General features: G+C 40.1%; 1 protein-coding gene and 1 long non-coding RNA gene across 2 annotated transcripts; one reads left to right on the top strand and one right to left on the bottom strand.

Moving 5' to 3' along the window:
• Positions 1–11,812: 11,812 nt before the first annotated feature.
• LOC126410310 (uncharacterized) lies at positions 11,813–15,488 on the bottom strand. The gene is made up of 4 exons (XR_007574101.1): positions 14,493–15,488; positions 13,982–14,126; positions 13,299–13,381; positions 11,813–12,046 (listed from the first exon to the last, which is right to left on the bottom strand). It is a non-coding gene; the product is annotated as an uncharacterized LOC126410310 (long non-coding RNA).
• Positions 15,489–30,500: 15,012 nt separating this feature from the next.
• LOC116259652 (uncharacterized) lies at positions 30,501–63,245 on the top strand. Its single transcript, XM_031637513.2, has 4 exons — positions 30,501–30,910; positions 33,101–33,748; positions 62,313–62,411; positions 62,722–63,245. Exons 1-4 carry the CDS (start codon positions 30,755–30,757, stop codon positions 62,998–63,000), a joined length of 1,182 nt encoding a protein of 393 aa, XP_031493373.1. The 5' UTR covers positions 30,501–30,754; the 3' UTR covers positions 63,001–63,245.
• Positions 63,246–72,089: the final 8,844 nt, after the last annotated feature.

Genomic DNA, 72,089 nt, shown 5'->3' with positions numbered 1-72,089 from the left:
CTGAAAATCATATTCTGATGCCTTGGGTCCCTAAACTCCAGGCGGACAAGCATTCTTGAAGTTTTCCTCTTTATGAATACTTGAATTTTTGGGTCACTGAAAGAGGTCTGCGATCCACGAAACAATTATAACTCCAATAGGAAATTTGAAAATAAAAAAGGGCAACAATAACTGTCCTGCTCATTTTCCATCATCATGTTTAGACTAGGTTAGAATTCAATTTCCTTGTCAACTAGGCCTAAAAGGGGTATGGTATGCCCCCTTTCTCTCTTAGACTTAGTTTTTCCTCAATTAGTTTGCATAAATGAGATATAAGAGTGATTAATCATTTAGCCATAGTACTAATCTTGGTTTCAAGGAATTAATATAATCATCTCTTAAAATTTCAAATAAGTTTGCTTATTTGTTTTAATTTCTTTGTTAATTAGGAGTTTGGTATGCCCCTAGTTTAGTTATTAGTTTGTTTTAATAATACACATTTTCACACACCATGCTTTATTAAAGACTTAAAAATGATCAATCCCTAAACATGATATCACTGTTGGATTAGAGAACTGATGATTGTCTCTTAAGCCTTAATGAAGCATCACTTAGGTTAAACATGATTTCTTTCATTTAATTACATTTACAATAAGATAGTTGTTAATTTTTAACCTTTATATCATTTTATCTTCACTCATATTTGCACATGCTATGCTTAGTTGAGAATTTGAAGACGATTTATGCCCCATAGCCGTGGTACTAACATGGGTTTAAGAAATAAATAATCAACTTTTCAAGACTTCACGTGAGTTCACTTAGATTAATTTCCATGTCAATTACGTATCAAGGGGTTAGGTATGCCTCTCCATCCTTAATCTCTTTTTTTTTATTTTTTGCTTAAATTCTTAGCATTACATATACTTTAAACTTTAGTATTTTATTTGTTTATTACATATAAGCACTCATCACTCTTAATCAAGTTCGGAAAGTGATTAAGCCCCCTAATTTGTGGTAATAGTCTTAGATTATGGAGAAGCTAATAAAACTTGATAAGAATCACTTAGATTAGGCATGCGATGACTTTTAAACTGAGCACATTTTACCCATCAAAACATATGCTTCAATTTTGCTTATAATTTAAGTACGATTGATTTAATACTACACCAAAGTACTAATTTGAGTGTAAGAGTAATGTTACAACCAAGAGTCTTAGAGAGAGAAAAACTTCTTATTTACTAACCTTAATCTAATAATGTTACACACGACAGTCTTAGAGAGAGAAAAACTTCTTCTTTACTAACCTTAATCTAATAAATGGATTAGGGCAGAGGTGGAGACTTACCAATAACATCAACCAAAAATAAAGAAATGTTTAAAGAGAATTCCTTACTATTAAATATTACAAATGACCACCTACAAACTTAAAGTCTTCTAATTCAACACTCCCCCTCAAGCTGGAGCATACATATTAATCATGCTCAGCTTGTCACAACATCTAGAGAAATCATCAGTAGGAAGAGCTTTGGTGAAGACATCTACAGTTTGATCTTCAGATGATACATGAATGGTGGCTATGGTTTCTTCTTGAACAAGGTCCTGAATGTAATGGCAGTCCACTTCAATATGTTTAGTTCCCTCATGAAAAACTGGATTGTTTGCATTGTATGTGGCTGCTTTATTGTCACAATATATCCTCATGGGAAGAAAAAATTGACACACTTAGACTAGATAGCATGGATTTAGCCCAAGTCATTTCAGTGGCAGTTTGAGCCATAGCTCTGTGCTCAGATTCTGCATTAGATTTTGACACCACACATTGCTTTTTGCTTCTCCAATATATAAGATTGCCTCCATAAATACACAAAATCATGTGGTAAACTTTCTGTCTTCAACTTTTTTCAAAGATTGCCCACAAGCCACCGTGAAAGAATGGTGGGATGAATAGAGGTTTGCATCAGCAAACCCAACAATGGCAACAACAGCATTACTAGTAGCAAACTGAGAGCCAATGAGCACTTGGTAAGGTCTATGTAGTCATGAGATAACATGTGATAGAGAGAACTGGAAAAAACAAAGAAAGCGTGAAACAGAAAGCTGGAGAGAACACACACTTTATTGAACCCTTTGAGTAACATATATGTAGTACAAAAAAGTTATTGTTACAAGATTTTTTGGTAAGTTAACGATACAAGATTTTAGTAACAAAGATAGTGCACAACTATATCCTTCCATGTGTATCCTTATCCTTCTAAAATGATTTCTTTCATAATCCTTATCGACCGAGAATGTAGCCTATTGATGAGTAACAACTCTTGATAAGATATCTGATCCTTTATTCTTGACACTCCCCCTCAAACTGAGGCATAGAGATTTTTTACACCCAGTTTGGATAGCAAATGTTTGAATGCCTCTTTGCCTAACGCCTTGATAAAGAGATCGGTTAGCTTCTCTTTGCTTCTAACATAGCATGTTCTGATTTCATCTTGACTAATTTTTTCTCGTACTACATGACAATCTATGTCAATATACTTGGTGCGCTCGTAAAAAACTAGATTGGCTGCAACATGTATTGCAGCCTGATTATCACAATACAAATTTGCTGGTTGTGAGTGTTGGACGCCTAAGTTAGATAATAACTATTTTAACCATGTTACCTTACAAACAACATTTTCCATTGCTCAGTATTTTGCCTCAAAAGAAGCGAGACACAATGGATTGTTTCTTTGTTTTCCATGATATTAGAGATGCTCCAAGGAGAACACAATAGCGAGTGACGGATCTTCGTATTTCATGACAAGCAGCCCAATCTGAATAAAAAAAAACACTTACTTGAATTTTTTTTTCCAATAAAATGCCTTATCCTGGATTCATTTTAATAAATTTGACAAGTCTCAAGACAACTTGAAAATGTGATTCCTTTGGTGGTGTATACATGAAGTGACTTAGTACATGAACGGCATACTGAATATCTGGTCATGTGATACTCAAATAAATAAAACTTCCAACCAGTCTTCTATATTTTTTTGGATCCTTCATTTCTTCGCTTGTGTAGTATCTAGACCATGTTTTTGCTCCAAGAGAATTTTCACTGGCTTTGCGCCTAATAACCCGACTTCATTTATAATGTTGAGTGCATAATTTTGTTGTGAAGATTTTTTTAGATGACCGCGCAATTTCCAAGCCTAAAACCTATTTAAAAGTACCAAGATCTTTCACGCAGAATTTTTGGCACAAAAAAGACTTAAATTTTTCCACAAAGTCCTTCATATTACCAGCAATGATCAAGTCGTTTGTTCGCATCCCCAAAATTTTGGATTTTGGTTTTGGAGTGCTCCAAAAAAAAGAGTTTTGTTTTGAAAAAAAGAGAGAAAGGGACTTGTCCGTCGATACGAGGATTAACCGTTCCCGGCACCTTTACTTGGGGTAATTAATTCAAAGGTTATGTCTATTATTGATGCATTTCATTTTGGCTTAAACATCTTTTTTCATTTTACATGCAGTTGTTCTCTATATGTATGTATAAATATTTGTATAAGCTTTTGAAAATGAAATCTTAACTTAAATAGAGAAGGAAAGAAAAATAGAAATATAAATATATATATATATATAAATATATATATATATATATATATATATATATATATATATATATATATGTGTGTGTGTGTGTGTGTGTGTAAAATTTGTAGGATAAGACATTTATCTTGAACAAAAGGTTTTAGAGAGAGAAAATAGAACACATTTATATATGTCTTCATATGTATATGAAAATTTGTAAAATAAAATGTGGAAACATAGAGAGAGAGGGAGGGATGAATGAATCATCATGTGCACATATACCTATGTAACATGCATATACATACGTATCATGAGATTAGAAATCAAGAAAATGCTTAAAATGACTGACTTCAAATTTGATGTCCGGAGGGAAACTTAGACTCATGCAAGAGCTTAAGCTAAGTCTCTAAAGCCACATTAGAAATGATTCTTTTGAAAATATTTTGGAAAACAAGATTTCAAACATTTTTATATATGAACATAAACATAATAATTTTGTTAGTTACACGAAAATATGTTTCTTCCACCGTTGGGTATGGAAGAAACTTAAACCACACGATAAGATGCTCATTAGGATTTCTAATGGAATGATTAAAAGGGCGAATGTACTAGAATTTCTCCAAGGGCTAGCTCCTGCCCAAGTGGGGGGATTGTGGGGTTATTTACAGGGAGTTTTGGAGCCAAAACTCAAAATTTGAATTTTGTTGAATTTCACAACATTTTCATCCGAATTTCAAATAATTTTAAATTATTTTCAATTTTTTTTAAAAAAATAGGTTTTGACTAAGTGGGATTGGCCATGAGCGCTTCAAACACCCTTTTGGGGTGTGGGCAGGGCTAATGCCCACCCTAGAAGGCCCAAAAGCCCCCTTGGGGGTGGTTTTTCACCTAAAACAGGGCTTGCACAGACCCAGTGCCGGTGAGGCGCAACAACGCATGCAGCGCCAGGCGTTGTGGGCGTATAAAACTGGTTTTGCTTACAAAAAGGGTGGTCGATTTCGTTTTTAACTTCAAAAACATATTTTGGTGCGATGATGAAGCGTAAAACAAGAGGAAGGTCTGTGCACGCGCTCGCGACGCTTATAGTACCAGAATTTGTTGTTTTGAACTCGATTTTGGATTTTGAGTTTCAAATACTCGATTCACATCTAAACTTGGGTCTTGAATCTAATTTGGATCTGAGAGTTGGAATTTGGATTTGAATCTTGTGTCTAAATTTGGGTTTTGTGCTTTGTTAGAGTAACGTAGTCTTTTGGAAAAAATTGAGGTGATTACATCGTTCACATACTAAAACAGCCAAAAAAAACTTCTCCTTGTTTAAGAGTAAATAGCGTGTGATCAGCCTTGGATTGTATAAATCCAAATTCTTCAAGCGCAATAGATAACTTGTGAAACCAATTTCTTGGAGACTGCTTAAGATTGTAGAGAGATTTGTGAAGTTTACATACTAAGTTCTCTCCCTTACGGTCGTGTTCTTGCAGTATCTGCATATACACTTCCTCATGCAAATCTCTACGAAGAAATGCATTATTTACATTCATTTGATATAGTAACTAACCTTGTGCAGCAGCGATTGAAAGAAGAGTTCAAACCGTTACCATTTTGACTAGTGGTGCAAATGATTGTAATCTAATCCCTCTTTCCGTGAAAAACCTTTTGCTACCAAACGGACCTTGTATCTTTGATGGATCCATCTGACCAAAATTTTATTTTGTATACCCATTTGCAAGTGATGGGTTGGATCCCTTTCGGTAGAGTAGTCAATGTCCACGTTTTATTGTCCTGCAATGCACTAATTTCTAAGTCCATCACATCTCGCCACTTTTTAATGTAACTTACATATTCGTAGGTTTCTCATTCAGAAATTGAGGATTTAGAGGCTAAAAAATGGAGTGATTAGAAGAAAAACGATGTAAAGAGGTAAACTTGGAAATATGATACCTTTTGCCTTTTACAGGTTTTGCCATCGAGTTTTTGTTGATCAAGGGTGTCAAAATTAGAAAACAATAAAAATCTTTCATCCAAGTGGCTAGCCGTTTTTTGACAAGATGATCTTTTAAGATGTTTAGTTGGTTCGGATTCCAAGGTTGGTTTGGTTGCATGGTCTCACTATCTATGTTTTGGATTTCAGGCAGGAGCATATCATGAGTTGGAACAAGCATTTCACCATTTTCAGATATGTTTGTGTCTTCAATAGGTTCAGCCATAGGTTATACTTCATTTTCAAGTGGCGCTTCTTCCAACGGGCCAATCATATTTTCTTGCGTTATTGGCATAGGCAAAACAGTCGATCTTTCACCCTCCTTGACTTGTTGGAATGGGAAAATATTTTCATAGAAAACAACATCCTCATTGGTGAAAACTCTCTTGTTTTCTCTCTTGTTACGGTTAAAACACACTCGCCTCAAAACTGAATTGGTAAATTCGCTTTAAAATGAAGGGCTCTTGCTACTTCAAGAAGATGACGATGTTTGTGTTCTATCACTCCATTTTGTTGTGGTGTGGTGACACAACTATGTTGGTGAATGATACCTTATTGATTGAGAAAAGATTGTTTTTCATGAGAAAAAAACTCAGTACCATTATCAAATCTCACATTTTTAACGATGACACCAAATTGATTTTTATCAAAGCAAAAAAAAATTCATAAGATATAATGTTTCATGTTTGTGTCTCATTAAAAAATCTATGTGACGTGGGTGTACTTAGAAAATAATGTGCTTCGGTAAGAGCTGACTATGAATATGGACCCCAAATGTCACAATGAGTTAATTCAAAAGGCTTCAAAATAGAAATATTACTTAAATCAAATTTCAAATCTATTTGTTTTGTTTGATGACAAGCATCACAACAAATATCTTTATTTAAATAGCAATTCAACCTTAAATAAGAATTAACTAGCCTAAGTCAAAAAGTTGAAAGATGACCAAACTGCCTATGCCATAGGTCTTGGACCAACAAAACATTTTGTAAGTTATGCCAATGATTTAAATTTGTATAGTCCTCCTCTTTCTTCACCCTGACCAATTGTCGTGCTCAATGCTAGATCCTGCTATACACAATGTGTGGGAAAAAAGGTTACCGAGCAGTTTAGTGTCTGGTTAGTTGACTAACTGATAACAAATTTACTTTGAAAGAGGGAACACACAAAGTATTGTCAAGTGTAAAAGATGTCAAGTGAACGTCACCGGTTTGATGAACATGGATTACATTTCCATGTGAAAGACTTATGGGTGCATGACAATTTTTTAGATTTTGGAGGATTGAGTTGTTTGCACAAATATATCGACTTGCTCTGGAATCTATAATCCAAGGTGTATAATTGAGCTTGCATGAAGAGGTATTATCTACGAAGTCGATTAAGGTAGTTTGATTTTTAACGAGTGACAAGAGTTTCTGGTACTTGTCTATAGTGAATGAGCGCACAACTCTTGACTACCACTACTTAAAGAACCAACACCATCGACAGTATGAAGGTCTACCACTTTCTGTTTTTATGTTACAGCTGCAACTGCGAAAGACTTGAAATTGGGGTCATAAAATTGATGCCCTGGAGGATACCCTAGAGGATAGCCGATTAGCTTATAATACTTCTCTTTTACATGCCATGTACCATGACAGTAGTTACACATGAGCCTACTTTGAAGGTCTCCTTTATTTTGCTGAAACCTAAAAACTTGTTTTATGGGCTTCCATCTCACTATTATAATTGAGAGTAATGCCTAGAGTAGCCTCAGAATGTGACAACGTGAATCTTTCTTCATGTTGTTTTTCTTCCAGTAGAACTAAAGCATAAAATTTGTTAATATTAGGCAAGGGAACACACAGTAAGATTTGACCATGGATTGCTCCATACGAGTCATTTAGCCCCATAAAGAATTGGATTACTCTTTTCCTTTGAATATGACTAAGTAAATTCTCATAACACCACATGAACAAGGCGGTACGAGAGAATTAAGAGTTAAGTTCATCCTATAACACCTTAATTTTTGTGTAGTACATAGTAACTGATAGAGTCTCTTATTGAAGTTGACATATAGAACTCTGCAGTTGATATATTCTTGATGCTAAACTCTGAGTAAACCTCCTTTTCAAATCTTCCCATACATCTTGAGATGACGTAGCATAAGTAATACTGGCAGCAATTTCTTTGCTAATAGAATTTAAAATCCATGAAAGAATCATATTATTGCATCTAACCCATAAGGCACGATTCTTATCTCCTTCTTTTGGCTCTTTGATGGATCCATCTATGAAGCCTAGTTTATTTTTGGTTGATAAAGCAATTATCATAGCTCTACTCCAAATGGCATAATTGTCATGGTTAAGTGCTTAAAATACCAGCACACTTTCGGGATTATCAAAATGGTGTAAAAAAGAAAGAACCTGTCATCACCTGATAATTTTCTGAGTTGCTGATGTCGCCAATGTTCTTCTCTTTGTTTGCTATAGCTCCTTCTCACCACTCTGATACTATGAGAAAATGTGTGACAGAGAGAACTGGAGAAGAAAGCGTGAAAGAGAAAGTTGGAGAGAACACACACTATTTATCCCTTTGAGTAACATATATATAGTACAAAAAAGTTATCGTTACAGGATTTTTAGTAAGTTATTGATACAAGATTTTAATAACAAAGATAATGCACAACCATATCCTTTCATGTGTATCCTTATTCTTTCAAAACGATTTCTTTCTTAATTTTATCCACCAGAATGTAGCCTATTTATGTGCAACAACTCTTGATAATTGATCTGATCTTTTATTCTTGACAAGTCATAGTACAATAGCTCGATCAAGAGGCATCTATCATTGAAGGTACCATTTCCATTGCCAACCACCTTGCTCGTGTATTGTTTGATACAGATGAACCTATGTCACACGGGCCCGTACCAAACCATTATGGGTACCAATATGACCTCGGGTAAGGTCAATGACATACCGAGAACAGTCAATATTCTAAGGCTGGATCAGTCCATTTTTTTACTCAATCAAGCTTGTGTGAGTCCAAACTGTCCAAAAATTGATTTTTTTTTTTAAATTGGGTATATTACTGTGTTAGCTTAATTCCTTGATATTATACAAAGCATAAAATTACAAATTTACACTGCATATTCCTAGCTGGAAGCTTCATATATTGTTTTTATTTGATTACCATCACAAAACTATAACTTTCAATCTATAAATTTTGAATTATGAATGTGTTGTTTTCTTTGTTTAAAATCTTACTTTTTGATATATATATATATATATATATATATATCAAAAAGTAAGATTTTAAACAAAGAAAACAACACACATTCACAGCAGTGTCCCCATTCTAAAGTTTTCTAAAAATGCTCCATATCAGTATCAATGCAGGTACCTGTACTAGCACTCATACTCGTATCTATGTGAGATAGAGGTAAACCCAGTCGTTTGTTTCATGTGAGTTTGCTAGGTTGATTGATGTTTTAACCATATACATGAGTTTCATCCTTGATGTGATTACACCCTTTGGAGACACCGCATCAACAAGTACGTATTTATCGAATATTTCTGCTGAGATTAGTATGATGAGTTTACCAGTTAATCTCATCGTGTTACAAGATCTAACGTACAAAAAATGACCGATGCAGATCCTATATAAGATGCAGCGAACATTGAGGAGGAAGATTGTACCGTTAGTTAGAGTGCATTGGTTGACGAAGTCGAATGTACATGGAACCAGAGGCATATATGAGAACTAAGAACCCCTATTTATTTGGTAAACTCGAACGTGAACAATATTTTGTTTGAGGTGATAGAATATAATCCCTATCCATTTTAAATGGATAAACTTTTATTTTTATTATTATTATTTTTTATTGTTTAGTTAAAAGGACCATTAGTCTCTTTCTCAGCACGTTAGCCTCCACCGAAAGTAGCATAGCTTGTCCCTTTGAAAAAAAAAAATGGTTAGTTGTCACGTTTTGAGGGAGAGAAATCGAGTTCATGTCTTTTCATTCTTTGTGGTTTCTCCTTTTTAAAAAAATGGTCGTTTTGGGGGAGAGAAAGCGAGTTCATGTCTTTTCATTCTTTGTGGTTTCTCCTTGAGTGTGTGCTCCTTTTTATTGAGTCTTATTGAGTCTGTGTCTCTTTCGGCTGGTGTTGTTTGTGGTGTCAGAGGATTAGTTGTTGTGTACAATATCATTTTAGGTACGGTGCTTTTTTGATAACCAAATCATAATAATGACATACACTGATACATAATATTTGTTGTATACTTGTATTCATTTAATGGTTGCAAGTCAGTACGCATGAGTCTCCATGTTGCCTTGATATTGGTTTATGCAGTTATTATTTATTCATGAAAAGGAGCAAAAATGTCATGTTTAAATGATCGTATGTATGTAGATCATCTGCCCGTCTTATTTTATTTTAGTATGTTATATATATATATACACACGACGAAAGAGAGAGAAAGAGAATGTCCTTCGTTACTAGTAGACCCAGCCGCTGCTCGGCGGAGCCGTCCATGAAGACGGCCCACGTGCTCATCATATTAAAATGTAAAATAAAAAAAATGGTCGATTGCATCGATCTTCAGGTGGAGGAAGATAATAGGAGAGGGAGGCCTCAGGAATAGGCCATCGCCTCCCCACCGCCGACGAGGGGAGGGCACCGGCGATGGCTAGCACCAGGGGGAAGGCGAAAGTGAAGCTCCCCTTATTCTTCTTTTTTTTTTTTTTTAATGTTCATGTGAGGCAGGCAGGGGAGGCCGTCGCCTGACCTCTTTTTCTTTCAAACGAAACAAGAAAAAGCCAAAGGGGAGGGAGGCTGTCGCTTTCCCGCCCACCGCCGCCGGCCTCTCCTCATCTGCAGACGTCCTGTCGATGAGGGGAGGTTGGTGGCGATGATGGGGGAGGCCACCGGCCTCCCCCTTGTCAAAAAGGTGTGGGGAGGGGGGAGGCGATGAGCTCCCCGGCATAAAGCTAACTTTTTTTTTTTAATGGAAGAAGAAAAAATAGAAGGGGAGTCGCCTCCCTCATCGCTGTCGTCGATCTCCTTGACCGGCGGACGGTCTGCATGTGAGGGGAGAGGCTGGCTCAAAGAGGCAGGGGAAGCGTCGCCTCCCCTACCCGCCAGACGCTCTCGTTGAGAGTGTCTGAACATTTTTTTTACGTTTTGTATTAAAAGGAGGGAGGACTGTCCATGTGAACGGCTCGGAAAGACATTTTTTTCTCTTTATACATATATATACTACCTACATATTCTTTTTTTGGTGCAATGTGTATCTCATGTTAATGAACTCATGCCATATACATGGTATACATGTATTATTGCTATACTCCAAGCTCCCTATTCGGTAATGATGACGATTAGTGAAGTTTCGGGTTTCTTTTCTTTTTGATATAAGAAAACAAGCCCTCTTTACTATCCCTCTCTTTAGCCCTATCAACCCTTCGGTCTTCTTTTGAATCTGGTGGGTCACCTAACGTTATACTTCTCCTCCACACCCAATCACTGCTGCCGGTTATCTAGGTCGGTCTTTCAAACCATTCCACATTTGCAGGGTGACTGGAATGGAGCAGGATCCCACACAAACTACAGGTGAGGCTCCACATCTTGTGACATGTTAAATTACCAAAGTTGTAATACATTTTTATGTTACGTTGATTTTCAATCTAACAAACTACTCCTTAATATTTAAGCAGCGAGATTAGCTAATCACTCATTCGCTCCAATTCAATACAAGTAGTATCCAAACTATAATAAACCATACAATTCGTGAATTGTTCCGTTTCAGTATGTTTTATCACACAAGTCGTCTTCTTCCAACGCAATTCATTTATGGTATACATAAGAGGCTAACCTCAAATTCATCAAATTTGGTTATCAGCACAAAGAGGATGAGGGAGGAAGGAGGTTGCGAGGTGATAAAAAAGGCAATTCTCAATCTATCACTACGCCACAAGGAGCACATTAGTGCATGCGAAGGCAATGAGCGACGTCTAACAGGAAAACAAGAAACTGCTAGCGTCAACACATTTTCATGGGTAAGTTCAAGTTCATTCTTCTTTTACATTTTCTCCATAAACATCTCTTAGCTAGAAAAATAATTAACCCTTTCAATAGCTTCCAATAGAAGGATGTGCTTGGGAAGACAGAAAATGTCACACCCCGACCTTTTTAACCCTCAAACTATATATATATATATATATATATATATATATATATATATATATATATATTTTAACATAAAGCATCGAGGTGTGACTACCCAATAATTCAAAAAGACGATGAGCCAAGCAATTCAAAACAATGGGGCGAACTTTCATTGATATAACCATTTTGTTTCATACAAATTCACATCTATGTGTATAACCAAAATGCCCCAAAATCACTAACATTGATGCCTAACAAAAAGAAGACATCAATAAAACCAAAACATGACACGCCGGCACTACAAACGACAATCCCAAAACCACCCCAGTAGGACGTGAGTGAAGCCATCTGCTCAACCTGTTGCCCCGGGTCCGCCAAAACCTGAAAAGGAAAACAACTGAAGGCTCAGCCTTCGCAGTATGACAACAAACCAGGAAAATGCCAAACCCTCTCAAGTAAGGCTCAAATATACAAGCAAACATCAGAACGATCTATCATTATGTCGTGTCAGGACACGACATGCAGAGGCCACTCAATGGCTACAATAACATAATTTCAATCACATGCAAGGCATCATCAACATGTCACTTGCATTCATAAGCACAACAGTCACATGTACAACAATCCTATACATTTCAATCACATACATTTCAGTTTCATTACTATCAGTGAATTTATAGTTCATGTGGGTGCAAACACAGGCACGTGCACACCGCGGGCGGCCCACAGCCGAGAGACAACCCCCGTGGTGGCCCAGAACAGTATGGATCCATCTATCCGCTGCAGCGGTAGAGCACTCATCCATGAATGTGTAAATTCCAAGGAGAGATACTCACCCTTCCCTAGGACACCCAGGTTGGGAAGGCGGGAGCCTACGCTCCAAGCACATCACACCACAGTACCCTGGGGCCTTGCACCGCCTGCGCTCCGAACAGGTGAGACCAGTGACGAAAGCGGGACAACTCCCATACACATAGTCACATCCCACTGGCCTCTCATCTCTTATTCTTTCATTCTTATACTTATACTTGCACAAACACATTTAACTGGCTAGCTTCTGAGGTTGGTTCACTTCACGAGTGAACCCACACCTCCAATTGCCTCCACACGAGGGTTACACGTAACCACAACAGTTTTGACTAGCCGTCATAACAATATGGGTACAACTACCCACTGTGCAAACATTTGCATCACTGCCCGCGGCAATGGGTATTCAATAAACATAACATTCACATTCATCATCATAACAATCACATCTTTGAAAACTTAGCCAAACCACAGAGAGTAGTCTCAATCTGTGGTGGGCTCGTAGCTGTCCTATGCAGTTATCATTCTATGATGCTTTCTAATGCACAATTGGGGTCGAGGAGACACTCGACTCGATACCCCGCCTCATCTGTCCTAAACAGTTATCAATTCTAGCATGCACATGCAAATGCGTAACATTATCAAAACAATTACTATAAGCCTTTCAAAACAATTCATATTATATATCAATTTATGTACATGCATACCCACATTCATCCACGGAACACTCAATCAATTCACATCACAAATCCTAGGATCCCATGATCCTAGGAACACACATTCATTCACTTGCCCAGGCAGGGATTTGCCTGGAGTGTCGCCATACCTGTGGCGCGTTCACAAGAATCTTCAAAATGCCTCGAGCTTCGAATCCGGTAGCTCAAGGTCAACGGGACGTACCCGGTGTACCTGCAGACACAAACACAAGATAAGATTCCTACTTCATACCCCAACAATTCAAACAAAAACAAAACAAAGTCATTGAGGCACGTGTCATCGCCTCAAGAGGGTGTCGACGGGTAGTGTCGACCCACAAGTTCTCCAAAAGGGTCACTTCTCACTTCTAGTTGTGCCAATAGATGCCAAAACTCAAAGCCATCAATCCGTCTATCACTAACGTCTTTCTCAAAACTCCCTTTTTCTTAAATCAAGGCGTCTACCCCAAAGATACATCCAACTTATGTACGTTATCCCTATTTAACTCCAAGATGCAACCGTTCACAAAAACGCGTGCTACAAGCTCACTAAAACGGTCCTAAATCTTCCCCACAATCTCACAAACTCTACCATGTTTCCCCTAATACTTCGAAAATTAATCTACAATGCTTAAATGATCATCCAATATATGAATCTTCGCTTCCCAACATGATCGCAAGCTTTCCCCCAAAAACGAAATCACTAACATGTGTTCCAAATAATCAATTCTAAGCTCTAGCATGCTCAAACAATAATTATACACGTTCCAAAAAGAAATATATCATAAAATAGGTTCAATTTCGCCTTGCTCACCCCGATTGAAGGTCTAAACTGCTGTAATCCTCCCGACAGCCACCTCACGCGCCCAAGTGGTCCCCAAACGGCTAAAATCCTCCAATGCCTCCACTACCAAGGCCTCCTCTAACTGCTGTTACGAGGGGGAGGACAAATCCTCAAGCTGAAAACGGATCCAACAGTGATGGAATAGTGAAAAATCAGTGAGAGAAAGTGCTTGATTGGAGAAAATAGAAAACGAGGAGAAAATGGGGAGAGAGCGTGAAGCGTGGACAGAGAGGGAGGTCGAATAGAGGGAGAAGGAGGGAAAAACGAAGGGGGACTGATAGGGGAGAGGGTTCGGTCAAAAGGGGAAAAGAAGGCAGTGAGGGGAGAGGACGGGAGAGAAGAGAGAGACGGTGGAGAGTGAGGGGAGTCGTTCGGTGGAGAGGGGAGACGAGAGACCGTGGGAGAGGGAGACTAGTGACAGTGGGAGAGGGAGAAGGAGAAGAAGGAAGAAGGAAGAGTTAGGGAGAGGTTGAGGGCTTACCCAACTGCCGACACCGACGCCGCCGCTGCCGCCGCCGTTCCTTCCTCCGCCGGCTCAAGCGTCGCCACTGCTCCCTCGTCCTCTTGCTGGTCTCACACGGGCGACACGGAAGCAAGAAGGCGACGAGGAAGAAAAGGGAGACGCGAGGGAGAAGGGCCCTCGCGTCGGGCTCCTCACGAGCTTGGGTTCGGATCCGGATCTCGACCCGACCCGATGCCCCAAACGCGGCGCGCTACAGAAAGGGGGAGAGGAGATTAGGGAGTGCGCGCACCTTGCAGCAACAAAAGTTTCTGAAGCAACATCTTCAGCAGCAATGGAGGTCATGGCGACCTCCTTGGCAGCACCTTCTGATGCAGCCACGCAGGGTCGTCGTCGACGGAAGGACTAAGCGGTGGGGTGAGAGTCCACGATGAAGAAGTAAGCAGCCTTGATGGGCAAGAAAAGCATTTCCAAAATCGCCGAGGACTATTATCCCACGTCTGATGCGTTTATTCCATTTTCTCTACTTTCCCCAAGTGTTTTTCTGGGGGAGGCTAGGAAGAGAGAAGGGGGAGAGACAAGGGCGGGGGAGACTCACAAGAGAGAAGGGGAAGAGATGGGAGCAAGGGGGAGACTCCGAAGAGAGAAGAGAGAAGGGGGAGAGGTGGAGGCGAGGGGGAGACTCATAAGAGAGAAGGGGAAGAGACGGGGGTGAGGGGGACGCGAGGGCAGCTCGGGAGCTCGGGTGGGGAATGGTGTCCTGTCTACGCTGTTTGAGGGTGAGCTCGGAACAGTGTAAAACAGGAGTATTCCTGTTCAATCGTCGGTTCTGTCCATCTTGTATTATGGATTTGATAACAAAAATGATTAAATAGGCGTGTTTTGTCTCGCGTGTCTTGTTACCACCAAACGACCCTTAAGGGATTACATTGGAGTTTTTTTGGATGGCATTGGCTTGTGGTGTGAGATACCCCATGCCTGGGCAGATGGCCGAAAGTGTCGAGTGGCTAATCTAGAAGGAAAATGTCACGTATGCATCATAAATGGGAGAGGGCACCCACTGTTTCAGTTGGTGCCGGGTCGGTGGTGGTTTTCTGTTGATCGCCGGATTACGGCAACCGGCCGGAATGGCCATGGGACCTCACGGTGAGAAGGGTTGAGATGAGAGAGAGAGCGAGGGAAGAAATGGTCGGGGTTGTTGAAAAGGGGAAGCTCTTGTATCTTTTACAAAAAAAAATTCGATTCCACAACTTTTTTTTTTCAGTCTTTCGAAAGACTTGTTAAAATGAAAAATTTTTTATCCCGCCCCTTTTTCTTATGAAATAATCTCTGAAATAGACTTTTCAGGCTCTCAGCCCTTCTCTTACAAACTCTTATGAGTTAAAGGTTCTAATAATTCCAGAACAGTCTTTATTGCTAGACATGTCACTTGCTAATGTTTTATAAATTGCTGAAACAAAGTTTTATCTATATTTTCTTATAAAAGTCACCATTTACTTTCTCTTCTTATTTAAATGAAAACTCTTTCATAGGAAACTCATGATAAGCTTCCCATCGTCAAATTACTCATTAACATAAAATAAATTAATAGATAAATAAAACAAATATGGACTTGTGTCGCAAATTTATATTCTTTAGACTTACACATGATTTGATCAATGTTGTTTTACTTAGATGCATATGCATGGTTAATGCCACATTTGGAACACATTGCATAAGTATATATGTGCGTAAATATAGTGACACATGTTGAATCTAGATCTTGTCAGCATTGGGATGTGCTATTCAACTATGTGTTGTATCTAATTTCAAGATCTAAATTGTTAATATAGGAAATTGTGCATGTTAAGCTTGAAACAGGTTGTTGAAAACCATTCTCCTCATTTCATGGACTTGTAATAAGTTATTCATTTTACTAAGACGTGTTGATGCATGGGGTTAAAGAAATGACGTGAACAAATTGATATTTGAAGTAATGAATGATGTTCACATGGATTAATGCATAATCTCATAATCTGGCTTAACCATGTATGGTCCGAGCTGCTCACGGATTTGGGTGGCACAAACTCTCGGGGGACGAGGAAGGTTCAAGGGGTTGCCCTTCCGTCTGGGTGGGTCCGAACCAGTAAGTTATGCACCATCCAAGTTATTTTATTTTATTCTTTTGCAGTAGGTCTACTTGTGTTTTGGGCACACCCATTAAGGAGTGACCCGTTGCCCGTCACAAGAGTAGAAACACCACTCTAAAATGTCCTTTTGAAGGGTCGGTTCAATGGAAGAAGATAGCAACGGATTTGTGAGTCTAGTACTAGCATGTATTGTGGTTGTTATCGGTTGTTCACTTGGACACTATAATAAAGTAGTTGTGTGAAAATACTTGTGCCAGCTGAGACACCACCCCCATAGTGCCCGTGGTGTATTGAAAAGAAAAAACTCAATTGTATTTGCAAGCATGCCAATAGATAATAAGAGTGCATATGCATCTGTCAATGTCTTGTATGCAATAATTATGGTTAGTTACTCATTATCATCTATATGTGCATGTGTTGATGAATATTAATCTGTTCAATTTCTTATTATAGCTAGGTATCCTCTTATCATGTGGGTTAATTGATTGGAGTTATGCTTGACCCGATGTAAGTTGGATTATAAATACGTTAATTATAAGCCAGTGAATCAAAGGTAGTCATCATACTGAGAACTTGAAAAGCTCACACCCCAATATCTTTTTCAGGTGATTATGAATAAAGGGGAGTGATGACGTGGATATGGTACTGTCGTGACAGTCTGATGATGTCCAAGTTGGTCCTAGAGTTGTGGAAATTGGTTATTAGAAATTTGTATTTTTTTATTTTCCTTTCATATGAAGGGTCAAAGGTGTTAAATAGATTTGTTTTACTTAACTATGGTGTGGTTATAGTTGGAGTGATGTAATGATTCTAAATGTTTTAAGGGTCTTTAGACTTGAAGTTTATTTATGCATGTGAAAAAAAAGCTTAAAAATTTAAGGTCATTATAGAGAGGATGAAGGTGCCCTAGTGCTCAGAAACATGTCCGTCATATCTAGATATGGTTGATAGTGCCTAACAGTTACCGTAGTTACTTGTTTAATATCACCAATGTGCAGCTATTGTACTCATCAAGAGCGCCTACCTTTCCAACTTTGCTAGCCTCTTTGCTGATTCTGGTCTTGGTGGGTTCTTCATTTTGGCCAACCAAGGGTGCTTCATCTTCTCCATTATTTCCCTTTTTTACATCATGTTGAGAAAGCAACTTGAGCAAAAATGCACGCGAATAGACGAAAGAAAAATCTCACCAACTTACTGATAGAGATGTCTTCCTAGCCAATGTTGTTGGTTGTGATCAAGTGACGCAAGACATTGAGCCTATTATGAGGCAAGTTAGAAGCCTTGTGGCTATGAATAACAATGTTTCATGGCATTCACTAGATACTTTCTTGATTGCTATTGGTATGTTCCTCTGACTACTAATGTGTTCTACAGCTTTGGTCTAATAAGGTTATAGGGAAACCCCAACATAGAGGTTGCAATGATCTGAAATCGCATGGTGGGGATCGAAGGCATAATCATGATGATTCAAATTCAAAATGTCAGGGCATAATTACTCTTTAATATTTATCATATCAAGCATTTTTCTTAGAGGTGTACACTTCATGCCTTGAAACATATGTCTCAGAGCATCTTTTGAGAAACATGCCTCGAAGTGCAACTTGCTCAAAGCCTACTTCATCAAGATGAAGCACATGTACCATTGTTAGCCGCGTATCATGTCTAAATTGTATGCCTCAACCACACCTTTTTCTTTATTGAACTACTAAAAAAACATTGCCCCTTTAACCACTTTTTCCACTCTTGAAGACAACATCACATGATACCAATCCCCTCTATATACTCTCTCTCTCTTTCTCTCTCTCTCTATATATATATATACACACACACACACACATATATATATCTATATATATATATGTATGTATGTATAGCTGGAGTTGAATGTGAAGATGGCAAACAAAGTACATATCTTGCTCCTGGAAAATCACTAGGCGTATGAGGAGTCTTGGTGGGTAAACTTTGATGGATTCTAGACATTGGAACTCCTAGAGAAGCCTTGTCCAGCTTTTAGTGTTCTTTCCCTTATTTTTTCCCCTAAATTTCTTATTGTTTTCCTTCCCCTTTCAGTCCACTTTGTTGCTGATTTGCCTATTCAAATGGATTTGTGAGTGACCACTTATATTCTTATTCTAATTTTCATTTTGCTTTCTTTTGGAGCTAGAAAATTTTCTTCTTATTGAAAAATACATGTTTTCTTGCTTAGATTGTGGTTTGCAATAATGGTTCTTTTCTATTATTTAGTCTTGCGCTTGTAATATGCCATTTCTTTTGTTTCTTGAATATTTGCTTGTCTAGTCTGTTAGGTTTTCTATTTTTTTTTTTTTCATAATGCAAGAAGATAGGTGGCTGGATATGTTGTTTGGAGTTGCCATGTTTAGATATCAACTTACAGTACGCAAGAAAATGGACATGTTGTGATCTCCTAGTATGACAACATATTGATTTTTTTTCTTTCTTTTTGGAGGAAGGATGTTGGTAGACAAGGAGACTGAAGTCATTTAAACTAAAATTATTTCTAATTATAGGGTTCTTATGATTATTATCTAGTGGAATTGAAGGTGGAAATGAATTTTGTGAGGATGAAAAATAGATTATAGCAAACTTGTGCTACTATGGAAAGTTCTATTTTGTGGATGGAGATTGGCATATTACTTGTTCAACTAATGCTAAATATATATACATGTAACAAAACTAGGGGTTTATTGTAGGTATGTGGCCTTTAAGTTTGACTAGATATTGCTTAGCATCTTCTTATATAAATTAATAGAACCTTGTTCACCTCTTTCCAAGTAAAGAATCTAAACTTTTGAGAGGATGCCTATAATGGGTCATGCAAAGACTTGGAATATGATGACTTAAAATTTGTATCGTTGGATCTACTTTGTTGTTTTTTGTGGAACAAGTCCTCATCAGAAATTCTGTTCAAGCGCCAATACATGTATTTGCATCAATATCAATTCACATGTGATATAGCACTTGCCTAAACATGTAATGTAGTATTGAACACATTTTCCATATGTTATTGTAATTGAGTATGTAAACATTGTAGTATAATTCATTTATGTACATTATTATTTTAGTTGTTTTTTATTGAAGTTCTCATATTTTTATGAATACTATATATTGTACAATTCTGATTTTGAAGCTTGCACTTTAGAGATCGAGGCTTACAAATCATCTCATGATAGGCTTAATGTCTTGCTTCATTTTATCTCTCATAAAACAACATTTATGCCAAGGTTGGTTTCAATTGGTGGTAGTATTACAAGTGATTACAGATCTGATACTAGATGTGGAATCGGATTTGGATCACTTCCAAATGAATCAAATATGGTGGACAGTGGAATCATATCTAAAGAAGGGTACCACACAGCTTATGAAGATAAAGGTCAACTATCTAGAGAAAATTCAAGAATCACCCCACTTGTCATGGAAGATCCTAAAATCATGTCAATTAACATAGAAAGGATAAATGATCCATTAAAGTAGGCTGGAGATACTGGAAACACTTGCTCTCATGTATATCTTAAGAATAGAAACAGAGTAACTTCACATCTTCCAAAAACAGATTTATCCAGACAACAAATATAGTTGCGACATTACATGCTATATACTCTGCTTCTTGTGTGTGCTGAGCAACACATCTTTATTTCTTACAAGAAGACATTCACTCCATCTCGAAAGAGACACATATATCGTCTTTACAGTCAACAAAATCTGCATCATAATAACTAACTAGAGTTAACTCATAAGCTTGGTAGGACAATTTTAGTCCTTTCGTTCTTTTAATACACTGAAAAATTCTTTTAACTACTTACCAGTGAGGCCAACCAAGATTCCTTTGGTAGCGGCTACAAGACCAATAAAAAAGCTTATGTCAGGTCTTGTGCATAGCATTAGATACATTAAACTGCTAACAACTTGTGCATATCAAACATTTAATTTATGTTGTTTTTTATATGGACAATCACTTCTGCTTAGATTTGCTCTTTTAGCTATGAGAGTCTCAATAAGTTTGCAATCATGCATTCAGAACTTCTATAAGGGGCCGTTTGATGGCCTGGAAAAAAATTTCTGGAAATATATTGCTGGAAATATAGGAAATGGAAAAATGGAATAGAAAAAATTTTTCCGATTCCAATTTTGGTGTGTGTGTGATGACTCAGAAATATATTTCCAATTCTATATTTCTAAGTTTGATAGTACAGAAATATATTTCCAGAAATTTAATTCTTAGTTTGATAATAAGGAAACATTTATCCAGATTTACAAAAAAATGGCAACAACAATGGTTATGCATGTATGAACGTATAAACTGGACATACTCGCCCACACAATCGATTGCATGAAAACAAAATCACAATTTTAACATTCTAAATTGAGATATTCATTACGAAGTACTGAATTGTTGCCCAATTGCATTTCACGCTCCATTACGTGGATGCAACAACTCAATTATAAGGAACATATAACAAACATGAAAGCCATAAAATTTCCAAAATTCAACAACACGTCAATAGACTATCAAACATACCATACAATTCAACAACAAGGCGCAACGTCAACACAACATACATAGTCCCATCAATGATAGGAACAAAAAACAATGGCTAGCAGCAGAAATAGTAGAGCAACTCAAAGAGCTGATCAGCTTCTTGTCAAGCAATGTTTATTTAAGTTGAAGCACCAAAACAAATGAAGAACATGCATAAGAAAATAAGGACACCAAGACAAATGAAGAACCTGCATAAGAAAATGTATACCATAGCAAATACGAAGTCAACTTAATGAAACAATTGTTCATTCCCTTCCATCTTAAGACAAGAGCAATGAAATGAATGAATATTTCCATGTTAGAGAGAAACACAACATGCGCCTCAAATACCAGTCCCACAATAGAAATTGGAAGCTAAACTCACGAATTAGAACGTTTGGATGCAGCCAACCATGACATCAACAGACCAGTGTCATCAGCAACCCAAAGGATTGCAGTCGCTGAAGCTAACGTAGTATCAGATCTATTAGGAGTTATTTGCAATTTTGCATGACAACCAAAGGATCGCATGGTAACCATCTAACCATTGTAAAAATTTCGTCAACTCCGGAGTGAAGGTTTATGAACTAATTACTACAAGTAAATTTGGTAAAATCCTCGGTAGCTGCACCAATTAAGCACCCACTTTTACTATTTTACATTTGAAATGGGCATGCAGTATTTTCCGTAGAGTAAAACAAAAAGCACTTCAAATGACCAAAGGTAAAGTTGGTATGACCAGTCAGAAAAATGCGAAAAAGAAATTTGACGAGATGACCACCACCATAGCAGGAGATGAATTAAATTGTTGTTTAATCAATTGAGAATCAGATCCAAAGATAGTTTTATAATCAAGAAGCTCAACTCCCCTCAAATAAAGTATATAGATAACTGACGGCTCAGAAGGAAGAACAAACCGAAAAAAAAGCCTTCTCCCTTTCCAACATCTATTGCAAAAATGACTTGTACCAAAATAAAGCGGACGCCAACAAATTTTATACATCATTATAAGAGGCCAGGAATTGAAGCCCACTGGACCAGTTTTATATATCAGTCAAAAGCTCATCAAATCACAATCTAGATTTGTAATTAATGCTCACCAGTAAGAAGCCTTCAAAACCCACCAAACATTACAATTTAATTGTACAATCTAATTGTATACTTTCAAAAAAATTATACACCAAAAATCAAACATTGAAGCTGTTTGTCCTAAATCTTAGTAGAGAACTACTGTCATCTCCATGGTTGAAAGCCTGGAAATCCACTTATGGATCAGCTTGTCTACTCCACAATGTAAAATTTTCTCCAACTTTCACTCTTTATAAAAATTGAATTTTCTTAGGCAAGTTGGGGTACGCAGACCACTATCAAACTGTGCGAACTTTGTTGATCTCTTGATTTTCTTGAACTTCAATGTCATTAAGTTCAACCACTTAGTGAGATGGACCAAGACCTTGTATGAAAATATAGTTCTCCATAAACCATAACGCGAGGAGCTTTGTTCAGATCGAGGATCAAGAACCGTGTAGGCAAATTATGCAATGAAAAGGCCACAGATTATTTACTGGTCTGTGCTCAAACAATACAACAGTGATTCAACAGTACAAAGTAAACTGCAAGAGAACCTTCATAGTATGAAGATACAATCAACGGAAGGATTAATTACCTACACACCTTCCACAAGTAAAATCTGGACGAAGACGATGTTCTTATGTTTACACGATGTTCTTATGTTTAAGTAAGTTTAGGCTTTTTACTTTTTCAAAACTTTAGGTACTCCTATTTGAATAAAATAAAAAAAATGCCTGAAATCACCATTGAATTTCAGACAGTAGCTCTCTTCACACCAGATCTAGTTTTGTAACTTGTGTATCACATACTTCGGTATCTCAACGTAATTTAAACCACACCCAGCTAAGATCCATGTGTAGTGAGGGACGGCAATAGAGGCCATTAACATGCAGGACTGCTGGATTCTGGAAACGGAAAGACTGAATAAACAGATTACAAGAAAGGCTTCTAGAAAAACTATGGAATGTTAGGCAGAGCTCCCAGATTTTTGAAGGACAAAGGCCTAAGAAACAGATCAGAAAATGCCTAACAATCAAAGGTTGGCAGGAAAGCTTATCGTGTTGCATAGTAAGAGGAATCCCTCGAGGCGTGAGACCATGAACTACAAGGGGAAAAGGGTCGCACATCATTTAATTAATCCCACTGATCATGTGATCATGGTGTCAAGCCTTACATGATTCCTTTTTGAGTGTGGCCTCTGTGAGTGGGCAAATTAAGCTCCTGGATGGGTAGGTTGACCAGAAATCATTTTAAATTGGGAAGCTACAGTAGTAGCTTCTGTCACTACTGAGGCAAACAGGGGCCTCATTTCGTCTCCACTTGAACTTGATTAACCCTTGCTTCATAATTCAAAACAAAAATAATCTTTGAGCAACAGAACGTGTGAAGGAGTAAGCTTGCGAGGACCTGCTCGACCTGATGTTGAGAATATTCAGAGGATTACAACATTCAAGACAAATGTTCTGATATCATTGTGATAATGAAAATATATGTGAATCAATCTAAGATCTGAAGTTGTGTGTTTTACAATGTTCAAACATCATACCAAAAAACGTCGTGCCCCATGTTACGGACGCATTCAGGCTGCTTACAATGTGCTATACCGAATATTTCACAAAAAAAGAGGAAAAAACGAGAAACCCTAACCGTGACCTAATCGGACGCATTCAGGCTGCTTATGACAAAGCAGATAGGGAGAGAGAGACTTACAAAGGACTTCTGTTGAGAAGGAGGATCAGGAGCAGCGCCACTCAGCAGCGGTTCTCTCTGACGGCAAGGAAAAGAGATGGTGAGTTAATCTGGCGATCTGGCGAGTCCTCTTTATCTTCTCCCTCTGTCTAGATTGCAACAGATGGGGAAAGAAAGAGAGAGGCGGAGACGAAGATGAAGAGGCTGCGCAGGTTGCTTCAGCGGATTAGAAAGGGCTCCATTGCAAAGGCCGACTTGGAGAGGGGAACAAGAGAGAGAATGAGAGAGGGAGAGAGAGAGACACTACCTTGCGAGAAAGAGAGGCACGGGAGGCTCGCGGCTGCACTGCTCAGGTGGAGTGGAGGGAGCGGCTATGAGACGACGTAGCTGTGAGACGACGCGGCTGAAGAGGGAGCGCCTGTGAGACAACGGGAAAGAAGAGGGAGCGGCTGCGGCACGGGAAGGAAGAGAAGGAAGACGCGAGAGCGCTCGCGTGCCCTAACGGGCAAAAAATTATTTCTCGAAAAAAATTTCCGTCTCCGCAGGTGGAAATTTTTTTCCAGAAAAAATTACCCGGAATCGACCTTAACGGTCGAATAAATTTTTCCCCGTTTGATACGGTGGAAAAATTTTAAATATTTGAATTTTATTTCTCGATGAACAGTGTATTTCCTGTTCATCAAACGGCCCCTAAGATATAATCAATATATCGTTCTTGGCTCAAACTTAGAATTCTTGAGTTTCTATCTCGAGCGATTTTTATTTCTAAGACATAGGATGCTTCACTCATGTCTTTCATTTTGAAGCTTTCGTTCAGCCAAGTCTTTGTTTTTAGTATAATTTTGTTATCATTTCCAGTTAGTAAAATGTTGTCTACATATAATGACAAGATGCAAAAGAGACTCTCACTTTTCCAAACATATACACAGTAGTCTAGCTGATTTACTACATATCCAAGTTTAGAGATTGTTTTATGAAAGGTAAAATACCACTGCCTAGGCAACTACTTCAAGTCATACATGAATTTATTCAAATTGTATAGTTTGTTTTTATTTTCTTTGATGACATATCTTTGTGGTTGTGTCATAAATATAGTTTTTTTTTTTAACTCACCATTTAGAAAAACAGTCTTTACATCCATCTGACAAATATCGCCATACATTAGTCCTGACCTTTCCAGAGAGTCCTGTACGGCTGCGATAGCCAAAATTATTCTAATTTATGCAAATTTTGCAACCAATGAATATGTTTCTAAATAATCAATTCCTTTCTTGGGAAAAACCTTTCGCCACTGGTCTTGCTTTAATCTCGACTGATCCATCAACCTCATACTTTTTCTTTAGCACCCATTTATACCCACTGAGTTTTATTTCTTTAGGAAGATCTACTAATTCTCATACTTTATTCTTTTTTATGGATTTGATTTCCTCATCCAGAACATTTACTCAATTTGATAATGTAATCATCCCAAATTTTTCCAAAAGACTACATTATTTTACCCAACCCAAGCACAACACCCAAATTTAGACAAAAGATTCAAATCCAAAATCCAACTCTCAGATCTAAATTAGATTCAAACCCAAGTTTAGATCTAAATTAAGCATTTGAAACTCAAAATCCAAAATAAAGTTCAAAACAACAAAGTCTGGTGCTATAAGCATCGCGCGCGTGTGCACAGACCTCCCTTGTTTTACGCTTCATCCTCGCACCAAAATATGTTTTTGTAGCTTAAAACGAATCCGACCACCCTTTTATAATGAAAAAAACCAACTTTATATGCTTTTTAAATAAATTAAACAAAAAAGGGGGTTTTTATGCTTTTATACCAAAAACCCTTATTTCATATCATAAAGTTCAAATATATATATATATATATATATATATATATATATATATATATATAATAAATAATAATAATAATAATGATGCGCTGTCACACACTGTGCGCCAGGACCGGGCTTGCACACTGCGCAGGCCCCATTTGCTTGTCAAAACCGCCCCTTGGAGGCAGTTTGGTTCCATTTGGGTGGGAATAGCCCTCACCACACCCCAATGGGGTGTTTGGACGGCAAATGACCAATCCCACTTGAGTCTGCCGGAAAAAGATCTCCGGTTGTGACAGAAGGGAGAAACAACAAAAGCTTCTCCAGCCGCACTCATAGAGCCGACAACCTTGGGGTTTTGTCGCTAAGGCAAAAATGACTCTAAGAGGAACGACAAGAGACACTCCGGTCAAACCAGGGAGGAAAAAAAAAAACAATAGAGGTGATCTCCTTCTCTCATTCTTGCGCGTGAGCGCTTTCTGGCCAGACCCTCAATGAGGGTTATGATTTCATTTCCCCTTTTCTTTTATTGTTGTTGGGTAGAGTAATCTCTGCTATGTGTCGCTGGCAGCACTGCTTGTCACCGGAAGAGCTATGGTCACCGATAGCGCTAGCTGTCGTCAGAGAGAGGAGGGTTTCTAGTCTACAACACCTTTGACCAGAAACCTTCGAGAGGAGTAGAAAGTGTCTTTGTTTTAACTAGAACTACTCGTGCATGTAATATTTTCTAACATACTGCAAGTTATATAATCTAGCATGCTTCAAGCATCCATGATAGCTTTCTATTGATGTATCAATTTATATCATTATAGCATGCCAGTAGGTTTCATTGTTCGAAAGTTACTTACTTGTTTTAGATGATATTGATCTCCTACGCTCTGATACCACTGTTGAAGTTGATGCAGCTGAATGACGCCCTGAGTAGTTCTGCGTTTCCTGAGCAAGCTGACCAATGAAGTCTCCAGAATGAGCGCACGTACAATAGAAGCACTGAAAGAGGCCGGTAGCAGCTGTTGCTGAAAGAGGAAGAAGAAGAGACGAGGGAGAAGATGATGAAGCAAGAATCAATTGGTTTCAGATGATATTGATCTCCTACGCTCTTATACCACTGTTGAAGTTGATGCAGCTGAATGACGCCCTAAGCAGTTCTGCGTTTCCTGAGCAAGCTGACCAACGAAGACTCCAGAATGAGCGCACATACAGTAGAAGCACTGAAAGAGGCCGGTAGCAGTTGTTGCTGAAAGAGGAAGAAGAAGAGACGAGGGAGAAGATGATGAAGCAAGAATCAATTGGTTTGCTTCTATGAGAATCAATTAGGGTAATCCCATAGAATAAAACCCTAGATTGGGTAGTGCTGGGCTTAAATAACCAGTCAGCTCACGGTTACGGCCAGTGAGAGATTTTTGGAGAAACAAATTTTTGGAGAAACAAGTAATGTAAATCTCAAATTTGTTAATAAAAATCTTTTATTTGAGAAATGTTTGCAAGTCAAGCTAGTGGGCCCTTGCCTTTACCAGATAAAGGGATAGGGCTCTTGGCCAAGGGATAGGGCTCTTGGCCACTATCCAAAAGGTATGTTGTTCCTCCCTCCCTGTGTGTGTGTGCGCACGCGCCCTCTTGTGGGGGTGAGGAGGAAATGGTGGTGGAACACAAGTGTTGCTTGATGAAGTTCTTCCTCTACGTTTTCAGCGTCATCCTACCTGTCTTGTTCGCCAGTCTCATGTTTGGCCTCAACCTCATCTCCCTCAGCCTGGTAGGTTTGGAGGTCTTCTCCAAGTATGACGCTGTAGGACCACAAGCATGCTGGCAATGGCGACATCCTAAACTCCTTCTTTGGTTTCCCTTAGGGCCAGTTTGATGATAAGGAAGAATTTAACGTGGTAAATTTATCATGGTAAATTTTTCTGGAAAAATTTACAGGATAAAATTTCTCCTTCCTCCAATCTGAGGTCCTGTTTGATGCACAGGAAGAATTTAACTTAATGAATTTAACCATGTTTGATGCACATGGTAGTTTTTGCAGGGTAAAATTAACCCTGTTTGATGCACATGGTAGAAAAATTGAGAGACTTTTTCAGAACTATTAGTAGTTGTTTTTTTTCCTTCTCCTCCTCAATTTGATGTGGGAAGAAATTGGAGGATGAACTTCCAAAACAACAAAATGCTAATGTCTACACCTACGCATTAAGCATGCATTACCAACAACAGTTTTATGCAATAGAAAGAGCACTTCAAGTATGAATTTGATAAGATATGAGGGTTAGTTCAATGTTGGCAAGCCTATGAGGCCGATCTCCATTTTTCCAAGATCTTTGTGGATGACTTCGTCATCCTTGACGGGTCCTGGATGGTAGAGGGAAATGGGTCAGCAAGGATATACTAATTCATCATGCAGCAAATTGATAAGATGATGATCAATTGCCTGCCTCTGTCCTAGCGATGCCAATGGGATGGAGAGAGCTCTACCTATAATTGGTCACCCTATAATTGCTCACCGTTTCTGATTGAGCACCAATTTGCAAGGGTTTTAACTCTCTTTTGGTTGTATATGTCTCAGCCATTGAAGTGGCTGCTAGCAAACCTTGATGTTATGAAAAAGTTTTCCAGTAGAACCGGAACTGCATTACTAGTTTGGGAGTTATGGACTGATCATGAACAGGTACTAGTAGTGAGTGGTAGGCTGTTATGAAGAAATCCTCCAATTTCCGTAAGTCGTATCAGCCATCACATATAGCTGGTCGTCTCTGCTGCTGTCACCACACCCTTCAAGCGAAAGCTCAATTTCCCTCCTCAATGCATCAAAAACTCGATAGGCGTCCTTTACTAGCTCAGATTGGCCCCCTTTACTAGCTCAGATTGGCCCCCTTTACTAGCTCAGATTGTTTACTCAGTAGTATGCTAAATAGCAAAACCTTTTGTTGCCTAAACTAATTTTTCACCAAATGCCCGAACTTAGGTTGTCGATTTTGAAAACAGCAGACAGAAGCATGCTGGAAGAAAGCCATTGAAAGAATATACAAAACAGTAATATCTACAAAGGAAACAATAGACAAGCTGTGCTACTGATTTCAAGTTTATCATGCTTTCCTATGAAGAAGTTCAGGTTCGGTCGATGCACACAGGAAAAGAGAGCCACTTCTTTCAAAATAAATCATTCATGCTTTCAAAACTACCATGCTTTCATATCATGCTCAGTTGTTTGTCTTCATAATGCTCTGTTGTAGGTATCCTCTTCCATGGATTAGTAACCTTGTCCAAGAATCAAACAATAGGCAAGCTATGCTACTGACATCAAATTTATCAAGCAAGCCATTCCATTTATTGTGAACAGAGATAGATGATGAAAGAGAAAGAGAGGCGGAAAGAACCTGGTGAAGTCTACTTCACTGCCGAGAATATCCAGGCATCAGCAAGAGCAGAGAGACAGCGACAGCAAGAGAGAAAGACAGAAAAATAAGGCATCAACAACAGCAAGAGAGAAAGGGAGACAGCGACAGCAAGAGAGAAAAACAGAGAACAAATTTTTGGGCGTTTCTGAAAGGGACACAGCGAGAGCAGGAGAGAAACCTCTGGCGATGGCGATGGCGATGGCGATGGCGAATGGTGGCGACGGCGAACGATGGCGATGGCGAACGGTGGCGACGGTGGGAGCTCTGGCCCGCACGACTACTGCGTCCCTCTTCCCTGCCGGTGAGAAATGGACAAGACGGTGAGGGAGGAGGAATGTTCGACTGCGAGGGAGGAGGAGACAGTGAGGGAGGAGGAGTGCTCCACTGCGAGGGAGGAGGAGACGATGAGGAGAAAATGGTCGAAAGAGGGGAAAAAAAGTCCGGAATTTCACCCGATCTGTGCGGAGGGACTTTTTCACGGGTGAAATTTCACCCGATCACATATGTAATTTCGGGTGAAATTTCACCCGATCACATATGTAATTTCGGGTGAAATTTCACACTCTGTTTGATACGGTGTGAGACGGGCGAGTGAAATTTCACCCGCCCGTACACATTTTACCCACTCCACCAATTTTATTCCAGTCATTAAACGGGTCCTTATAGTTAGAAATTGATTAGTGGTGCTTTTATGTGCGAGCATTAGTGGTGCTTTCACGTGCGAGCGATTAGTTGCCTTGACATGGTTGAATTTTTTTTTCAGAGTTTGGCAATTCTGAGTATATGTATATGCTGACCTTTCATGGACTTAGTGCTTCTTGGACTTGTGGAGTTTGGAGGGCCTACATGTTCTAGGTAGCCTCCGATTTATTGTCGTTCTATTTCGTCTTTCCTTTAACATTGTTTATTTAGTGCGAGAGCGTGAAAATTTACAACTGCGTGTAATCACAGTAATGTGCGTCTAAGTACAACATTCCTGTGGTTATGGTGTTGCTCACGATGAACCACCCTTTGCACTGTCTCATCGGCGATTAACGTGGGGAAAGTGAACTTCAGAACAGATCCGATGGGGCCATTTCACAAAAATGAAAGATCAATCATTGATGAGAATCTCGGTCCTCTATCCAGTCGTAGACAAAGATTTTAATGGAACGGCCCTTAATGGTATTTTCATCAGTTAAATTGTTTTATTTCCTTTTTATTTTTTACGCAGCTAAACATTCTTGTTTTTATATTTTTTTCCTTTTTTTTTATCCAAATAGACTTTTATAATAGTTTCTTTTTTTTCATTTCTTTTTTTTTCATCAGTTTTCCCAACCTTTTCTTCTCTTTTTCTTCCATCTATTAAAATCCTTTCATTTTCATTTATTCATCTAAACATGGTTTAAACGTTACACTTCAACACCGCCTCATGTTTGACAGCAAGCACAAAAACTACATCGCCCCAAAGTTTTCCGAGAGAACCGACGCCTTTTCGCTTTGATCAATTCCTCGGACTCCGCCGACGTTAGACGAATCTGAGAGTCACAATTCATGCGTCGAGTGAAGTTGGGTATTGTGGTTCGCGTCATCATTCCATAAAAGGGCCAAAGAGGGGCCTTCCAACTTTTGAAGAAGCGAGCGCGCGGGAGAGAGCGAAAAAGAGATGGGTGGATCGAATGCGGGAAAGTGGCTGGAGAAGGCTTTGATTCGTCTCTGCAATCAAGTGGACAACGAGTTTTCCCTGGAAGACGACGTCATCGCGGGGGTCGTCTCCTACTGCGAGTTGGCCACCCCGAAGGACGCCAGGGAATACCTTAACGTAATAGCCCTCTTTCTTACTCCTACTTTTGGTGTTGATTTTTTCTTTCTTTTTATTTTTTAATTCATAAATTTCTTCCTTGCCTCTTGGTTTCGTTCTTTTCTTGTCCGAGGTGGGTATCCTAAGTCAAGCAATATCAGCAATCCTGAAATGTTCGAAATACCCTTAATGTATTAATGTTAGCAAATCCTCTAAAAAAGCAACAATCACAGAAAATAGTAAAACCAGAAAAATACAGAAAAACCTTGTTTCATTGTGCTGGTCGTCATTGTTGAGATTGGGGCGGTGTCTGATTGGGTATTTTCGTTTTGTTCCTGCAACTTCCTTTCTTCTTACTAGCTTCAAATCTTTAGCCGTGGACTCTTCGTTTCTCAATGAGAGGTTTTCCAATTTCTTAGGCGAACTTACGGTAATAAAACTCCATAATTCCAATTTCTTGAGTTGTAAAGGCAGATTTCTCTTTATTCATAAGTCAAGATTTCCTTGGACGTTTTGTATGGATCAATTCCAGCCCCATAAAAATTTTCTCTGCAAGAGGTAATGGTTGACACGAAGGTTGCTTTTACCAGATTCATCCAAAATCTTGAGCTACATCTTGAATGAAAAGAGGTCAAAGTTTAGCAGTTTACGTTAACTTTTTTTTTCTTTTTTTTTTGTCTCGAGAGGTGTTGGGAGCAATTCCAAATGACTGTTCAGTAATAGATTTATAAAATAAATGCGTTCAGGCTTACTCTTGGATATTGCAGACTAGAATTTTGTATCTCAAATGTGAATTTCAGCCATTGACACTATGTGGTGTTCAAGTTTTAAATGTCGAGGTTTGTCTCAGCTATTATTTGGCAAAGTTCTTTGCCTGGGAAAATCTTGCAATTTTTTGAGAAAGAGAAAATCCTAAAGATTAAGTAAAAATAAAATAAATGAAAAACTAATAAATAAACATAAAAAAATTAAGATGAAATCATAAAAATAATGTTTTAGTAATGATAGAAATGAAGATAAATAATTTAGCTTAACTTTTATACTTTAAAGCAAAAGTAACATAAAATAGCATAAGGAAGCTTGATAAAAATGTGAAGAAAGACATTAAATTTATTTTTCATTTTTTTTAAAAAGGGTCGTTTTCCATTTTTTTTGTTTTAATCATTTGTAACATAAATATTGGCTCTTTTTCCAAAAAGACGCGATATTTGTGATAATGATTTCAGCTTCAAAGGAATGGTTTCATATTTATTCTTGAAATTTATGTAAAGTAAGAGGCATAACTGATCAATTGACAATTGGGGCTTGTGAAGTGTCGGACAAGTTTCAAATGCAACAAATGTGAGTGGCTTGGAACTTGAAAGTTGTGTTCTTGCGATTTTCCTATTGTGCTTTCTTGCTTTGCTTGCTTTTGAAGATTTGTGCACAAAGTTCTTACAATATGATATGCCCTTGAGGGATATTACCAAACATGCTAGTGTGCAACTTGTTATGCATAGAGTCCTTGCTACTAGTATGTTTCATTGGCATGGATGTGAGGAAACTTTTTGGAGAATGTGAGGAAACTTTTTGGAGAGATAAGAGGACAAGGGAGGAATAGATGAGCAGATTGACGGTGTGATGGTAGGAAATCAAAGTTCAAGGGTTATTCCAACAAGTTTTTTTACCTAAAAGGATGGGCATATTAGCACAAATTATTGGTACAATACTAAAAATAGAGAGAAATCTCGTAGTACTAAATTTTCATTAAATTCAGAAAAGCCATAAGTAACAAAGATTATTAGTGATGCGAAGAGTTTATCTTAGTTACAATATCAGGAATGAATTTAAAACAAGATGCTCTAGGCATGCGTTACGATAATTCTTCCGTGACAACTCATGTTACAGGTGATGTTGGGTAATTCCTTGAACTTGGTTCCTTTTAATTATTAATGTCCGTCAAATGTTGTTATCAATGTGTTGACTATTGACAAGGATCATCACAGTGAAGATTTCAAAACCTTAAAGATATTAAGTATTAACCAGCTTGTGCATTTACATTCTATGGTGGATTGGGTTTAGTCTTTCGGTTGAACAACATTTCAGTTAGATAAACTCTCTAGCTGAAGGAACACCAATGCATTGCAATTTTTATGCAAAGTGGGGCGTGGAAGAGGCACGAGTCCTTTCGTTTATTTTAAACAGCTACCTTTCTCCTGTTTAATTCTGCAGAATATTGTTGGTCAAGAGATAGTTCAACCTTTAGTAGAGGAGTACATGCAAAGAAGAGGTTGTGTGAATTCCAGCACTGAGACCGGTCATATCTTGAAGCCTAACCTGCAGACCTATATCAAGCCTCCTGCTGATGAAGGTCTGACTATTGGAGTGAGAAAGCAGACCAGAAAACCCAAAGATGAAGTTAATATCAGTAAACAGGAAGGAATAAGTGATCCCAAGCCAACAGATGCTCAAAGCATCCAGAGGAATGCAATTAATGTTTCCAAAAAGAAGAAATCCGGTAAATTGGTTTCACTTGCAGATGCTGCTAAGGGGTCTATTGTATTTCAACGAGGAAAGCCATGCTCATGTCAAGCTCGTAGACACAAGCTTGTTAGCAACTGTTTGTCTTGTGGCAAGATTGTATGTGAGCAAGAAGGTGAAGGACCATGCAGTTTTTGTGCTGCACTTGTTCTTCGAGAAGGGAGCACCTATGCTGGTCTGGATCAAACTGCAGTTCCTCTTTCTGAAGCAGAAGCAGCAGCAGAAGCTTTCAGGAAAAGGCTTGTCGATTATGACAGGAATTCTGCTCTACGTACAACAGTGATTGATGACCAGAGTGACTATTATGAAGTAGAGGGAAGTAAATGGTTATCAGCTGAGGTACTTCATCACTTTTTCATGTGCTCTGCTAATAGAGTATTTGTCCATGGTGTGGATGGTTAAAAGATAAACAAAAAAATTTGGACATAAATCATAATTATCAGGATATTGTGTTCTCATTGGTCCTAACCTCATTTCTTGGACCAATTGATAACAAAAAAAAAAAAAACACTTTTTGGATTTCGTACAAAAGCATAAATGTTGATCCATGTCTGCTGCCACAGTAGAAGTGACTTGACTTAGACATTTATTGCTTGAGTTGCAGGAACCAATTTCCATATATTTTCTTTTATGTGATGCAATTATCTGATGCAATTCAAATTTCACTCATTTGGATTCCTCATAGTAAAACTAAATATATTGAGATTGATCAGAATTAAAGATTACAGATAAGGAGATTGAACCTCATTTTTTTTCATTCAAATAATCAGGTTGCTGATTTGTTTGCAAAGGGATCCACAAAAACAGGTTTTGGTTTCTGAAGGACATAGTCCATGGTTCAGAACCATGCACAGCTTGAGGGAGAACATTAAGCCATGCATGTTTATATGTTATGTTATTATATTGAATTTGAATCTGGACACATCAATCCATATCAAATGTTGTTTTGTCATTTTGTAAATGTCCCATGTATTTTCTTTTATGTGATGCAATCATGCAAGTGTTGGATGCAATTCAAATTTCACTCATTTGGATTCCTCCATAGTAAAACTAAATATATTGAAATTGATCGACATTATATCAGACGAAAGATTACAGTTAAGGAGACTGAACCTCATTTTTTTCATTCAAATAATCAGGTTGCTGATTTGTTCACAAAGGGATTCACGAAAACAGGTTTTGGTTTCCGAAGGACATAGTCCATGGTTCAAAACCATGCACAACTTGAGGGAGAATGTTAAGGCATGCATGTTTATATGTTATGTTGGTACATTGAATTGAATCTGGACACATACCATATCCATATCAAATCTTGTTTTGTCATTTTGTAAATGCCCTATGTATTTTCTTTTATGTGATGCAATTGTCGGATGCAGTTCAAATTTCACTGATTTGCATTTCTCATAGTAAAAATAAATATATTGAGATTGATCAGTAGTATATCAGACAAAAGATTACAGATAAGGAGATTGAACCTCATTTTTTTTTTCATTCAAATAATCAGGTTGCTGATTTGTTCACAAAAGGATTCACGAAAACAAATTTTGGTTTCTGAAAGACATAGTCCATGCTTCAGAACCATGCACAACTTGAGGGGAGAATGTTAAGGCGTGCATGTTTTTATGTTATGTTATATTGAATTTGAATCTGGAGACATACTGATAGTGAATGGGTCTGGTGGACAGACCCAATAATTGCTTGCAAATAGGGTCGAATCCTTATGGAGGGAATCTATCGCATGTCTTGAGTGACTTTGACCCTTTGGGAGGGAGGAACCCTACTTGGGGTTAGGGTTTAGGACTTTAGGGTGTGTTGTGTTGGTTGGTTCCTTAGGTATCTGTTGCTATCAACTGGTATCAGAGAGAGCGTTCGCCGATTCAGTCATAAATCAGCCAGGTGTCACAGTTGAAGATCATCTATGGGCTGCTTCAGCTATCAGACAAAGTATCTAATGGCTATTTGCTACTGCTGTATGGCATGCCTAGTCCTGAATTTTGGAGCCCTAATCAGCCTAAGGAATACGACGCTACATCTACAACCTTGCGAGTTTTGGGATATGGCTGCGGTGGCAATTCTTCCTCTTCTTGGGCAAAGAGCGTTATCAGAGGTTGTGCCCTCCAGAGGGAGTCACTATATGGCCAAGCTGCTGGCACAGAGATGAGCCCTTACCAATGGAGTTGGCTGAAGAGTTTCGAAGGTTGGACTATGGAAATTGGTGGTTTGGTGTAGTTCTCGGAAGTGTTGGAAGTCGACTGCAGTTCCCTGGACCTTGTTGAACCCAAGAAAACCTTCCACCACTACTTGAGATTGGTATGGTAGATCAGCGCATCAGCGACCTAATGTCTGAAGTTAAAGAGGCCTTCTGCCTATTCGATGTTGGGGAGGATGGTTATATTAGGAATCAAGATCAGGAGCAATACCCAAGAGAGGCAGCACCACAAGACTTGATCAACGGGGCCAGTGCCAATGGGAAAGAGAACTCCTATGCCTTCGACAAGGAGCACGATGGCTTCTCCTTTGCTGCTGAGTGGTACCTTGTGTTGACCTACCTTGGGAAGGAACTCACTAACAAAGAGCCAAACAAAGAAAACAATGGCATCTTTGAAATCAGTATCAAAAACAAGGCTTGATGAATCCAATCAAGCAAAGAAGCATCAACATGAAGAGAAAGGGAGTGAGGGGTTTTACAACAATCTAAGGGACGAGTTACTGTTTATCTGAGCGATGCATCCTTAAAACTAAAAGGATATTGCAGTTGCGCCAGATATTCGATGACATATTTTTTAGGAGTTGTTGTAATCAGAGAGAGAGAAGTTTTTGTTATTGATCACGTAACCCTAATCTCAGATTAGTAGAGATTAGGGTGTCGACTACATATTTACAATTTTAGTTCACTAAAATATAGGAAAACAATAAGTAGTCCCTTTGTCCACTTTCTAATATTTTAGAATGACTCAAATTGACTTTAGAAAACTTTAACACTCCCCCTCAAGCTGGAGCATAGATATCAATCATGCTCAACTTGTTACATTCTCTCAAGAAATCTCTAATGGGAAGAGCCTTAGTAAACATATCAGTTGTTTGATCTTCAGAGGAAACATGAATCGTGCTAATGACTCCTTGTACCAAGTCTCGAACATAATGACAATTCACTTCAATGTGTTTCGTCCTCTCATGAAAGACAAAGTTATTTGCAATGTAGGTAGCTGCTTTGTTATCACAGTACATCTTCATTGGAAGTTTCTTTGAAATTTTTAATGCTAGAAGCATTGATTTGACCCATGACATTTCAGCCGCCGTTTGAGCCATCCCTCTATATTCAGACTCTGTACTCGATCTAGCAACCACATTTTGTTTCTTGCTCTTCCAAGAAATAAGATTCCCGCCAATAAAGACGCAAAAACCTATAGTAGATCTCCTGTCATTTACTGACCCTGCATAATCAGCATCACTATATGCTTTTATGTCTACACATTCTCCTTTTTTGAACCATAACCCCTTTCCTAGGGCTGATTTCAAGTATTTTATCACCATTAAAGCAGCCTCCCAATGAACTTTCCGAGGTTTCTCCATGAATTGATTAAGCTTATTTACAACAAAGCTAATGTCTGGACGAGTGATGGTCAAATATAAAAGTTTTCCTATCAGAGATCTGTAAGAACGAGAGTCAAAAGTCTCTGATTCATCATCGTGCATATGAATTCGATGATTCATAAGAAGTGTAGCAGGTTTGGCTCTCAGTAACCTTATTTCCTACAGAAGATTAAGAACATGTTTCCTTTGAGACATCACAACCCTTTACTACTACGAGCCACTTCAATACCAAGTAAATAACGAAGTTGACCAAGATCTTTTGTGACAAAGCATTTCTGTAGAAACTCTTTTGTCTGAACTATCTCTTGAGTACTTTCTCCAGTGAGGTCAATATCATCAACATATACAATCAATATCACTATACCAGAAGTCCCTCGCTTGATAAACAACGAGTGATCAAGCTGGGATCTTCGAAATCCACATTTAGAGACAACCTCACTTAGCTTATGGAACCATGCATGGGGACTTTGTTTAAGTCCATAGATAGCATTTTTGAGTTTTTATACTTTGGAACACTCCTCCTATCGTTCAAAACCAGGTGGTTGTTGCATATAGACTGTTTCAGAGAGATCACCATATAGAAATGCATTTTTCACATCAAGCTGAAAAAGAGGCCAATCCTACTGAACTGCGAGAGAAATAATTAGGCAAATAGTACCTAACCGTGCCACAGGCGAAAACGTCTCGAAGAAGTCCACCCCATAAGTCTGTGTATACCCTTTAGCAACAAGATGAGCTTTGAATCGCTCTACGGACCCATCAGAATGATATTTGATGGTGAATACTCATTTGGAGTCAACAACATCACAATTCATCGGTGGGTCCACCAAGTCTCAAGTCTCCCTAAAAAGAAGAGCATCAATTTCTTCCTGTATAACAGGCTTCCATCGTGAATCTAATAAGGCTTGGTGGTGAGAGGTTGGAATAGTGTGACTAGTCATAGCTCGATCAAACTGCACCAAACTTGTACTCAAATGGTCCATAGAGATAGAGTTAGAAATTGGATGCCTTGTGCACTGTTGCTGGCCCTTGCGAATAGCAATAGATAGATCATCTGCAGAATAGTCATCATTTCTTCCTGAGTAAGTCTTATCATTGGAACTTACCTCATGAGAAGATTCTGGTGGGTGGTTTGGAGAGGGACCTTGACGCCGAGTATAGACTATTGGAGGATCAAGGAAACGATCACCTGACAGTGGTTGAGAGGACCCAACTGACTCTAGTAAAATCATCAACCAGAACTAGGTAATACCAAAAACGTGAATGAAAGGAAACTCGACTTGGACCCCAAACATCAACATGGAGAAGATCAAATGGACTTTGACTCGATGGACTCTGATTCGAAGGGAAACTACTATGTGTATGCTTGCCTAACTTGCATGCATCACATAAAAAAGACTTTGATGCAGAAATATCTGGCAAAATGTGACGAAGCTTGGACACAGAGGGATGACCCAGTCTGAGATGCCACTGCAAAGGAGAAGACTTCGATGTGAAAGAGGATGCAACAACATCTACATGGACAAAAAGGAAATAGAGCCCCTCGTGTTCATGGCCGCCACCAATCATCTTCCCAGTTTATAAGTCTTGAAAAGAACATGAATGAGGATAAAAAAAATAACTCTACATTGTAAATCTCTAGCCAATTGCTTAACAAATGACAGGTTAACAGAAAAGCGAGGAGCATATAGTATATGTGTAATGGTGCCCAAAAGTGTGAGGTAGATATCACCATTGCCCAGAATAGGGGACAACTTGCCATCAGTCAATCTGGCATGCTATGGTGTAGTGAACTTGGTAAATGATAAAAACATCTGTGGTTGATTACAACAATGCCTGGATCCTCCCGAGTCAATTATCCATATCATACCTGGGTCACTGGTAGGGGCACCAACAAAGAAAGCTGAATCTATTGCAGCAGTGCTGGTCGAGGCGGGGGTAGACCTCTGAGCTATAACCATATCATATTCCTCCTTGCTCAAGTTGAGAGCATGATGAAGGTTGGGAAAAACAGGTAGGAGACTCAACCAGAGAAGCTGTAGCCTGTGAGGAAGTTGCATTAGATGAAGAAAACCCTTTTCCTGCATTTCTCCTCCCTCCACCACGTCCTGGTGGACCAGCAAAACGTAGATGGGGATGCTTGTCCCAACATCGGTCCTCTAAATGTCCTAGTTTACCACAATAGGAGCACTGAAATTCGCCGCGTCCTGCACCACGCCCCCTAGTTCCAATAAAAAAACTATGGCCACGTCCTCCTGACATCACAAGTGCAGAGACTGGTGTGTCATGCGTAGGCTGAGTAAGAGTGGCTGCAAGACGACTCAGCCTATTATAAGTATCTGCTAGGTCTGGAAGATCACTGCCTGTGAGAATTTGAGACTTAGATACATAGCAGTGCTTGCAAGGTGGGCGAAGAGCTTTTAGCCTTTCATATGCAGTAGTCAATGTAGCAAAATATTGTGACAGATCTTGATCTCTTTGCCATATGTTACAAAGCTCTTCTTCAGTTTTTCCAATTGTAAAATTTTAATAACATTAGTGGCATGAGAATACGTCTTCTTCAAGAAAGACCACATATCTTTAGCTTTGGTGTAGTATGCAATTGTTGGAGCTATGCGAGACTCTATACTGTTCATAATCCATGTCATTACAGTGTCATTATCTTCCTCCCACGCAGCATATTTCCTTTTTTCTCAAGAGGTTCATCTTTTTCAATAATATGCTTCTTTCTATAACCAGCCATAGACATCATAAATATCCTCGACCAGATTTCATAATTAGAACAATCAAGTTTGATTGTGGTTCCATACGAAAAGGAGTTACCAGCCATTTTGTATTCATTAGAACTTTCTGATCTACTACCATCAGCCATAGTAGGAAGCAAAAAAAAACTGAGACATTAGTAAGGATGCAACAGTCAAACACCACAGAGAAATATATCTCTATTATCTTCAAAGAATCATACAAATATCACATGCTAGGTAACAAAAAAAAAAGTGTAATCGCAGAAACTGCCCACGTCTGAAAAGCATAACAGAGAGTAAAAGATAGGTTACAGAATTTTAGTCGACTGCAATGGATTTCCAGTTTCAGAAATAAATCTGATGCTTTCAGCCGACTGCTTACACCTTCAGATGATTGACATTGCTGCTGATTTCTGCTGCCTTCTGCCGATTGTTTACTCCTTTAGAAAAAAAACAAATCTGATCTGCTATTATCAGTCTCCTCCTGCACTGTCGGCAGAACACAGTCCACGTTTCCCTTTTTTATTTTTTATTTTTTTTAAAAACAAAAGGACTTCACGATCATCACGTTTTACACATCATAAAAAAAATCTCCATACGATCTGCTGTTCCTCATACTAGACAACAGCCACTAGATCCACTTAAGGATCTGATCACGCCTTCCACATAGGCGTGATCAGTCCTTCTCTACGCAGCACACCAAACTTTATTTCTTTACCGCCTCTCTGTTGGTGGGTAAGAAGAAATAAAGATGGCGATGAGAAGAGGAAAGAGAAAGAAGTCGCCAGAGGAAGAAGTCGCCGGAGAAGGAGTTCGCCGGAAAACTTACTTGGCTGTCGCCGCCGGTGGTGGCTCTGATACCATGTTGTAATCAAAGAGAGGGAGAAGTTTCTGTTATTGATCACATAACCCTAATCTTAGATTAAAAGAGATTAGGGTGTTGACTACATATTTACAATCAGTCCACTAAAATATAAGAAAACAGTAAGTAGTCCCTTTGTCCACTTTCTAATATTCCAAAAGACTCAAATTGACTCTAGAAAACTTTAACAAGAGTCAAGGGAAGGCATCTTCACGATTAGAAGGGGTGAATGATAAGAGATGGTTCTGATATTATCCATTGGTTACACATCTCTTCTTTCTATAAGTCTCATAGGTTCTAGTATGAAGAATGCATTTGATATTATTGTGGTAGTATGTCAATATCTTAAGATGTTACGATAGGCTGACTCACTGATTTGGGTATTCGGCATGCTCGAAGCAGTTGGTAAAATGGAAAGGTTGCTGAGGAGCTGCAGTCGAATGATCATGCAACAGAATTTGGGGAAAAGACTTGTTCAAATGGGCGCGTGAGATATGGGGAGGAGGCCTTGAAAGACTGGGAGTATGGGTTAGGAGAGCATGTCCTAGACCTCCTTACACTCAACTATATGAGAATGGATAGATTTATAAGGGCCTTCAACCAGAAGCCAGTTCTTGCACACCACGGACCAAAGTTTAGTTTGACCATATTTGCAAGGGTTAATGGAGATTCTCGTCTGCAATTAAGGGATCATACGTGCAAGGACTCCATCCCCAGCTTTACCTAATTTCGACAATTCCCTGTTCAGTGTCTACTGGTGCACTGGTCTCTTGCCTTGAAGAAGCTTTCAACCATGGGTGGTATCAAAAGATGGGATGCCAGTATGGCCAATTCAAGGAGGAATGACAGAGCAGATAACGATCATGTGCAGCACATGACATTCACGTCAAAGGGGCTAAGAAGCCAAGGGACATGGGCAGCAAATCGTTGGGAAGCAACTCAACTTAGGGCAGCATTTAGGGTAAGCTATGTCACACGGGTACTCCTCTTAAGGAGGAGTACCCGCACGGTACGGGTACGGTACCGGTATGCCTGTGGGTGCGCCTCTAGTGCGGTCAACGTGGTATCTGGTACGGTCAACGTACCCGGGTTCAATTTCGTCCAATTTCAGACTCGGTCAACTTTGACCGAGTCCATAGTTGTCCATTTTTTATTTTGATGCTTTTAAGTTTTTAACGTTTTAACATCATCTAACGCTAAAATGGTTGAAAACCCTAAACCTCAAATACGTCTTCTTCCTCCTTCGACGCATTTCTCACTGACTGCTGCAATCTCTTTGGCGACCGGCAACTACAGTGGACGAATGGTGGTGACCGGTGACGGTATTTTGCTTATTTTTTGTGAATCCTCTCGACTGACGCTTGTGTTTTCGACGGTCGGCGGCAACTTGTTCCTCCGGCGGCGATTACAACCATACGTTCGGTTGTTTTTCTGGTTGCTTTCTCTGGTTCTTCAAATCCCATCTTACAGTCCCTTTCTTTGTTTTATTAATCTATTGTATGTCGTTTTGATTTCGTTTTTAGGTTTTTTTGTTTCTTGTTGTTCGTTTGAAATTTTTAACGATGCATCTTAATTTGGTCTGTCTTCTGAATAAGTGAATGTTCTATGGACTGTTTTTATTTGTTTTATGTTTCTGTTTTCTTGGTTTCGGTCATCAAGACTCTGCCAGACAGCCACTCAAGGCTTATGAGTGCTGCTAAGCCTGCTATAAATACACTTAGAACAGAAAAATAGCATTATAGGTTATAATGCTATGTTTCTGTCCTGACTGTTATGTTTTTTTTATCATTAAAATGATTAAATCAGTAATTTTTGGCTGCAGCCTGCACTGACTTTTACTGTTTTACAGTTTGACTTGTTTAGCATGTTCTGTTTACCTGTTTAACATTTCCTCTTTAACCATGGCTTGAGTTGTGACTTGTTTATCAAGAAAGCTGGAATATTTGCATGTTAATTACTTCCACACTGTGTTTTGGATCATGATTTATGAATATGCTATTCTGTTTGTAATTTTTTGATATATATATATATGTGTGAATATGTTATTCTGTTTGAAATTTTTTGATATATATATATATATATGGCCGCATGTGTGTACGGCCGTACCCCCTGTGAGAATCTTCACTAAAACGCCACCGAATCACGTCTCTCCGTCTGAAAATAAGGAGGATGGAGAATAGAGAATAGAAGAAAGCAATGAAGGGAAGAGAACCGTCGGCCAATACAGCCACACGATGTTTGATCTCTATTATTAAAACATAAACCTAATTAGGTTATAACAAAAAAGAGGAATAAAACATGAAGTAATTACAAGAGATGCCACCACTTAGGTGTGAAAACATAAAAACAAAGTGGATCGGGTCTGAACAGACCTGATCCTCTTACACTTATACGTACAGACTTAACAGCCCCCCTCAAGTTGTGCATGAGATTTGATCATGCACAACTTGTTTTTCAAATCCCAAAAATGCTGCCCTGTAAGACCTTTGGTAAAAAGATCCGCTATCTGTTCACTGGTGGATATATAAGTAGGCAAGATCTCGGCTTCTTCAACCTTCTGACGAATGAAGTGTTGATCAATCTCAATGTGCTTGGTACGATTATGCAAAACGGGGTTGAAGACAATTTTGACGGCGCTTTGATTGTCGCATAGCAATGAGGACTGAACAATAGGTAGATGAAGCTCTCCAAGCAAATGTCGTAACCATGATGCCTCAGCTGTCCTTGCAGCCATTGCTCTATACTCTGCCTCAGTGCTAGATCGTGCAACTGCACGCTGCTTTTTACTGCTCCAACAAATGATATTAGAATCAAGAAAAAGGCAGAAACCTGAAACTGAGCGTCGGTCATCAGGATCTCCTGCCCAGTCTGCATCAGTATAAGTATATATGCTATGTCCAAGAGAAACATTGGGACACTTTGTATAGATCAATCCATCCCCAAGAGTAGCTTTGAGATACCGTAAGATCCGCTTAGCGGCATCCATATGTCCTTCTGTGGGTGCATGCATAAATTGAGAGATCTGATTTACAGCATAGACTATGTCTGGGCGGGTAAAGGTAAGGTATTGTAACATACCAACAATGCTGCGATAGAAGGTAGGATTTGAATAGGCAGCGGTTCCATCAGAGGCAGCCAATTTAGTGTTTAGAACACTAGGAGTAGTTATGGGTTTGCAATTAATCATACCTGCTCTGTCCAAAATATCAAGAGTATACTTATGCTGCGTAAGAGTCAATCGATCATTTGCTCTGTCAAGTTCAACACCCAAGAAGTACCGAAGTTCACCGAGATCTTTCATCTTGAATTCTTGCTGCAACAGATCCTTAACATAAGATATATGAGAAGAAGAATTCTCAGTTATAACAATATCATCTACATAGATAAGTAACCAAGTAGTAGCTTCTTCGGTATGATACATAAACAAGGAATGATCTAGAGAGCTTCGTAGAAGACCAACTTGTTGTATATGATGAGAAAACCGATCGAACCATGATTTAGAAGCTTGCTTCAGCCCATATAAAGACTTGTGTAACTTACAAACCCATTTTTGAGGATCATGAGTATTGTAGCCGGGAGGTTGCTCCATGTATACCTCTTAAGAATCCCATGAAGAAAAGCATTTTTGACATTTAACTAATAAAGAGGCCACCCATATGAGACTGCAAGAGAAATAATCACACGTATTGTGCCCATCTTGATAACCGGATTGAATGTTTCATCATAATCTTCCTTATATTGCTGTGTGAAACCGCGCGCTACAAGATGTGCTTTATGTCGATCAATGCTACCATCTGGCTTATATTTCAGTTTGCAGACCCATTTGGAGCCCACAACATTCTTATCAGTTGGACGAGGGACAATCTCCCAAGTCTGACACTCATGCAAGGCTGCCATTTCCTCATTCATAGCTTCAACCCAACATTTTTCCTTACTTGCATGGTGATAGGATTTTGGTTCGACCTTCTTCCTGACTTTTGTCATAAACAACTGAAAATCTAAAGAAAAGTTGTTATAACTTACCCACCGATCAATGTGATGTCGCACACGTTGGGACTGACGTGGGGCTGCAGTAGGAGCTGATCGCCTAGAGTACACAAGGCTTGAGAACCGACTATGTATAGGTGAATCATGGGGTTGTGAGGATGAGGGCATGCTGTCCAAGGAATCGCTCACAAGTGTCTCAGGCTCATTAACATCTTGCTCCTTGTGCTCAATCAAACGGTCAGCCCCTTGTCTTAGGATTTCAGCATGCAGCCAAGTATCATAAACCTCATTTTTATCCTTGAGTGTCATGCAAGTAGCCTTGGGATCTTGTAACCTGTTTTCATAAAAAACAACATGCCGTGAAATATGAACACGCCCAGTTTTAGGGTTGTAACATCTATAACCCTTGTAGTTTTCTGCATACCCTATAAATCTGCACAAAATAACACGATCTTGAAACTTGTTACGCAAGGAAACATCAACATGCACATAGCAAACACATCCAAAAACACGCAATTCCTCATAGCGTGGCTGCTCTTGATGTAATAAAAAATATGGGGATTTGCCATCAAGCAAAGCCAATGGCAGTCGATTTATAACATGGACAGCCGTATGAAAAGCCTCAGTCCACAATGTCATGGGTAAGTCTGAGTCATGCATCATGCTGAGCGCGCTTTCAACAATATGTCTATGTTTCCGTTCAGCAATTCCATTTTGCTGAGGAGTATGTGGGCATGAAATCTATCTAGTGATCCCATTATCTAGTATATACTCAGTAAATTCATTAGAAATAAATTCACCACCACCATCACATTGAAAATGCACAATATTACTAGAGTATTTATTTCGAACCAAGGCATGGAATTGAGTAAACAAACGGAAAACTTCAGATTTGTGTTTCATGAAGTGTATCCAAGTATGTCGGGAATATGAATCTATAAAAATGACATAGTACCTACTCCCAGAAGAAGAGGGAATTGGAGCAGGCCCCCAAACATCAGAATATATGGTGTCAAAAATCTTTGAAGCTCTTTTATTAATTGACTGAAAATGAAGGGCATGGCTCTTACAAAGATGACAACTCGAGCACATGCTGGACTCACTGACTGAACTCAGACTGGACTTATCTAAGAGCCCGTCTGCAACAAGACTTTGAACAAAAGACTGACTACAATGAGCTAACCGACCATGCCAAATGGATGGCTTATTATACTCTGCGACATTGACTTCATTATGACTTGAAGAACATGAATCTGGAGGGTGAGGTTTGGACAGCTTTGGAGCTTCTTCAAGGACATACATATCTCCTTTGCGAGTGCCCTCAGCGAATGTGTTCTTGGTTTGAGCATCTTTGACATAAACAGAAGATGGTGTGAATTCAACAGAGGAGTGAGTATCATCAATAAGTTTGGACACTGAGATAATATTTTTCTTGACACTTGGAACAACAAGGACATTCTTTAATGGAATGGAAGAAGAACCCATGGATATTTGTGCATTTCCAATGTGCGATATTGTGTGATGGGAACCATCTCCCGTGACTACTGAGCCTTGATCTAAATAAGGGGAAACACTAGAGAGATTACCTGTGTCACCAGTAACGTGGGCTGCTGCTCCAGAATTCACATACCACTCTCTTTGCTCATTTTGCTTCAAGTTAAGTTTGGATAAGGTTGTCATTAGAAGTTGTTGCACGTCTGCTGAAACCTTTGAAGTTGGATTTGATCCAGATGAGGATGGAGTTGACCCCGCTGCTGTCCTGTTCTCGCGCTTGACCTGACTATTCTTGTTCTGAGGATTGTGCCAACATTCTGATTTTACATGCCCCTTCTTGTTGCAATAGAAGCATGTCGGAATTCTTCTAGATGTGGCAGAGGTAGTATTCATGCTTGGCGGTGTTGGGAGAATCCCTCTTCCCATGCCTGCTTGAGGAGTCCAAGAACGAGTGCGATTTCCTTGCAGTGCGTGAGTTCCTGTGATCAGTACATTGTGGCTGTTGGAAGGAACCAGATTATGTCGTTGAACTCGACTAGCTTCATGTTGAAAAAGCTTGGCCTTTAGATCTTCAAAAGATGGGAGAACAGGTAAGTCTTCCAAGGCTGTGCAAAAAATATCAAATTCTATTCCCAGTCCACTCAAGGTGGGCATACATATCAAACATGCCCAACTTGGATACATTTCTCTCAAACTAAGTCAAAGGTAAGACTTTAGTGTAGTTTGGTCTTCAGACTTCATATATGGTAGAACTAACTCTCTGACATCAATCCTCTCCCAAATGAAGTGGCGGTCAATCTCGATATGTTTTGTTCGGTCACACAGGTTGTTGGTCAGATTGATTGCGGACTTGTTATCACAGTACATTTTCATAGGTCCTTCAGTCTTCATTCCAGTATCAGTCAACAATACTTTCAGCCACAATAGTTCTAACACTCTCATAGCAATAGCCCTATATTTAGCCTCTGCACTTGAGCGAGAACAAACATCTTGTCTCTTGCTTCTGCAAACAACTAGATTCTTTCCAAGTAGACGCAATACCCTAAGGTGGATTTTTTTAGTATCAACATAGCCTGCCCAGTCTGCATCAGAATACCCTTCAATCTCAGATTCTCGATAGACCCTTGTTTCACATATAGAAGCCCTTTGCCAGGATTCCTCTTCAGGTAGCACAATGTTTTGTCGACAGCCTTCAAGTGAGCATCTGTAGGTGCATGCATGAATTGACTCATCACATTAACAGCAAATGTGATATCAGGTCTAGTCAGAATGAGATAGATCAATCTTTCAACCAGACGTTGATACCTCCCCTTAGCTTCTTCACAAAAAGGTTCTCCATCCTTAATACTGAGTTTGTGCTCAGCATCTAGAGGAGTAGAAGCCGGTCTATACCCTAGTTTTCCTGTCTCTTTTAGTAAATCCAAGGTATATTTCCTCTGAATCAGCACAAGGGTTGTACCTGACCTACCAATCTCGATACCCAGAAAATATCTTAGTTTGCCAAGGTCCTTGAGATCAAATTCGGCAGCCAATAAACCCTTTAATCGTGTTATCTATTCTTCATCATCACCTGTAACAATCATATCATCAACATAGACTAACAAAAGAGTAACCTTACCCTCTTTTTTTACAGAGTATGATCTCCATTTTCTTGATCGTAGCCATGTTGTTTCATCACAAATCTAAGATGTTCAAACCATGCTCGGGGCGATTGCTTGAGCCCATATAGAGCTTTCTTCAGTTTACAGCATTTTTCCAGACACATGTACACCTCCTCTTCAAGGTCACTATTGAGAAGGACATTCTTAACGTCAAGTTGGTACATCTTCCACTCCTTCAATACTGCTAGAGAAATGATAACTCTAACAGTCTTCATCTTTGCAACGAGAGCGAAGGTCTCCAAGTAGTCAATCTCATACTTCTAACTGAACCCCTTGGCAACAAAGCGAGCTTTGTACCTCTCAGCATTCTCATATGGTTTGTACTTAATGGTGTAGACTTACTTAGATCCAACCAGATGAACCGCTTCAGGGATCTCTACCACTTCCCACGTCTGGTTTCTGTTCAAGGCCTCCATCTCTTCTTTCATAGCATGAGTTCACTTGGGATCACTCTAAGCTTCTGTAACAGTCCTGGAAATCACAACCAAAGAAAGAGAAGATACAAAGCATTTGTAATCCTTGCTCAGTCTAGAATATCATACGAAGTTGTCAATCGGGTGTCGAGTACATGACCTGACACCCTTTCTCAGGGCAATGGGAAGCTCTTCATTTGCAACTTCAGTCTGAATCTCCCGAGCACGACTTAGGTCATCCAGGGAATGAATAGCATTGGGATTGGGGGTATAATTCTCACCACTAGTCACCTCCTCAGTACGTATTTTTCGCCTAGAGTAAACCTACCCAAACAAGTGATTTCGTTCCTCCTCAATCCCAATAGAGCACCCTTCATCCCTCTCATGCTCAGGCACATCTGCAACAGTATGATTTTCTTCCCGCTTATAATCCAAAAAATCTGTGAATTGAATCTCTTGACTTTGAGAATGCTCTTCCATTGATATAGACTTCTCCCCCTAAAAAGGATTCTCACAAAAGTAAGAGACATGTTCCAAGAAGGTGACATCCTTGGTAACATAAACTCGACCAGTGGTAGGATTAAGGCACTTATACCCCTTTTGAGTAGGAGAGTACCCAACAAAAACAACCTTAATAGACCTTGGATCAAGTTTTTTCACATGAGGACTGTGATCATGAATAAAGCAAACACATCCAAAGACACGAGGTGGGAGGAGAAAGGGTTGACGACTCCCTGGAAGCATAGAGTGGGGAGTCTGTCCATTTAGCACACGACTAGGCATACGATTGATTAGATATGCACTAGTGAGAACAGCATCACCCCAATATTGTTTTGGAAGATTCCTTTGAAACAAGAGAGCCCTGGTGACATTGAGTAACTGACGATTTTTTTCTTCTCAGCTGCCCCATTTTGTGGAGGGGTATAAATGCAGGATGTGTCATGAACAATCCACTTTTTTCGAAAGAAATCTTCAACAGATTGACACACATACTCACAAGCATTATCAGACCGGAAGGTCCTAACAGATCCACCATATTGGGTCTCCACAAGAAGAATGAAGGTCTATATGACATGAGGCGCTTCACTACGGTCTTTTAACAAGTAAACAAAGGTACTCCTAGAGAAATCATCTATAAAGGTTATAAAGTATTGAAAACCTTGACGGGTATAAATTCCCGAAGGCTCCCACACATCAGAATGAATCAAAGAGAGAAAACTTCAATGACACGACTGGTAGAAATAGGTATGAAGCCCTAACATGTTTAGCAAATTGACGTACATCACAAGATATCATAGACATTGTAGAAACACGCAATGGAGGAAGAAAAAGAAGACAAAACACAAGATATACGTAGAAAACCTCAGGAAGAGGTGAAAAACCACAGAGAAGCTCTAACCTAGGGGCAAAACCGCAACCCTAGGGGAGAGAAAATTATTTCCACTTAATCAACTGAATTACAATAAGTGGAGATTATAAGAGAGAGAGAGGTAGAGAGCCCTGCCTAGGGTACCGAGCCAGCCTCGGTATCCGCGCCCATGGGACTGGGTCCATATCCGGACCCGGTTCCCTATTACAAGATATTCTAACACTCCCCCTCAAGCTTGGCATACATGTCGAACATGCCAAGCTTGCTAACATTCTTTTCAAATTGAGATGTACATAAGGCTTTAGTCAAAACATCTGCAACTTGATCTTTAGACTTCATATAAGGCAGGATCAATTCCTTTGAATCTATGCGTTCCCGTATGAAATGGCGATCTATCTCCACATGTTTGGTTCTGTCATGAAGGACCGGATTATTAGCTAGGTTAATCGCAGACTTGTTGTCACAATACATCTTCATCTTCTCTTCCATTTCAACCCCAATATCTGCTAGAAGAATCTTTAGCCATAACATTTCTGTAACCCCCATAGCAACTGCCTTGTACTCAGCCTCAGCATTGGATCTAGAACAGACTTCCTGCCTTTTACTCATCCATACCACCAGGTTACCCCCTCAGAAAGGTACAGTACCCTGTGGTAGACCTTCTAGTATCTGTGCACCCTGCCCAATCGGCGTCAGAGTATCCTTCAATATTCAGTTGGTCCTACTGAGTATACAGTAATCCTTTTCCTGGGTCATTCTTTAGGTACCCCAACACTCTTTCTGCACTCTTCCAGTGACAATCAGTAGGAGCATGCATAAACTGACTCAACACATTTACAGCATAAGTAATATCAGGGCGAGTAAGAGTAAGATAAATAAGCTTACCAACCAGCCTCTGATATCGTCCTTTTCCTTCCTCATTCAGGATGTTACCAGTTTTGATACTTATCTTTGTACCAGACTCCATTGGAGTTAGAAATGGCCTGCATCCCAGTTTACCTATCTCCTTTAGAAGATGCAGAGTGTACTTCCTTTGGCTCATAACAAGTCCTGTCTCTGATCGAGCAATCTCTATTCCCAGAAAGTACCTTAATTTTTCCAGATCTTTAAGATCAAATTCAGCAACTAATCTCTCTTTCATCTTCCTTTTCTCTTCTTCGTCGTCACCTGTGACAATCATATCATCAACATATACAAGAAGAAGGCTCACCAGACCATTTCTCTACTTAATGAATAGGGTGTGATCACCGTTTCCCTGTTTGTATCTATTAGTCTTCATTACTACCCTTAGTCTTTCAAACCATGCTCTAGGAGATTGCTTTAGTCCATACAAGGCTTTCTTGAGATGACAACATTTTCCGCTTTGGGCATACCCAGGAGGCATGCTCATATAGACCTCTTCCTCTAGATGGCCGTTCAGGAATGCATTCTTGACATCAAGCTGGTCCATGCTCCACTTCTTTTGCACTGCTAGTGCTAAGATGACCCTCACTATCTTCAGTTTAGCAACATGAGCAAAGGTTTCAAGATAATCAATTCCATATTTTTGGCTGAACCCCTTTGCCACTAGGCGAACCTTATACCGTTCCATAGTATCATCAGGTTTGTACTTCACATTAAACACCCACTTGGAACCAACTAAGTGAGTCCCCTTGGGAATATCAACCACTTCCCAAGTGTTGTTCTTTGCCAAGGCATCCATCTCATCTGTCATGGCCTGTAGCCATTTAGGATCCTCTTTAGCATCTTCCACACACCTGGGAATCACATACATAGACAAGGAAGTAATAAAGCATTTGTAATCCTTGCTGAGTTTCGCATATGAAACAAATCTCTGAATGGGGTGAGAAGTACATGACCTGGCCTTGCGCAAGGCTATGGGAAGATCTTCATTTAGTGGACTTGGTTCATTCGGGGAACTCACAGGATTGGGATTGGTTACATCAACATCTTCAAGCACATCTTTCTTCTTCCTGGTGTACACCTGTCCAAACAAATGACCACGGGCAGTGGGCTGTTCATCTTCAGGGCCCCCTTCCACATGACTGTCTCTATCATCTCTGACTGTGTCTGCCACACTGTGACTAACCTTGTAGTCCAAGAAATCCATAAACTGAATCAGCTGGTTTGAAGAATACTCTTCCACACTGTTTCCTATACACTCCCCCTGAAGAGGATTCACAGGAAAGTACGCCTCATGTTCATGAAAGGAAACATCCCGGGAGACATAAATTTTGGAGGTGGTAGGATCAATACATTTGTATCCCTTCTGAGTTGAGGAATACCCCAAGAAGACAGCTTTGATAGACCGAGGGTCAAGCTTCTTGAGGGTTGGACTGTGGTCATGGACAAAACAAATACACCCAAACGCCCGAGGAGTAAGAGGCCAAGGATTATGAGTGGGCATAAGCACAGAATAAGGGGAACGACCATTCAACACACGAGTAGGCATATGATTAATTAGGTGAGCACTAGTGAGAAGAGCATCACCCCAGTAGCGCTTAGGAACGTGTCTATGAAACATAATAGCCCGGGTGACATCTAATAAATGGCAATTTTTCCATTCAGCCACGCCATTTTGGGGAGGTGTGTAACTACAGGACGTCTCATGAACAATACCCTTGCTCCTCAAGAAATCATCTAGGGATTGGGAGGCATACTCTCGAGCATTATCAGTGCGGAAAGCCTGAACAGATGTCTGAAATTGAGTCTCAACAAATGCAACAAAATTTTTGACAATGACGGGAACTTCACTACGTTCTTTCAACAGGTACACGAACGTATAATGGGAGTAGTCATCAATAAGAGTCATAAAGTAATGGAAACCACGACAAGTGGGTACTCCCGAAGGACCCCAAACATCAGAGTGAACCAAAGCAAACGGACGGGTGGTTTTATTGAAAGAAATAGGGTACGAAGCCCTAACATGTTTAGCCAACTGACACACTTCACAGGTGAAGGAGTCCATGGAAACAGAAGTAAAAAACCTAGGAAACAACTTCTTAATCAACCGGAATGGGAGATGTCCAAGCCGCTCGTGCCATCGTATGATAGTAGATCTGTCCTCCACGCCTGACAACTGTCCACTAGTGGTTGAAATGAGAGCAGAAGCAACCTGCATGGGCAGTCTGTAGAGTCCATCAATAACCGAACCAATCCCAATCTTCTTCCATGTCACCAAGTCCTGCAGGAAACAACGATCAGCAGAGAAGATTAGATTGCAATTGAGTTCTTTGGTAATACCGCTGACAGATAACAGATTCACAGGAATATTGGGAACATGAAGAGCATTATGAAGACAATATTTATTCAACAAGGACAAACTCCCTTTTCCAGCCACAGAAATAGAAGACCCATCAGCCATAGACACGCGTTGCTGCCCGGAAGACAATTTGTATTCTTGAAACATCTTAGGGTCCCCTGTCATATGATGCGTAGCTCCGCTGTCAACAATCCAATCACCAAGAGAGGAATTACCTTGATCGCTTGTGGCAACAAGAGCTTGGGCTAACTTAGCTCCCTCAAACGTGGATGCTTCCTCCGGAGTAGTAGAGGCCATAGATAGCCGGCTGATGTAAGCTTGCAATTCCTTGATTTGATCAGAGGAGAGCTTTGATTTTTCAACACTCGAGGAGCTATCCTAACTAGAAGTAGGCACAGGAGGACCCCGCCGACTAGAAGGAGGACGACCACAGGTAAGCCGCTTTTCAGGGTGAATATCCCAACAGAAATCAACAGAATGCCCCAACTTGTTACAATGACTACAACGTCGAACAGGACGCTGTCCAGTCCCTGAAGTACGGCTAACAAAGGTTGAGGGGGAACTCCCATGACTGGAGTCAATATGCATCACATGACGTCGTTGTTCCTCAGATTCCACCCAAGCATACACTTCCTCAATCCCAGGGATCTCATCACAGTTGAGAATTTGACTCCTAATGGATTCAAATTCATCACGCAGACCTCCAAGAAAAATAAAGGTCCGGTCCATCCATTCTTTTTCTCAGTACAAGGCATGATCAGAACCACAATTCCAGTCATCATTCACATGATAGTTTAGTTCCTCCCATTTAGTTTTCAGGGCTGCATAGAAGGATGCCACAGACAAGTCACCCTGTTTAAGGGAGTAGATGCTACGTTTAATCTGGTACGTACGCAGGACTCTTTTCTTACGGCCATACATTCTCGCAAGCACAGTCCACATATCATAGGCGGTCGACTTTCGCAAAATAAGTGGCTGAATATCAGCAGAAACAGAGCTAATGATCCACACTTTAACTTGACTGTCTTCCAATGCCCAAGTCGCCCAATGAGGATCTGTTTTACTGGGCGCAGGTTTCTCTCCCGTGATATGAGAAAGACGACTGCGACTAGTAATCCCTATTTCGAGTGCAGCAGACCAAGAGAGATAGTTGTCTTTATTCAGCCGAATGCAGGTGACTTGAACCAGCAAGTGTTCGCTCTTGGTATTGTTGTTTGTGTCAAAGGCAACATCGATCTTGGGAGTCATTTCTTCTGCCATCAGGAACACCAAAGAGAGACAAAAAACAACACCAGGAAACACGACCAGGGTTGTGGCCCAAGAACCACGATGATGGCACAGGAGGCAACGGCGCCAAGATGACGCCGGCGATGGAACAGGCAACGGCGGCGGCGCTAAGAAGACGACGGCGTTGGCGGCTCAAGGAGAACCGGCGGCGGGAAAGCACAAAGCATCGACGGAATCACACGATCACCGAACAAATCCCACACGCGCTGGCTCTGATACCATGTAGAAACACGCAATGGAGGAAGAAAACGAAGACAAAACACAAGATATACGTGGAAAACCTCAGGAAGAGGTGAAAAACCACGGAGAAGCTCTAACCTTGGGGCAAAACCGCAACCCTAGGAGAGAGAAAATTATTTCCACTTAATCAACTAAATTACAATAAGTGGAGATTATAAGAGAGAGGTAGAGAGCCCCGCCTAGGGTACCGAGCAAGCCTCGGTATCCGCACCCATGGGACCGGGTCCATATCTGGACCCGGTTCCCTATTACAAGATATTCTAACAGACATGTCCAAACTGGAGTGCATATAGTGGGGAGTCCGTCCATTTAGCACACGATTGGCCGAAAGGAAGATGTCCAAGGCGTTCATGGCAATACAAAAATAACTGAAGACAATCATTTCTCCTCTCCTTTGTTCTGTTGACAGCTGTCATAAGAGCAGTGGCCACACGGATGGGTAATCGATATAAGCCTTCAGACACCAAACTAATCTCATTCCTCTTCCCTATCACCAAGTCCTGCAAAACACAACGATTTGTAGAAAATATGAGTTCACAATTCAGCTCTTTTGTAATTTTGCTGACAGACAAGAGATTCAAGGGAAGATGAGGAACATGTAAGGCGCCATGCACTAAGAATTTGTTTAACAAAGAAAGACTCCATTTTCCTGCCACAGAGGTAAAGGAACCATCGGCAAGAGAAACACGTTCCTTTCCTGATGAGAGCTTATATTCATGGAAGAGCTTAGGATTGCTAGTCATGTAGTGGGTAGCACCACTGTCAACAATCCATTCTCCCATACAAGAATTACCTTTTTCTCCAGAGATGGCAAGAGCATGGTTAATCCTCACATCATCTGACGCTTTGGCCTGACCAACATCAATCTGACTCAGATATGCACAGAGCTCACGAATCTGTTCTGCAGAGATAGAAGCTTTCCCTCCACTAGAGTTGGTTGCATCAGAAACAGGTCCCAACAAAACTCCATGGTGTGACCTGTTTGCTTGCAGTGCATACATTTTCGAGGAGGTCGGGCAGCTCCCAAAGAGGCACGGCTAACCAGAGCAGACCTTTCATTATATGAGGTGTGATCCCTGTTTCTTCCACTTATAACCACACGCCTTTGCTCTTCAGCTTCAACACAGGAGTAGACATCTTCAATACTACACAATTCTTCCGAGTTAAGAATTGATACACTCGAACAGTCTTCTTCTTTTGGCCATACATTTGTTCTAAAATATCCCACATATCTCTTGCAGTCCTCTTACGAAGGATAAGGGGTTGAATATCATAAGATACAGAATTGACAATCCAAGTTTTAACTTGGTTGTCCTCAAGAAACCAAGTGTCCCAAGCAGCACTAGTCTCAACAGTTTCAACCTTCCTCCCATTAACATACACAATCCTGCCTTGACCAGCAACCCCCTTAGTGATTGCAGCGGACCATTGGAGGTAATTTTCTTTGGTCAAACGAATAGTGGTAACCTGGACAGGTATGTTTTCAGTTTTAGCAGTCCCAACCTCAGTATGACCAGTATTCATAGTAGAAGAGGATGAATCTGCCATCCCACAACAATGATATAACCACCAACACCAAGGAGAGAGAGACAGCAGGGCGCAACAACAAACACAGAAAACAAGGTAGATGATAAAAAACAAAGAGAGATTACTTGCTGAAACGATGATAGGCACCATTGGGACTGGACGATGCAGCAGAAGTGGGCGATGTCTCAGACTGAACAATAATGGAACTTCAGGCCAGAGAGGGGAGCAGTAAGGAGGCGACAGGGAGCAGAGACGGGAAGGGGAGTCGTCTCTTGTCTGCAGCAGAGGCCCGGGAGCAGCGGGAGCAAGAACGAGCAACTCTAAACGTTGGAGGCGACAACTAGAAGATGCTGCAGGGAGACGCTGAAGAAATTGCAAACGCTGGGCGATAGTGGAGGCGGTCGATGGTGGAAGAGCTCACAAAGGCGGGCGACGGTGGAGAAGCTCACAGAGGCGGACGGCGGTCTCGGGCGACAGTGGACCTCGGGCAACAGTGGAGCAGAAGGAGCACCGTCGGGCGATGGAGGAGCTCGCTGAAGAGGCAGAGCGTCGAGCGATGATACCAGGCAGAGCAGAAGGAGCACCATTGGGCAATGGAGGAGCTCGCTGAAGAGGCAGAGCGTCGGGCGATGTTGGGATCCCACAGCAAAAAACGACGGTGTCCACCGGAACTTCACGGTGGCAGAGGGTCTTCCATCAAACAGAGTCGAGGGATTCTTCGTCAAATCTGAACAGTAATCTTAGAAACTATTCGGCTCTGATACCATGTAGAAACAAAAACAAGAGAAAAACACGATGTAACGTGGAAAACCCCTCAACAAGAGGGAAAAAACCGCGGGTGAGGAGGACTGGTGCCCACTAGCAACCAGACACTCTCTCTCTTAGAATATTATTCACACTCAAGAATGAGGGTTTACACAGGTTAAGTAGGGCAATAACAGTAACACTGGATCGGGTTCAGATCCAGACCCGAATAGGTGACCCAAATACACCATAAGTCAACACACCCATTGACATACCGTGCATCCCAAATAATTCAATAATGGCCACATACTATGTGATGTAAACGATATATTTTGAATGCTTTTGTTATCATTTAGGTATATGAATGAAGTTGAGTTGAACCAATTGTTCGTGTTGGCTTGTAGTGCTTATTTTGTCAGTACAATAGGCTCTTTACGAGAATACATGCTGCTGATCTTGTTTCCCCACCGTGTTTACAGATAGCCAACTGAGGCTTTGGATGGATAATGAAATGTTTCATCATTGCTTCTGACAAAAGTATTAAACTTTAGTTCTTGCATAAACATACGATTGAGTGATTTGAGAATTTGGTTAAACTATAATGACACAAGTGAGCTTGATGGTTGTCCTTATAGTTTAAAGGCATAGCTTGTGACAGGAATGAAAGGTGAGAATTCAGTTACCTTTTGAAATGCCTCCCTTCATCCTCCTGACTACCCACAGCATGGATGGACATGCATGCGCTTCAACTGAAAGAGGATTTTTTTTTTCTGTCATTTGTAAATCAAAAGCTTGAGCCTTGAGATGCTTGGCCTATAGTGTACTCCTATTAGCTTGTCTATGGTTTATGTGTTTTCATATTAAATGCCTCTTAAGATGTTGGAGGCATTCTAAAAAATGTTTCCAATAGTTTGAACTTTGAACATATGGTGATGTCATTAGCATTTTGGAGATTATTTCACGGTCAATTTAAAATATCTGAGATTGTTGTGACATTAACCTGAGATATTCCAAATGTTGTCCTCAGATTTTCAAAAAATCTCTTTTTTCATATCTTTAAGAATGTGATTTTTTTTCCTTAGTTCTTTTGTGTCCAAAATGTTTACTTGTTTCCATACATTTTTGCAAGAAGAATGTTGGGGAACCTACTGTTTCATGGTCCTTTATTATTCTTTATGTTTTACAAGTTTTAAAACGTGGAAGATCTATTCAATATTTTTTAGGAGAAGCCACTTCCTCAAAAAGAACTCATCCGAGGAAAACCTACCAAGAAATTTCCAAGAAAATACTGGGGTGACTATGGTGGAAGAAAATTGTGGTCTTTGTGGTTATTTTTATAGTTTTCATTTTTCTCTGACATTTCGTCAAATATGTTAGGAGAACTAGGGACCCTTTTTTCCCTGGTCTGTTGCATTGATCTCTGTTGACGGATCTTGATGTATGGGTCCGGGTCTGGACCCGATCCAGTGTGTCCTGGGTTGGGCATACTTATACCATTGTAAACCCTAATCTTGTAGTTAATGAAGTTTTCTAAGAGAGAGAGAGTCTGAAGGCTAGTGGGCACCAGACCTCCTCACCCGTGGTTTTTTCCCTCAGCAACTCCATTTTGAGGGGGTGTATAACTACATGATGTCTCATGAACAATCCCCCTCTTTCGAAGGAATTTCTCGACAGTGAGGCACATATACTCACGAGCATTATCGGACCGAAAGGTCTTGACAGACCCACCATACTGGTTTTCCACTAGGAAGGTGAAGGTTTCTATAATATGAGGCACTTCGCTACGGTCTTTCAACAGATAAACAAAAGTACACATTGAATAATCATCTATGAAAGTCATAAAATACTGAAAACCACCACGAGAATGAATGCCTGAGGGCCCCCACACATCAGAATGAATCAAGGAGAAAGCTTTATTAGCACGACTATTTGAAATTAGATATGAAGCTTTAACATGCTTCACAAACTGACACACATCACAAGATAACATGGAAATGTTTAACTTGAAACATAATTCAGGGAACAATTGTTTCAAAATCCCAAAAGGGAGATGACCAAGGTGTTCATGCCAATACAAAAATAACTGACGACACTCTTCCTTCTTCTCCTCTGTCCTGCTGACTGCTGACATAAGGGCTGTGGCAACGCGTATAAGAAGCCGATACAAACCATCAGACACCAAACCAATCCCAATCTTCTTCCCAGTCACCAAGTCCTGCAAAACACAACGGTTTTTAGAAAATATAAGTTCACAGTTCAGTTCCTTGGTAATCTTGCTAACAGATAAAAGATTTAAGGGAAGATGGGGAACATGCAAGGCACCATGCACTAAAAAATTGTTCAACAAAGAAAGACCCCATTTTCCTGCCACAGAGGTAAAGGAGCCATCGGCAAGGGACATACGTTCCTTTCCCGAAGATAGCTTGTAGTCATGAAAAAGTTTGGGGTTGCCAGTCATGTGATGAGTGGCACCGCTATCAACAATCCACTCTCCCATGCAAGAAGTATCTTGTTCACCTGAAACAGCCAGTGCCTGATTGACCTTCACCTCATTTGACGTGTCTGTCTGACCAACATCAATATGGCTCAAATATGCTCGCAGCTCACGAATCTGTTCTGCAGAAATAGAAACTTTACCATCACTAGGATTCGTTGCATTCAAAACAGGCTTCTTCCCACTAGAAGACCTCCCCCTACTATTCTTCTTCTTTGGATGCAGGTCCCAACAAAAGTCCATAGTATGACCTAGTTTTTTGCAGTGTATACATTTATGGGAAGAACGGGCAGTTCCCATAGGGGCACGGCTAACGAAGGCGGACCGTTCATTGTGAGACATGGGATCCCCCTTTCTCCCACTTATGACCAGCCTCCTTTGCTCTTCAGCTTCAACATGGGAATAAACATCTTCAATACTTAACGTCACCAGAGCTTTATTGTTCCAAAGGAATCTTCCAAAATATTATTGGGGAGATGCGGTCATTACTAGTGCCTATTTGATTAATCGCATACCTAGTCGGGTGCTAAATGGTCGTACACCCTACTCCATGCTTCCAGGGAGTAGCCAACCTTTTCACCTCCCTCCTCGGGTCTTTGGATGTGTATGTTTCATTCATAACCACAGCCCAAATGTGAAAAAACTTGACCCCAAATCAATTAAGAGAATATTTCTTGGGTATTCTCCTACTCAAATGGGGTATAAATGTCTAGATCCCACCACTGGTCGAGTTTACATTACCAAGGATGTCACATTCTTGGAACATGTCTCTTATTTTGGTGAGAATTCTCTTCAGGGGGAGAAGTCAATGTCTAAGGAAGAGTATTCTCCAAGTCAGGAAATTCAGTTTATAGATTTTCTGGATTACAGGCGCGAAGAAAATTCATCTATCGAGGTGCTTGGAAAATAAGAAGATGGGATGTCTATTGAGGTACATGAACAGGAAAAGGAGGGAGAGTGTCCTACGAAGACAGAAAAAGAATGTAATCGTTTGTTTGGGCAGGTGTATTATAGGAGAAGAGTTTGTATTGACAAGGTGATTGATGGTGAGAAGTCCACTCCGAATCTCAATCCTACTTCTTCCTTGGATGACCCAAGTCATGCTCAGAAACAACCCGTTGAGAGAGAAAGTCAGACAAAAAATGAAAAGGAGGATCTTCCCATTGCCCTGAGAAAGGGTGTCAGTTCTTGTACCCAACACCCTATTGGTAACTTTGTATCTTACTCTAGATTGAGCACTGACTACAAATGTTTTGTATCCTCTTTGTTTGTAGCTGTGATTCCTAGGAATGTTACAGAGGCTCAGAGTGGCCCCAAGTAGACTCATGCTATGCAGGAAGAGATGGAGGCCTTAGACAGAAATGAGACATGGGAAGTGGTAGAGATTCCTGAAGCAACTCATTTGGTTGGGTCAAAGTGGGTCTACACCACTAAGTACAAACCAGATGGGAACATTAAGAGGTACAAAGCACGTCTGGTGGCCAAGGGGTTCAGTAAAAAATATGTGATCAACTACTTAGAAACGTTTGCCCCAGTTGCGAAGATGAAGACTGTTAGAATTATTATTTCTTTAGCGGTGCTGAAGGGTTGGGAGATGTACCAACTCGATGTTAAAAATGTCTTTCTCAATGGAGATCTTGAAGAGGAAGTGTATATGTGTATGTCTCCGGGTTTTGAGAGACTTGGAAAATGCTGTAAACTGAAGAAGGCTTTGTATGGGCTCAAACAGTCTCCCCGAGCATGGTTTGAACGTCTCAGACTTGTTATGAAGAAGCATGGCTACAAACAAGGAAATGGAGATCATACCCTGTTTGTACAGAGGATGGAGGGTAAAGTTACTCTACTGTTGGTTTATGTTGATGATATGATTGTTACAGGTGATGATGAAAAAGAGATAGCAAGATTAAAGGGTTTAGTTTACTATGTGCTGAATTTGATTTCAAGGACCTTGGCAAGCTAAAGTATTTTCTTGGTATTGAAATGGCCAGATCAGGTACGATTCTTGTGCTTAATCAAAGGAAGTATACCTTGGATCTACTGAAGGAGACTGGAAAGCTGGGATGCAGACCAGCTTCTACTCCTTTGGATGCTGGGCACAAACTCGGTAGCAAGGATGGAGAACTTTTGTGTGAAGAAGGTAAAGGGAGATATCAACGTCTAGTTGGTAGATTGATATACCTCACTTTGACTAGACCGGATATCACCTTTGCTGTAAATGTGATGAGCCAGTTTATGCATGCACCTACGGATGCACACTTGAAGGCTGTAGATAGAATCTTGTGTTACTTGAAAAAGAATCCTGGCAAGGGACTTCTATATGTGAAACAAAGGTTTATTGAAATTGAAGGGTATTCTGATGCAGACTGGGCAGGCTGTGTTGACACCAGAAGATCTACTTCAGGGTACTGCGTCTACTTGGGGGGAAATCTAGTTGCTTGGAGAAGCAAGAGACAAGATGTTTGTTCCCGCTCAAGTGCAGAGATTGAATATAGGGCAGTTGCTACTGGAGTATTAGAGTTGTTGTGGCTAAAGATTTTACTGACTGATATTGGGATAGAGATTGAAGGACCTATGAGGATGTATTGTGATAACAAGTCTGCGATTAACTTGGCTAACAATCCAGTGCTTCATGATCGAACAAAGCATGTTGAGATTGACCGTCACTTCATCAGAGAAATGTATCCAAGTCTGAAGACCAAACTGCTGATATTCTAACTAAAGCTTTACATGTAACTCCATTTGAGAGAAATGTATCCAAGTTGGGCATGTTTAATATGTATGCCCAACTTGAGGGGGACTGTTGACGGATCTTGATGTATGGGTTCGGGTCTGGACCCAATCCAGTGTGTCCTGGGTTGAGCATACTTATACCATTGTAAACCCTAATCTTGTAGTTAATGAAGTTTTCTAAGAGAGAGAGTCTAGAGGCTAGTGGGCACAAGACCTCTTCACCCGTGGTTTTTTCCCTCTAGTTGAGGGTTTTCCACGTTACATCTGTGTTCGATCTTCGTTTCTTGTGTGTTTATTATTTCTACAATCTCATGTCTTTTGTTCCTACCTTCTCTTCTCTTTTCTAGTTGGTGGTTGTGTTGCCTGCTTGATTGTGTTGTTTGAGTCCTATTTTGTTTCCTTCCTAATTTCTGAAATATATCGTACATGATTATTTTGCCAGTTGATTTGTTGTTATTGTTGTTCTCGGGTGACATATTTCTGTTTCATGTTCAGGAAAAAAAGCTCTTGCAGAAGGAGCAACAGGAAATTGAAGATGCTGAACGTGAGAGACGGAGTAAAGTTGTTGTAACGTTTGACTTAGTGGGTCGCAAGGTGCTACTTTACACTAGCTTCATGTTGCATTGGCAATTCATTCATTGCTTCCATTAATCTACAAAATCATTCATTTTGCAGATTGCTTATATAAGGATTAGCATTGATGAGTGATGTAGAGTAATAATAGCTTGTTCATTTTGTTGGCGATTCGTATCACATGTTTTATCCTTTTCTAATATATAGTCTCCCTTGTTTCACGGTAAAAGAACCAAAGGATATTCTTACTGACATATTAAATCAAATTGGGTAGCCATAAGCTTGCTTTATCCATAGTCATTTTTAATGATCAAGCATATATTATATGCAGGTGATAATGCATAAGGATGCTGCAGATACTGAAACAGAAAGTTGCTTATTGAGACCAATGGAACCCACAGAACAAAGAGATATTAATCGAATAAAGCCTAATCCAAGCATTGAGATACTCCCTGTCTTTGTTGATGGTCCACTCAAGAGCTCCAGCAGAGTGAGGAAAACAGTTAGAAGAGCGAACGGTTTATGCTTGGAGATAAGTGGGAGGGTTGAGCATGATAGCATTGAATTGCTACCATTTTCAGACGAAAATTCACAGAAGGTTATCTCATAGCACTTCTTGGCAAATCTTCAAGAGTCGCCTATTCTATCAGTGAACTCGTAGGTGAATGTTCATAATGAGAAACATGCGTGTAACCATGGATTATTGTCTTTTGTCCTCTCTACTTGTCCATATGTGAGGGTACATGAAAATCTAAAGGGTTTTAGTAAACAAATTTTCATTTGTTCAATGAAACGTATTGGAGACAAAAAGAATGTCACCGAACTGGAAAAATTTTGCTGAAGACTACCTATTGGGGATGGTAAGAGCCGTGTCGATGCTATCTTTCCCCTCCTTGCAGCGTATCTTGAGAACTAAGTGTAGAACTCTGGTTTTAAACTATGAACAATTTCAAAAATGAGCTTATGGGTTTGATTGTAACAGACTAAATATGGTACTAAACTTCTACCAAAGCAAAAATGATGAAAGGGCTAAATTTTGGTTATTACAACTTTGGATTTGGAGCTAAACAAGGCATTATGTGAATCACACCACTAGCCATTCACTTGGGGATAAATCAAGCTTACTTCGTAAAGTTTGAGCTTGCATTCAAAAATTAAGAGCCGTTCACTTTCTATGTAAAGGATCACATGGCGCCCATTCAGGGGGGCCTAACACAATAAGTTGCATTTGGGAGGTTTCATATAAAAAGGATATACCAGAAGATGGGCTGCTTTAAATGAAATTATAATTCTTACGCTCAAAATACTTATTCCTTAAAATTCTTACGCACCAAGCACTTATTCCTTTTTATCCTTTGCTTCGTATTCGCTCCTTGTTTCATGTCAGCATTTTGCTTTTATTTTGCATTTATTTTGATTGACTTAGAGGTACATTTGTGTAAGTATTGATGTCACAAAAGTGACAGTTGATTATTGGCAAGGAGAACTGCAAAGTGCAAAGGTATTCCCGATGGGTTTTCGTTGTTGAAGGGTGTTAAAGGCAGGGCATTGGGCAGGGCTGGTTTGAAGCCATTGTCAGCTGCCCAAGCCCGGGCCGCTTTGTTATTGGGACAGACTCTACCTTCGACTTTATACTTGTCGGTATTCGATGCAATGTCAACCTATATTTGAAAAAATATTTCATATTTTAATATCTCAAAAACCCTTAGTAATGTGGCAAGATTTTCTAATGGTGTCATTAGTGACATATGAAGAGTTTCTAAAATAGTCATCGACTATACACTAAGAGTTTCTAAGTGGCCGATTGCTAGTATCATATGCCGAGTAATATATATAAAGTGCGCATTGTTTCTAGTCTTTTCTTGCCAACTGTTCATCGAAAAAAAAAAATCTTTTCTTTCCAACTGATCTTATAAAACGCTATGAGTCTTTTTTATGCATGACCTAGCCGCATTTGTCAAATGCATCCATGCTTGGGTGATGTAGAATTATGTTTGGAATGACACAACCCATGATTCATCGGTAGATGATGGTTGTGGCTTTGGTATTTTTGTGTATTTTAGCACAATGATGTTATGGTTTTACTAATATATATATATATATATATATATATATATTGGCATATGATACTAGCAATTGGCCACTTAGAAAACAAATGCTCTGCCCTACATCTCTATCCATCCAAGGGATGGAGGGGCAGAGGGAGGTTCCCTTTGGTGTCCCTTCCAGTAATATATATATATATACACGATCAGACCCCCAATACCTGGACCCGGCAGAGTTTTTTTTTATTCGGGCTGGCTAGATATCAATAAAAAGCCTAAGCTCAGCCCATCACAAGCCGGGTACCTAACTCCCGATCTGGTATCTGGGTAACACATCACAGGCAGAGTACCTAACTACCCATCGGGTATCTGGCCTGTTACACACCCTTACTCAAAAGTCGTCTTTTTGTTGAATGAGACACCGAAGTTCAAGATCAAACAACAAATTTCTCTTCTTCAATTGGCCAGTCGCCTTTGAATGCATGCGTCTCTATCCACTTATTTATTATATTCCAAGAGTTGAAATTTTGAGATCTTGTGTCAACATATGAATTGTTGGGAGATGATGTGAATTGGTCATGAAGATGCAAAAAAGTTGAAGCAATTTGTTATGTTTTATGACACTGATGCAAAGCATATTTTCTATGTAAATTCTCAGTTATTGGCTAAAGTGTCTAACATGATGATTGAAAAGCGTTACATTGTAAAATTGCTTACCTGATCAAATAGCTAAAATGGACCCACTGCTGTGGATATTATCTGCATGCTAAAATTCTAGTAAATTGTTATCCTACATAATCCTGTTAGTGGAAATACTATTCCATTGTTTAATAATTTGTACTTCCATGGAAGGTAAAACGAGTTGATTTATAAACGTTTATATGTAGGGCTGGGTCGCGTTATACCTAGATAGATGTTAAGCGTTTGTACTGCGTATAGCATATCATTGTTTTGCATATAATCTATTGCTATCACCTTTTATGGAAAGGCGTAATTGTGTGCCATCATCAGTCCGTTGGCTTGTGTGGAACTTTGTCTAAGATTACATTGATTGTTGTATTAGCATTGTAAGTTGTTAATGATTACAAAGATCATGAGGATTTACATGGTAGGTCACTATAATGTACAACATTAGATTGCTGTTAATTGGTTGCACTTTATTCACAGTTGAACATAATTGCATTGTTATCATGCATTCCCTATCCTTTTGTTTTTTTGTTACTGACAGCAATTTAAACACTAACCTGAAAGCAAATGATCAGGCCAAACATGGACGGCTTATACAAGCCAGGACAAGGTCACAATGAGGTACGCCATGGTTTAGTGACATCACATCTTTAACAAACATGATCACTGAAAGACTTTAGAAACCTTTTTCGAATGTAAATAAAGCACATCCCGTACCTTGTCGGGTTATTCGTGGATACATTATGTTAAAGCGATTTTTATATTTCTCTTCTTTCTAAGGACTATTTTTTGCAGCCTTTTTGATAGAGGCATTTCTTATATAAAACTTAAATACTTTGTAACACCTTGTCTATGGGTGCAAGATAAAATATTAAAACCTGTCACTAAGAGGCACACAGGCCATGAAAAAATTTTGTGCAATATACAAGCCTGAGCTCAAATGACTATATAGTAGCAAGGCCCGACTATTAGCTTGCTCGGAATGGCCAACCTGAACCCTCTAGGGGCACTGGGTTTGAGGGATAAGGTGATGCCCCATCCTCTGCGAAAAACATAACTAGATATTGGGTCCTTGCACACATCCCAAACCTCCTTATGAGCATGGTTGGTAAGAAAAAGCCATTGCCTTAGCTAGACAAGCTAGTATGACCAACCTCAATTAGGTCCACCAACATCAACACATATCATTGTCTTACGATGCGGCGCTTTCACCATGTCCTTCAAACTAAAAAGATGGACATAAGCACAACAAAATAACCAGAGTTAGAACTTACCATTAATCTACAGGACGGGGTTGCATATGCCCCAAAGATATCTTAGTCATTGCTGAGACACCTTGACTGAACTAACACTTTGGATACCCAATTGGGTACCACGGCCTTCGTGGCGGTTGAGGGTCTATATCATCAATGAAAGTCACATGGGCTGCTTTCTTTTCATCGCCAGTCTCCCAGCTCATAAGGTTACTGACTTCGAACCAACCCCACCGCATTCCCTTCCAACCTGCCGAGTGTTTGCCGTTGGGCTTAATAGTCCAAATACTATTTCTAGCCAAATATTTGTTTTGGGCTAAGGTAGCCCAAGTTGAGTTACGTCTTACATGTCCTTGAGTGCATGCCTGATTTCAGAGGTTTACTGCTGAGAATCGGAATTTCGTTGAAGATTTCATTGTAGAATTCTGGGGTATATATGTAGAAGAGGATTCAGTTATAGATACAAGGTTTGGATTGTTTTGTGCAACTTTGTTTAGTGCTTTGTGTTGATGATTTTATTTCAAGTATTAATGAAGCTGAGTTCATTTTATGGATACATCTATTGAATCACGTCCCCTACGGAAATATCTTTTGGAAAAGGTACTATGCAACAACCGGCATCAAGTTTTAGCTCAACGCTGAGGAATGGCATATTGAAAATATCCAATTGAGAATTCACTTTATCATACTTGTTTTTTTGTTTAGTTAGTGAAAATCGGAATATTAGTAAAATATAGGAAGACATTTCTATGCTTCTTTAGCTTTACTTGTTAAAATTGTGCTCTCAAGGAGGCGAGAAGAAATTAGATAGGCAAGGAATAGAGGACCTGGAATTTGTGTCAGTGTTTGCTTAAGATATAGATTTCAGTGTGTGGGTAGTGTTTAGTAGTGTATTGAAGACGCAGAGCCTGTGAACTTGAATTTTTTTTAGCATTCATATATTAGCAAATTTTAAAATCATTGTTAATGGTAAATCAATTTGGAAAATTCTAACTTTTAATCTGTGGCCGCTTGAATGTACGTAAAGCCAAGGCCAGATTTTATTTCGCAAATTCCGTCAGGAAAATTTCTTTCTCTGACATGCGAAAGTAAACCTACCAAAGGTACAGTTTTCTGGCGCCGAGCAAAAACTTTGTGATGACTACTAATTTTGGGCTGATCTTTGGTATGCAATTAGTTAACAAGTGTAGAATTAGCCCACCAAAGTTTCCAATTTTTGGGGTTCTGAGCGAAGAGATATAAAATTTCCTCTTTCTATTTTCAGAAAATAGAATTATGAAAATTTTTATTTTGGGGCCTTGTTGCTCGATCTTTATTTTCATGGAGAACAAATCTCCTTGAGCTTCTTGTTCTAAGTTTTCTATATTTGGAGATTGATTTTTTTTTTTTGGGGTGGGGTGGGGGGGTAATTCTAGGAGTCCACATCTCTGTGTAATATTTGTGATTTCATTGCTAATTGGGGTTTCCCATTAACAATTTGGGTGTTATGAAAACAATACTGCAGGGGGGCTTAAATATAGTTGTCTGCAAAAAATATAGTTGTACATGAGGCATAGGAAGAACCAAAAATAAAGGCCCATTGACCTCGGTCAAAACTGTGCAGTTTAGTGACACTTCACATTAGCCTGCTAGCTATATACATCATCTTCCTTGTCTCACAATGACACAAGGAAGATTTCTTTTTCTATACTAGTAGCCGAGGTTGACAAACCCTCTATCATGCACCTGTTTCTGGTCTTCCAGATACCCCATATGATCTGATGGAACACCAGGTTCCAGCATGTCTTTACTCATCCAATCCTGAACTTACAAGAGAACCATCTCTGAAATTCCTGAACATTATCATCTTTGGTGTTTATTTTCAATGTTTGTGTCTAATTTAGGGTTTGGTCATTCTTGGTTCTCTCTCGCTTTCCCAGTTCTGGAACCTTGGACCTTTCATTATACCATCATCAGGTGATACCATAAGGCCAAATGAAAATGGTTTTTTTTGGTAGAAAACGACACATATTGCGCGTTTGTGCTTGAAGTAAAAGCTTTATTTAAGACAATACTCTTATTTACAGCAGGGGACGGCCAACAAAACTAATATTTAGCAATAGACAGACCAAAAATAAAAAATAAAAATAAGGATTGCCATTGTTCCCCTGCATCTAGAGTCTGTACAGTCTCTTGCTTTGCAATGTACTTTCTTTGTTTATGTTGAATCTTGGTGTAAACTTGAGTGTTCACCTTTGTCGGAGTACCCTCCCAAAACGGCCCTAAGTGTAATATTGAGATTCTTTGTTTTGGATGGTCGGCATGGGAATTCTGTAAGCGGCTTCGGTCATCCTTTGTAAATAAAGTGTAAAAGTTTACTTGCTTTCTCTCGTGATGTACTCAACTTTCTAACTGAATATATTGCGAGTTTTCTTTCGACACTCTTTGTGTATTTTGTGTCTTTTATTTTCAAAAAGTGTTCAAGTGATCTGTGCCCACTTGAACGAGGCGAAGGTTTGCGGTTTACTGGTGAGTGTTTGCCGCGCCGCACAGTCCGAAGGAGTCGGCCCGTGACAGCTGGTATCAGAGCCCAGATTCTGCTCAATCTGGAGAAGCGATCAGAGAGTCGGTGTAGAGCATCACGCCGACTTGCTGCTGTTGAGGAGGACGCCATGGCATCACAATACAATCTGCGATGTGCCAAGGGCAAGGAGCCGGCCCGTCCAGAGGAGTTGAGCCCGGCCCATGACCAGGGAAACCTGGAGGAGACAGTGAACCGATTGGTCGCAGATGTGGCCACCCATGAGGAAGCCCTCGGCTTTGCTGCCAAGACCTTTGAGGGATTCAAGGAGGAGATGAAATTGATGCGGGAACAGATGGCCGAGTCAGTGGCCATGAACCGATCACTCTCTGACTTGGTGAAGACCCTACAGGACGAAGTCGCTGGACTTCGGGCTTCAAACCAGAGACTGCTACGTACTAATTCAGCCAGTAGTAGCCAAGAGAGGACCAGTAGGGTCGACATTCAACGTCCGGCGAAGTACAGTGGTAGCCGGGATGTGAGGGCGATCGACAACTTTCTGTTTCAAGTTGACTACTACCTAGACTTGCAAAACGTAGTAGAGGAGGACTTGAAAATCAAGACCGCAACAATGTTATTAGAGGGAGATGTTGTGGCTTGATGGATGCAGAAAATGTTAGACATTGAGAACAGAGACTTTACGATTCGTACCTTCGACGACTTTCGTAAACAGTTGAAGGGATACTTTATGCCCATGAATGTTGAAAGGCACGTCTATAGGTTGGTTGCAAACTTGAAACAGACCGGTGCCTTGAGAGATTATATCGGGACCTATCAAAAGGTCATGTTGGACGTGCCTATGATGCCAGAAAAAGACAAAATTCACTGGTTCATTATAGGGCTCCAATCTTGGGTCCAAGCCGACGTGGAGAGATCGAATCCTGACACTTTAGAGCAGACATATGTGGCAGCCGAGCGCTTGGCTGACACCCAACATAGAAGCTACACAGATATCTTCCAGTCTACGAAGAAGTCTGACCACGGTGGTAAGAGGGAGGAACGACGAGACAACAGAAATGAATCGTCGTCCCAAAAGCCAGTCGAGAGAAAACCCTTCTTTCGCAAGGACTACAATGGGCCACCAAGAGAAGTGACTTGTTGGGTTTGCGGAGGAAGGCACTATACGCGTGTCTAACCAAAACGGGTAAGACCTACCGAACAGGCCAATGCCGCGAGGGCCACCGAAGACGGGACTAATGAAGGAGAATGATCAAGGATTTGTGCACTTCAGCTTCTCAACTCATTGAAACATGAAGAGAAAGTCAAGGTCACAATGACGCCTTCCAGGGAACTCATGTACATTGAGATTCTGGTGAATGGAAAGCCTACGATGGCTATGATAGATACAAGTGTCACGCACAATTTCATCTCAGTTGTGGAGGCGAGGAGATTAGGCCTCACCCTTGAAAGGGGAGAGTTGCGCATGAAGGCAGTCAACTCGGAGGCAAAACCCATCCATGGAGTGGCTCGAGATGTGGTTGTGAAGATTAAGAGTTGGTCAGAGAAAGCCAACTTCTCTGTGGTCCCGATGGACGATTACCAGATGATTCTCGGTATGGAGCTCCTTAGTGCAGCGAAGATGGTCTCGATGCCACATTTACGTAGTGTTAGCATTATGGATGAGAAGTCTCCTTGCATGGTGCTAGCGGTAACACTGAGGAAAGACAATGGCAAGGTCGCGATGATATTTACGCTTCAATTGAACAAAGGTCCGAAGCACGACGACGGGATGGACTTGGTGGCAACCAGGGAAGTGTCTAAAAACTCTCCTGGTTCGGTCCCAGAGGCGCTTGCGCCTGTCTTAGAGGAATTCGCCGAGACAACGCCTGTGAAGCTCCCTAGGAGGCGGCCACCTCAGCATAAAGTAGGCCATGCCCCTACAAAATTGAAAAAACTTGCAAATCATGAAGGTCGATGGAATTTTGAGCGGGTGACCAAGTCCTCGTGAAGCTTTACGCAGACCGGGCGAGCATCTTCCGTGGGCGACACCGAGCATGGATCAGAAAGTATGAAGGGTCATTTATTGTGGTCAAGAAGATGGGGAAGCTGGCGTATAAGTTAGATCTCCCGCTAGACTTCCAGGCGCATCTTGTGTTTCATGTCTGCAACCTTCAGCCCTTCTATGCTGACGCTGAAGACCCGGAGAGAAGCCAGCCGCGGTGAGAACCAATCTTGCAACAAGCTCCTTCGACCCGAAGGACCACCGACCGACAGTTGGAAAAGATCATTCGGCACAAAAATCAACTACCTTGGTGAACCGAAGCGATACTTGGTCAGGTGGATAGATGAAGACCAGCCAACATGGGAGTATGTCTTCCGTTTGAAGCGAAGTCATCCAGAAGAAGTCAGGGTCTACCACGAAGCTGCTAGCTTTGAGGACGGCACTTGATTTGAAGGGGGGAGCATGTTTCCCTGCGTCTAAAGTTTGTACAGTCTGTTGCTTTGCAATGTACTTTTTTTGTTTATGTTGAATCTTGGTGTAAGCTTGAGTGTTCACCTGTGTCGGAGTACCCTCCCAAAACGGCCCCAAGTGTAAGATTGAGATTCCTTGTTTTGGATGGTTGGCATGGGAATTATGTAAGTGGCTTCGGCCTGTAAGTAAAGTGTAAAAGCTTACTTGTTTTCCCTCGTGATGTACTCAACTTTCTAAGTGAATATATTGCGAGTTTTTTTTTCATACTCTTTGTGTATTTTGTGTCTTCTATTTTCAAAAAATGTTCAAGTGATTTTCGCCCACTTGAACGAGGCGAAGGCTTGCGGCTTACTGGCGAGTGTTTGTCGTGCCGCACGGTCCAAAGGAGTCGGCCCGTGACAGCCACAATCCTTCAAAAAACAAAAAAGAAAACAAGTTAGCATTCTTTCATATCTGTGTTAAGATTGTCAGACACAGATCTATAACTCTGGATCCTTTTCCACAGTGATAGCATCAATGTCATCCTGAACATCCTAACCCACCCATCCATGGAGGATATAATATTCCTTGTCTTGCTTCCGTGGATCCTTACTAGTACACGCATCACACCCTCATCGTGAGTATCTTCAATTCTGCGGCCTGCCTATAGATGCTACAGCCTTCACACTGTTACCATAGTAAACTCAACCCAGCTATTCTCCTTCCACTCCCAATCCGCACACACATAAATATGGATGAAAA

Source organism: Nymphaea colorata, chromosome 8, assembly GCF_008831285.2.
Source record: "Nymphaea colorata isolate Beijing-Zhang1983 chromosome 8, ASM883128v2, whole genome shotgun sequence".
In the NCBI taxonomy this organism is placed as follows: domain Eukaryota; kingdom Viridiplantae; phylum Streptophyta; class Magnoliopsida; order Nymphaeales; family Nymphaeaceae; genus Nymphaea; species Nymphaea colorata.
This window is presented reverse-complemented; position numbering and strand designations above follow the sequence as displayed.

What these genes read in the sequence shown, in the direction of transcription:
- LOC116259652 (XM_031637513.2), top strand. Translation starts at nt 30,755, where the DNA reads ATGGGTGGATCGAATGCGGGAAAGTGGCTGGAGAAGGCTTTGATTCGT. An exon ending in ACGCCAGGGAATACCTTAAC is followed by an intron (nt 30,911 to 33,100) that starts GTAATAGCCCTC and finishes TTAATTCTGCAG; the next exon opens with AATATTGTTGGTCAAGAGAT. An exon ending in TTGACTTAGTGGGTCGCAAG is followed by an intron (nt 62,412 to 62,721) that starts GTGCTACTTTAC and finishes TATTATATGCAG; the next exon opens with GTGATAATGCATAAGGATGC.